Source organism: Arctopsyche grandis, chromosome 12 (genome assembly GCF_051622035.1).
Source record: "Arctopsyche grandis isolate Sample6627 chromosome 12, ASM5162203v2, whole genome shotgun sequence".
Lineage (NCBI taxonomy): Eukaryota > Metazoa > Arthropoda > Insecta > Trichoptera > Hydropsychidae > Arctopsyche > Arctopsyche grandis.
In genome coordinates, this window is record NC_135366.1 from 4,715,354 (window position 1) to 4,787,442 (window position 72,089).

Below are 72,089 nucleotides of genomic sequence, written 5' to 3' on the forward strand. Positions count from 1 at the left end.
AAATTGATCATTTATGTAACATATTATTCAATTAACATTGTAGTTTGACAGTTTTTAAAAGTGTCATGGCGATCGCCCGCATTCTACATGAAATTTCAGGGTGGCACTAGAGAAATGTAAAAATTATTTTAAAATAAATGTAAAAACATCTCTCTTGGTGGCGCCGAATACTCAATTATATTAATAACCAATTATTTAAGTTTAATTAATATTAAACATTGTTCATTTTATATTATACATATTTTTGTTGAAACTATACATTACACGTTAATTTAAGAGTTCCCAAGGACAGACAAATATAAAAAAGTTGATAAAAATAATCCGCCAACTGAGAGAAGAAACGGATTGGCCACCAACGCCCAACACCACCATATACTCAAATTGTAAATAAATCTATATAAAAATAAAATTTCTGTAGTGAATATGTGATGACCCTGAATATATTCCGTGCGTTGTAGCGTAGTTATGGAGACGTAATATTGACACAGGAAATTTATTGGTAAAGGCACTTCTATTTTTATAACATTTCTTTGATTATAACAGACTGAAAAGTTTTGACAGCTCTGATGTCTTTACGAATGCTTTAGAATTGAACAGTGCGTTGATATTTGATAGGTATGTTCTACGAATTATGGTAATGAGTATCGTATTACAATAACTCTAAGAATGTGTTCAAAACAAAAATGTGACTTTCTAACTCAATTTACTAGTCGAGTGACACTTTCACGAAAACATCTTACCTCTCTCCATCTAATCTGGTAACAACTTACAATTGAACTCTATTTTTAGTTGTAATATATTTTGACCAGTTGGAATGTAATTCGCCATATGAATCAACTTATGTGGGTTAGACGGAATATATTACAACTGAAAATACACTTTAACTATAACGGTAGTTGGTACTAGATCAAATGGGATATATATTTTTTTTAAATATATACCAGGAAGGCATAACAGGTACATAAACCCCAATGCGCCTTCCTGGCCAATTACAAATAATGCAGCATTTTTTATTACAAAAGTCACTGGAGTTGATCTTGGAGTTGTATATCCAAGGTCTGGCCCGCGGCACAAAGTCAAGGATTGAACCCATGACCACAAAATTGAAAACATTACACGCTTACCACTGATACATGCTACTATTTAGTATAAAGTATACATACGTACATATACATATATAGTATCGATTTAAGGTCATGGCACATATTATAAACAATTTTAGGTCAAGTATTCGGTCTTATTACATATATCCCAGGAATATTTCTGACTAAAAGCAATCGTGTATTTGTCTGCTTATTGCATAGCCAAGTGGAATGAAGTGTAGACATTTTTACTAGCATAATAAATTCGGAAAATCGACCTGTATATAGTCGTAAATACAGCGCTTGCCTTTAATTTGTTTTAATTAAATATAAACAGTTGTAAAGTGGCGAACGTAATTGCGGTACATCGCGTTGGCCCAGATTAATTGGCACAAGTTTGACCTTTGCATGAAATCTGCATGTTTAACGCTAAAAAGTTGACAACTTCTTTAGATACCGTTTTATTACATATTTTTCGGCAAGGGCTTTTAATCGGTGATTTTGAAACTACTTAAAAGTACTTAGAATTCATTTTGAAGTTAAATTTTCTAATTAGCTTAAGAATTTTCGGAATGCTTCATATTTAGACTGATTTTATAATTCCAGTCCTTAATGCTGTCAAATTTATATTTTTCCTTGTAGTTTTTCGCCTATTTAAAATTTATAATATAATATTATAATTATATAATATATAAAAACGGACACCATGTATGTGGGTATGTGGCGGACGTGTGACCAGTATGCAGATTTCAAAAAAACAAATTTTAGAATACCAAGAGTAAATGTTGTGTCTAGAGATATTTAATTAAAATAAATACACGCGAACGAGGCGCACAACCAATCAGCGTGAAGTGGTCCACGCACACCTAAACGTTTGACCAATTATAGCAACGACGATACATTCTGAATAATGGGTGCATTTTAAGCATCCGTTATGGGGATGTGGCGTGACGAGTGGAGAAGCGAGGTAGCGGGGAAGTGTGTAGTGGGGACCTGATCGTCTCCTGATACTGAGTGCCGAGCGATGGGTGACGTCAGCTTCAGATGCGCTGTGCGGGAGCGTACACATATACACACATCCTTGAAGACACACACATTCATTCATTCATCATTTTGAACGACGCATTAATACGCGCGCGCACCTATAAATTACCTTACACTATATTTATATCTAACATGTAACTTTATCTTAATTCGTGTATCATTTTTTTTCCGAAGCCACCCGTTTAAATCAACGGACACAACGCTAAAAAAATATATTGACCGTGTAATTTCAAATAAATTTATTAGTAAATATATGTATGTATTTATGTACTAAAAATGTTTCTTATATAACCGATTGCGACGAAACTCACATGAGTCATTGTGTGCATGCCCGCGATGGTTTCTGTAAAAAAATCGCCCAAAATCGGGAACGGGACCGGAAAACCGGAATGGTTGGCATTGCAACGCAATAATTTCAAATGTTAATGGAACGGGAACGGGAACGGCTATTGCATGCCTTATTCTGGCATTGCAACGCATGCCGGGTTCAGCTAGTTTTTTTATAAAACATAAACAATTCATTGCTTTCATGTACTTAAACTTTATTTATTTTTATTTTAAACTTTATTTATTTACATTTATTTTTAATATGCTTTTTACATATGTACCTCCTTTACGTTTCACTTACGATTACAATTCAGGAAAAAGTTTGCCTCTTATCCGATCGTTTTCATACTTTGCCATATTGCTCATTTTGGTCATCAATATAAGTAAATGGATCCTCCGCCATTACGATAGAGATAAAATATCGTTTAAGAAGCTTTTCAAATGTGCCCGGCGAGATACTCGGTGACGTTTACCGTTGACGTTTGTTTATTAGTTTTAAACATAGATGACGGTAGAAAAAAAAATATTAGTGTTTTTATTCAAAATAATAATTTTATATACAAATTATAGAAGAGGTATGTTTTTAAAAAACTTTTTTTTATTACTTAACAAAGAAGAGGTTTGTAAAAATGAACAAAATGAGTCTGGGGTATATTTTAAACAAAAGAAAATAAGCATATTTTTTGCAGTTGTTGCTGAAAATTCAATTGAAATAAAAATTCAATAGATCCGAATAAGATTTAAAACTCCTGGTCCATGAGTATATGCAATTCTATTTCAGGCTGATGTCGTTAAAATTTGAAAGCTTTTCCGAGATTATTTTCCGTCTCTCGTAGTCTCATCTAATCAAATGCGCGGTTTGCATCTTAGTTGATTGCACTTTTGTGCCGTATATCTCTTTTTTATTATTTTCTCATACTGCCTGACGACAATACTATAGAACTAGATTAAAAAAGGCGAGCTTTCGTTTTCTGTTTATTGTCGGAGACGCGTCAAAAGAATGCTCAAAGAGTGTGTTTGCTTTGGATCTAACGGAAAACCCATTTGAATGGAAAAATATAATAATAATGTGCTGCATTATTATTTTTTGTATGAGTGCGGGGTTTCATTTGTATACTTTTCTGAATGAAATTTCCTATGGTTATATATTTTTGGTTTGGTCATAATTTAATTAATCTGAATTTTTGTCTAATCAACATCATACATTGTTTAACTTTTGAGTATTATATTAACTCAAACGTATACTATTATTAAATTATACCAAAGCTGCTTAATAAAGCTCAAATATTTTCACGCTAATTAAAATACCTTCGACCTTCATTGCTTATTAATTATTTTATATAATTATTTAAATTCATGAAACGAACTTAACCTAACCTAATTTTTTATAGCTTATTTTTAAAAGGAAAATTCATTAAAATGAAAACACAAAGAGAATTACGTGGCACGTGTTTTTGTTTAGATAGTTTTGCGCGTGTAAAAAAACGCTGCTAGATCAAATCCGTATCGTCGCGTCTCTTAGTAAACCTCACCCCCTGGAGTGTCTCTGGTGATATTTTATCCTTGTATCGACATAGATTCCCATATTTGAAGAAATGTAAGAGAAACTTTTAAGATCATACGAATTAGCATGACATGAAGACACACCTATCACAGCTGGAGTCCACTAACGCGTCCTGTGCCGTACTATTGAGTATGTTCTTAGCATTAGTCTTTACATAAAATAATGACATGAATCCCAACCAAATGTTAAACTGTGTTGAATTAGTTAACTAAATCCAATAACATCAGACTGAAAAGGCGAGCATTGAATTAAAAATTGGCCTAAAAACAAGTTTCCAGCTATTTATTTATCGCAGCTGCTTCTCAGCTACTAGCAACTTGTCAACAGATCAGGCTTTTGTTCGCAACACAATAAAATCAATCAGGGGGATCCTAGTTGTAACAGTTATCGTCTTTCAAAGACCCAAAATTTCATTAACTGATGAACCAGTACATAATTGTTACAAAACTTTATCAATCATATTTATTTTTGAGATTTCTGTAGTGACATGCCCACCATAAATAAATATCATATATTGTAGTGAATAATTCATATAAATAATAATAAAACTATCTTTTCCAACGATAATTCCTCGATGGTTTGACGAGGATCTGATTCCATCATTAAAGTCAAGATATTGTAGCATACATATGCTAAAAGGAGCCGCCGTTATAATTGGTTTTCGAGGATTATCTCCAGGCGTAAGTGCTGTCGGCTAACAATAGAGACCCCCGAATGGACTTAGTGGTTGGTAACGGCACCCAGCCACTTACTGACAGCGCGAAAGCGTGGGACTGCATATCTAGTACGTGACTATAACAATAGGTAAACAAACGCGTCGAGGAAGATGCAGTGAGCGACCTGCCCTTTATAAGCAGGTACTTAGGCCATATCAAGGCATTCTGGACGGAGCACTGACAGTGCGTCGATCTCCTTAATCACCCAATAAATACTGTGAAGCGACTTTGGCCTTTTATTTGGATCCTCCACCCACCCCTACGCAAAAATATCATCATCTAGTTTTTGGACTCTTATTTTCGTGCGATCTCCTTGATGTACCTATTCCCATTTTTAAATTATTTATACCACCAATGACACTTATTTAGTTTCAGAATATCCCTGTAAGTATCGGTAATTTTTTTCACTGCTTCATTTGCCTTTATTACTTGGTCTAACATAAACAGCATAAAATGACACAAGTGCCCTTCTTCTATTATTGGTGTCGACATCCTTCCTCAGATAGGTTTTTTTTTAAAACAGAAACAATAAATTTACAACAATAACTTCAACATAATAACAAAACTTAAGTGTTTACTGGACCGTGTCTCGACACAAACTGACTGCGAAAGATCTCGTCGAAAAGTTTTGATTACTTTTCGGTCCCCCTAATATGTATATTTAAAACAATATTTCTAAATAAGACTCACATGAACTCGAAATATGTACTCCCATCCCAAAATAAACGCATTAGAGGCAGAATATAATCTTATTACATGTCTAAGATGTTTGTATTCGAAGATATTCAGGTCACTTCAAGTACATTCATCTGCAACGACGAGCTCTAACTTCACCACTCGTCCCATGTGGATTTCCGAATATTCACAAACACTGAATTTTGAACTGAAAACACTGAAACAGGAAATTTCATCAATTTGAATTGCTTGTATCAACGTCATCAAATCAACACCAGACACCATCGATCACTCTACAAAAATGTAAGTCGACACGAGAAGGATGTCGAAACCCCATACATAGGACAAGAACATCGTGAATTATTACATCTCGTTTTAGACGATTTCCTCTCACCCGTTCGTCCCTTCAATAAAAAGAAAAGTTTCAGAGCCTTCCCCTCCTATATAACATATATTTTCTTATCTGATTACAATTTGTTTGGCAGCAATCAGTCAGCCTCTCATCTCGTTCTACGACGTTTCGGTGACTATTTTTCTCCGGCGAGGGAGATTTTTCTACATTCGATTTTGCATTATCGAACTGGTGGGATATCCTCGTGCCTCCCATAAACGTGCCCTAATTCCTTGGGTTTTATCGGTGGAAACACACATCGTTTCTCCATTTCTTTACCTTTGTGTTGCGTAGGTATCCTTTTTTCCGCTTTCGAAGTGCGTGATTTTCATGCGAATTGGAATTTAATATATAACGAATCAAATAACCCACTTCAAAATGAAATTGCTTACCTCAGTAAATAAATGGGGAGATGTGGGTATTGAGAGAGTGATTGCAGCTTAAAACGAACCTGACTATGGATAATTTGATCAACTCTTCATATAAATACAATACACGGATGAGATTCAACCATAATTTTTCTTCAAAATACTACTATGTATAATACACCGTGAAGATTTTGAACCATTTTGTTCAAAAATGGATGAATTGTATTCTCAAAATAAGTATTATCAGTTCATATATATGTACATATTTCTATATATAATTGATTTGATAGTAAGTATGATAATTTCAATTGAAATAAGTAAATAAATAAATAAGTATGTTAAATGCGTAAAAAACATTATGTATTTAATATTGTTACGTATACTAAAAAGAGCCGCCGGGTAATTGCAATCGGATTAGGCCGAGGCGCATCCCAGAGACTGTGTGACCGCTATAATTGGTTTCGAGGATTATCTCCCCCGAATGCACTTAGCGGCGATAGCGGTACTCAGTCGCATTCCCGTGGCACTGGGTGTCGTAGGAATACGTATCCGGGTACATGCCTAAACAATAGGGATGCCCTGAGATACCTGCCCCTTATAAGACGGAGCACTGCCAGTGCGTGTATCTCCTTAATCATCATTAAATGCTGTGACACGACTTTGGCCTTTTACTTGGATCCTCCACCCACCTCTACGCAACAATATATAGGTTTTTTATTTCAAATTAAATCTTTAGGGATCAATTTGAAATGAAAAAGGTTTAATTTCAAGTGAAAAAAGGTCAATTTTAAATGAAAAAGGGTCAATTTGGAATGAAAAATGTTTTATTTGAAATGAAAGAGTCAATTTAAAATGAATAAAAAAGGGTCGATTTGATTTGAAATGAAATACCTATATATTAAATTTACTTATTTATTTATTTACTTATTTATTTATTTACTTACTTAAATTATAATACTTACGAAAAAGGGTCAATTCGGAATGAAAAACCTGTACCTGCAAGATTGCACTAAGCTAAGGTTTAATATATGTGATGCCTTTGAACTAATAACTAAAGCCCGGACCCAGAAGGTGCCGCGTATTGTTCAAATGTTGTAAATGCATTGTTAAAGGTTTGCCGAACCTTTTTTACAAAGGATATACAACAATGGAACAATAAGCGACCCCTTGGCTATCATACCTCTACTTATAACACTTCATCTGAGCTAGGGGAAATATTCAACAACAATGTATATACTAAGCACTATCTTACATCACACTTAACTCTAATCTCAGGATAGGAAACCATATCCCCGATCTCCACATGTAGCAAATTGATCATAAAAGTACATTTTGTCGTCTCCAATGTAATAAAATTCCCATCATAATACCCTCGAGTAGTATTATATTAAATTTTAAAAGTCATTATGTGAACTTGTGCGATGCCCAGCTTCCTTCCATCTAAATTTTCACAATCGATTTACCAAAGTGATACCGAGGGAGTTGAGTGTGTGTTTGTGTGTGTGTGTGTGTGTGTGATGAATGTTGTAAATTTGTTATCAAAATGTGCACTGGCTGCAAATTGTTATCTGAAGGGTGTGCTGTAAACTGTTTCCTGCAATTAACGGTGATGTGGGTGGCCGGCCAGTGCCGGGGTAATTAGTTGAACAAACATCTGCTCTCCCCGAAGCTGTGTAGTACATATATTACATATATTAGTGTCTGTGTACGTAGTTATATTGTGATTCTGAGGCACCTGAATCTACCGGACAAACACTTAATGAAAATTAATCGATGGGGATCCGGCGTACTGAATTACCATAACCGATTTGGAGCTTTCCTATCGAACAAAATTATGCAAACGTTTTTACAGACAAATTTTAAATACAAAGCACACAAAGATATTAAGAATATGTAAGTATAGATGAAGAATATCATTGATTAATTAGTCAACAGTTATCATTCAAATGTAATTGTCTCAATATCAATGTGATATATGTATACGTATGTAAATATTAAAATTTTCGGATAAATATAATACAATATGAGAAATATATAAAATGCAAAGTTTAATAAACTGATAGCTACCTACATTGAAAGTCATTTAATAAATATTTCAATAGTAATAATAATTAAATTAAAAACAGGAATCAGTGGTTTTCTGGACAGATCCTCTTTTTAACAGCTTCCACGGAAAGTCTTTCAGAAATTTTAATTAAATTAGAGTTCTTTAAAGCCAAAAAAAACCTATTGAGATATTAACATATCAGCCTCCAAAAATGTTGCTACAAAAACTCTGCGCGGCATTGTTTGCTAAACTTCGTCTCTCTTCTGACTTTCCGTATCTCTCTTCGTTGGCTCGCTTTTAGACGATACTTTTGTTAACAATGACCATTCTATGCATTCTACTTCTATGGATATTAATATTCCTAGACTACGTCAAAGAACGCTATCAAAAACAAAAAAAAATTAAAGCGGAGGATCAAATACATAATTCTAACCTACAATTTTAATTCATCATAGTATTTTTCAGTGTTTTTCTTCATTCTTATTTAAAATAAACTGATATTTAAGTCTGTATTTTCACACTTCTTTTCAAAATTATAAGATAAAATGATAAATTGCATTTTGAGTAATAAAAAACACATTTATTTTTAAAATAATCACTTTTTTATGTAATAATTCACTTGGATGGAACACAAATACAAATTGCATATACGCTATATATAGGTAATATAATATTCATTTACTACAAATTTAACAAATTAAAAATTTAAAAAATCTTAAATTAAAATTTACATAATCAATATGTACTATTAATTAATAAAAACACATAAAATAATTATAGCAGAAATATTAAAAAATAAATAATAATCATAAATTTTATACATAATAAGCTAATGTGTAAATAAATAATAATTTAACATGTAAAAGTGGATTAATTCACAACATATACATAATATAGTTATAATGTTGAGTAACGTCCAATCAATATTTATTATTGGTGATTTAATAATATTCACTGCAATTCAAATACACGTATAAATAAATGCATAAAATGAGAGCATATTTTGTGGCAAGTTTCAAAAAAATTCAACACATTTTCAAATTGGCAGCATTTGGTGCTCTTTTTCGTATAAAAAATTATAAATACTTAAAAATTAGCACAATGCAAAGGTAAAAAACAATGTGCACATGTCAGTTATGTTGGAATAGGAAATAGTATAATGAAAATATAATGATTGCACTTAAGAATTAAAGAACACTTTTTTGTTTATCCATCAATTGCACGACATTTTACCTATTTACATACTACAATATCAAATTTGAATGAGATATCCCCGTAAGGTACACCATAGCACTGTAGCGTAGACTAAGTTTATCATGTATTTCTAGAAAAATAGCTTTCCATTACAGAAAAATTGAAAACAGTTATACTCTAGTTGTGAAAAATTGCAAAAAAGTCATCGCCGCTAATGGAAGATCCACTACATAGTATAAAAAGACTAGATTTAAAATAGACTCGTTAGTTCAAATTGAACACTTTCTTTAGACAATATGAATGTAATTACATATACATATGATAGATATTAAAATTTAACGATTGGATAAAATAAACGACTACAATGTGAAATAAACGGCTCAAACTTGTTATGTATTTAGCTTTGGCACAATAAGTGGATTCAGAACTAGATGGAAATAATAGTATGTATTTACATTTAAAGAGCTACATATGTATGTATATAATTATTGGCACTTGTACTGATAGTTTGATATTCAATTGAATCATATTTGAATGGTGCATATAATAAAAAAAATGGCTTAATGGTACACAAAACTTCATAGAAATCAAATATGGCACACAACAACAAAATTATGTATTGGATGATTATATTTTTATAGTATTTTTTTTGTATATGTATTATTACGGATTTATTTTCAAACTAAAACACTATAGTTTGCATGTTTTATCGTTTAAAAATGTACGATAAATAAAAAAATACTACACAATTTTGCCAAACGTTACTACGATCTATATAGGCTAAAATGTTTTCAGTCCACCGTTTGTTAATTAAAAGGCAATTACATCAATCACTACACTGATGTGACATTTTATAATTTTACTTTGCATTTTTGGACGACTTAATCTAGCATTAAAATGAACAGTTTATTACAAAATCGATGAAAATAATAAAAGTATCCAACGGAAACAACATAACCACAAAGTTAACAAATAATCATACAAATATTCAACATTGAGTCAAAATAATCGCTGAATAATGAACACATTGATTAACAATAAAATATAGTAAGAATTAACTGCATTTATAAGACGTTTGTTAAATAAGATAACAAACCTAACCTAACGATTGATCAAATTGGTGAGTTGAATTATTACACAGTATTCTAACATAATATAATATTAAATATGGCATTTAAAATATACATCAATCCACACATTCCAATATTAAACATTTAAATCATTGAAATTTATTCATAATCAATTTAATAAGGGTTAATGGACAAAATTCTAATTTTACTATATACTAGAAAATGAGACGGTTCATTTATCAGACTTACTTTTTTCCAAAAGCTCGCTCATCCAAATTTCATTAATTCCTAAGAAATAAACAAAAAACCTATTTAATAAAAGAAAATATTGCACATTCACACACATTCAAGTATAAAATAAAATAAAATAAAACGAATTGCACATTTTGAATTATACAAATAGATTTATAAAATATCTACAATTTTTAATATTAAAAAAGCTTTATAACCGTTAATAATATCTCCATAATATTTATATTGAACTATTTTTCAAAATCACAATAAAGCTTTACGGACAATCAACATAAACTAATTTAACATATGATATTTGGAAGAAAATTTCTGTGGTAACTTATATTCAAAATAATACAAAACTTTCATAGAACATTACTATTCATATGTATATAGACGACATGTAAATTGATACGAACCGATTAAATTTGTAAAAAATGATATCATTAAATTATTAAATCCAAACATTAGTTAAACAGTGTGTCTTCTATAAGTATAAATATAATCGACTTTGGATCATTTTTACAAAGTTTTATCGTGCATTTTAATCTGGAACACTTGAATAAACATTGAAATAATTTTTTATAACCTAACCAACAACAATTTTACTGAGAAGCTTCTCCGTATATGTATTTCATATATAGTGGGGTGGAAACAATTACATGATTACTTGAAAATTAGCACTTTAACTGAAAAATAGTTTACTTTGATTTACCATCTATGTATGTATGTATGTGGTATATTTTTACTTTTCAATTTGTATACATAATTCATTTTCAAAATACCAATTGTCCACAAGTTTCCACCCCACGCTGGACTTGGATCTTCTATCAGCATTAAATAAATACACCAATCAACTGCCTACAAAATTATCAAAATTAAAACAGTTTGTATTTCCAAACAGACAATGGTCGTTTAAAAACGGCCACTTGTCCCTGTTCTTTCCCGCCAATGACGTAAACATACAACGGAATCACTATATCGGATGTGAAACAAGACATATCGTGGGCTTCTTCATCCACAGGAGCACTCTTGTTCCTTTGCCTTTCTGCCCTGCTAGAACTTTTGGCACGGGGCTTGTATGCTAGATCCTTGCTTTGGTACGGACTACAAGGGGATTCTATCGTCAGAGATCTTGGTGGCAGTCGACTCTCACCGCTAGCGTGTGATATAGTCTTACTTTCTTTTTTAGTAGAAGTCGAAGAATTGCTAAACTCTGTCATCTCAACCATATCCTCCATTAGGAACAGCTGTCGACTATCACTCCTACTGTCGGTTATTCCGCTGTCGGGAGTGTTCAATATTTTAGCAATCTGAGTATTCGTGGTGACAGAAGAATCTTGATATAAAGTTTGCTTGGCGTTATTTGATAGGATTGTTTGAATATCAGGTCCCATATAATTCGGATTGCAAAAACCAAAAGCCGTATCGGAATGCTTCATGTTTGATTTGAAGACTTGCATTCCGAGATCGCTCTCGTCTTGAGGTGTGAAACTGTGCCTCGTAGACATGCTATATGTACTGTTTGATGAAATCTTATTGACGGCTTCTATGCTCGCATAGTCTGATGTGGAATTTTCATCTGAAGCTTCTTCCAAATCTGGATAGTTCTGAAAACGCACCGAAGTCGACTTCGGAATGATGGTGCATTGCTTTGGTAGATTTTCATAAATGTGATTGTCAGTAGCACATGAGCCTAAATGAGAGTTATAACTATCATCTCGAGTGTTTGTTTGAAATGTTTTGTGAATTATGGCAAAGTCGCACGGAGTCGGAGCCGGTAATACTTGAACTATGTCATGATCATCAGCCGGAGGATCGAATACGTCATTATTATATCCTTCCTCTTCTTCAGAATCTAAAAAGACTAATCTAGCAGCTTCTACAGGTGTCAAAACGGGTGTAGGCAAAGTCAAATCGCTAAAGTTCGGCACAGATATCGGCTCTCTCGTCATCTCCTTCCGTCGCCACTCATTTATAGACGCTTGATGTCTGTTGATGTACGGCTTCGGTTGAAAACTTCCAACTTCAGGTATTACAGGTGATACTAAAGCGTTCGTAGTGACTCGCCTTTTGTTGATTACGTGTGCACTCTGCGACTTGACCATGGAATTCTTCGACTCGGTAGTCGCCCAGTCGTAATCCGCTGGTTTGCTCGGTTGGCTCTGATACACTAAACTCTCCGTAGAGTCGTTACTGCTAGTGAGAACGCTATAACTGCACTTGTTGTGTCCTAATCTAGAAATGTTAATTTGCGACAGTTTGGATATTTCTTTCAGTATGCCGCCGGTTGAATTTTGAGCCGCTGGACTTATAAGTTTTGCACTGTCGTTGGTTTGAGACGGACTGCCGTCTACATAATTTTGATTTGATGCTTTGAAAACGTAAGTCTTTTCACAGGGGGTAACCTTATTGTTCGGAAGATACGATGAGTGCCTCGCTGTCTTCTCCGTTGTGGAGCAACGTGTGGGGCGGGAGCGTCCTCGAGGACCTCCCAAAGGTGTAGCACAAGGATCGCCCTGAAGATGTAATTCTGATACAGCAATGGCTATGCTCTCTGATCGAGGCTGAGGTCTCTTGCCTGACACGTGTATTTTTTCCCACATTTCAGTCGCTGTAATATGATGACGGCCATATTAGTACACTTAAAATCGGTTTCAAAAATTGAAATGGCTTAAATTAATTTCTAACCAAAGTGAAATCTCCACAATTCGTTGGTCGGGTGTCCATTATTTTCCCCCCCAAAGATCAGCATATATCCGGGGAGGCGACAAGCGGCGTGCGAATGTAGAGGTCCCGGAGAGAATTTGCAACGTATCTGATGCCATTGACTGGATACTATAACACAAGCATTATTTCCAATGATTAAATACATATATAAAATACGGTAGATTTTTATTTATTGGTTTATAAATCAGAAGGGCAAGATAAATTAAAAGTCAACTTGAGAATAATATAACCTAAAAAATGTTTTCATATTACTTGACCTCCGTTTTTTAGTTTTATATATTAATGAACAAATAAAATTAACCTATCCAAATATATTAAAAATATTGCTTGTACAAACAGAGATGTATGCATATAAAATATTTATATAATTACATAGCCATTTAATTTGTTAAAACTTGAAAATTGAAATTGACAGGCCATGTAGCAAAAATGGTCAGAAATCTGGAGGCTGATTGTAGCATTGTAGGAATGGGTTTGGTGCAAACGATCGACAAGCGCCAGACAGACTGAACCACAGATTAACTGGATGGCTGCTTTAAACGCAATTCTCGACTTCACGAATGATAGATTGCACATCAGATGACGAGTAACCTTTCGATGTGCACAGATGCAATTATTAAAATTGAGTTGGATCTTTCTGGCGAGTTTAATAAGGCAAAATTCGGAACTGAAGTATTAGAAGTACAGAACGTATACAGGGTAGGTATGTCGGGACTTCGGGTAGATTTCGCTTAGTGTAAGTGCAAGCAGTGCGCACGCATAAGGTACACGTACAGTTAATATGTGGTTCAGTCTGTCTGGCGCTTGTCGATCGTTTGCACCGCATCGAACTGCACTATATCCCACGCTCAATCACTGACGTCATCTCGCAACTGCAAAACCAAACGAAGTCTTCTTCTTCTCAATGCCCTGTCCGCATCCGGACGTTGGCGACCACTTCGTCGATTATTTGAAGATATCCGCACTGGTCTTCAGCGGCTCGGAACATATCTTCGGCGCTCATATCGATCCACATGCGCATGTTTCGAAGCCAAGACAACTTCTTCCTGCCAATCCATTTTCTACCTTCTATTTTCCCATGGTTATCAAACGGAGAAATTCGTATTTTGGACCCCATGTCATGTGTCCGAGGTACTCCATATTTCTCCGCTTGATGACAGAAACAAGTTCCCTGCCCCTCCCTATCATTTTTTTGGTCCACGGGATCTTCAGCATAAGCCTGTATGCTAGACCCACATCTCAAAAGTTTCGATGCGGCTGATCATCCTGGTCTTCACAGTCCACGTCTCACATCCGTGTAGTAATACTGTCCAGACGTAGCTCTTTGCGAATCTCAACCGCGTATGAAGATTGAGATGCTTGTTTGTAAGCGCCGCCTTAATTTTGATAAACGCTGTTCTAGCCATCTCGGTGCGGATTCTTAGATCTTCATCCTGGATCCATCTCTTCATTTAGCCAGGTACCCAGGTATTTGAATCTTTCGACTCTTTTTAACACCTCTCCAACCAACGTTAGATCACCTGTCTGTTTGTATTCTATCTACTATTGCTTTCTTGATGTACACGGTCTAGAGATATGTGCAGGTCTGCAAAATTTTCAGCGACTAGTGCCGTGTCATCAGTATATATTATATTGCTGATTGTCTCGCTGCCTACCTTGATACCCTCTGCTTCTTGGAGAGCAACGTGGAAGATGGATTCGGTGTAGGTGTTAAAAAGAGTAGGTGATAGGATGCATCCTTGCCTGACGCCTCGCTCTATAGGAATCTCGTCAATGAATTGATCATTGACGCTCACTACCGCAATCTGATTCTAATAAATATAAACGATGTCTACACGCCACGAAATACCAACAACCAATTCAAGCGTAACGAAAATACATTGTAACTGCACGAAATCGACCCCAGTGCAGCTGCAACACGCGACCTCCAGACAAAGACATTTGCACACGGCCACATATCAGACTACCATATATAAACCTGCACAGTGGACTCAACAGGCAGTTCATCCAGCCACTCCACCAGAAGCAGAGCAACTAGTTCCTTCTCCTCGAATACACTGTACAAAATAAACTCTTGTATAAACTGAACACAAAATAAAAAAAAACTGTGTTTCCATAGGCCAGGAATTGGTCGAAACCCATCACCCATTCTATAGCATTAAAGATGTGAGGATAGCCATTCAATTTAAAGATAGCAGAGATTCACCAGATTTCCCAACTGACTAACCAGCATTTCTTATCTTTGCCATCGGTGCGGTGCAAGCGCTCGACAATCACCAGACAGACTGAGGTTACTCGTCATCTGATGTGCAATCTATCATTCGAGAAGACGAGAATTGCGTTTAAAGCTGCCATCCAGTTTATCTGTCGTTCAGTCTGTCAGGTGATTGTCGAGCGCTTGCACCAAACCCCTTTGCCATAACATTCAAAGTAACAAATTCAAATAAAGTTAAAATCCGTACCTATATCCCACTTCCAACAATCGGATTTTTCATTCAAATCTTGCATCCCACCATAGATCCACATCGATTCATCGTGCAAGACAGCCGAATGCTTGTGTCTACCAGGTGGAAGACTTCCACCTCTCGAACTCGACGACAACAAATGCCACGATTCAGATTCTGAAACATCATTTCCACAAAACAATTAATGAAAAAAAAGAGATTTAGTATAAATAAACCCAATTCCATATATCAACACATAATGTATACCGAAATAAAATGCCCATAAATCATTGAGGGAGCCTTTCAAGTCTTGGTAGCCTCCGTAAATAAGCATTGCCCCCCTGTGGACAAGTGCAGTGTGACCTCTACGTCCCCGGGGTACCGTTGCCCCCTTTCTCGACGATACTTTACGCCATCTATTATTCTGAAAGTACACACCGGGACAAAATATAGTAAATAAAAAATAATTAATCTCGCATATAACATTGAAATATGAACCAGTACCTTAACGTCGTACACCCAAAGGGGTGTTTCCGTGCTGGAAAAGCCAACTTCTCCACCAAAGACGTATATATTCCCTTGGTGGGCGACGGCACTGTGTTCCTGCAGAGATGGTGGACAATCGCCGGTAGGTTTCAACTGCTCCCAGCGACCCTCGCCTGTTGAATAAATAACATTTAGTAATTTGCGCATATATCTTCAGTTGGAAAAATTCACCACACCTTCCTTTCCAGCCCCCCTATCTCCGTCTTGGTGAATCAATGCTCGGTCATAAAATAAACAGCGAGCGGGCGTTAAATATTCAACGGGTCTGTCTGTCTGTGAAAACCCTAAAATTGAGCCTGAGAAGTGCTCTTTCTTAAGAGGTTTTTATGTGAAGTGGCTTCTTCAAAAATTCAAATGTACATTTTCGAAGCAATAAAATCTTTTCTACTTTTCTTTTCTTTTTTTTTTGTGTATGGTGTTTGTTTGGATAGTCATATAATATGTAACAAATGCTTTCAAAGATGTAATACATTTGAGAGATGGGTATAGTTTTATCATTATATCTAAAGCAGGGGTTCTTAGTTTATTATTTGTGGATAGTTTCCAAAGGGTTCTGATAATTTGAATGAATAAAAATAATTATTAACAAAAATGCCTAAAAATTGGACGCACGATCTCGAACTAACATTTATGGAAATATACCAGTGTCATCCTATTATATGGGATCCTAAACATCGGGACCATACAGACAGAAACAAAGTACACGATGCGTGAAATAAAATAAGTGAAATAATGAATATACCTCTCACAGAATTGAAAAGCAAGAAAGACTCCCTTATGACAACTTATAGGATGCATAAGCGAAGAATAAAAGCATCGGAACATTCAGGCGCCGACACTGATGATATATATACGCCGATATGGTTCGCTTTTAACGTGATGGATTCTTTTTTGGGGGTTATCATGGATGGCAACAGTAATAAAACATTCCAACGTCTCTTAATAACTTTTTTTTCTCGAATTAATAAAAAATTGTAATATACTATTGCACATAATGCTACAGCGACAGACGTTTCTAACACGTCCATATTGTATGACTACCGAACAGACAACTGCGAGAGCGAGAATGTGGAGAGCTACTTTTGGTCTCGTGTTGTCTCGGTGAGACCCGAGACCGAGATGTCTCGACGAGAATGTGGAGCCCGCGTTATTCGTAAGTTTTATTGTGGTTGACTCGTTGAACTCAGATATACCTATAAGAGGATATTTACGGTTTCACGGGTTCGACACGCAACAAAGTCTCGACGAATAAACTCATACAAAGTTTAGACTTTTTATCGATTCATTATATTCGTCTAGCGTTAAGCCACACACACACACACACACACACATATAATAGCGTCTTTATATGTATATATATATATATATATATATATATATATATATATATAATTTTATATTAACATTCAAAACTAAATTCTAAATCCATATGGTTATAATTAAATGATGATTACAAGACCAAAAATGTGTTAGATTAATTGGAAATAAATAAAAATGAATGCAATATGTTCAGATAAAATGTGAAAATATATATATATTGAGGGGGAGGAAAAGCTATTAGAATTTGGGTAAACTATAGGATGCATAAAAAAAAGCCCGGATGCCTGTATGTATTAAAAATGCATGAGTTTTTGCGGTACCGTCATCAAACACATGTTTGACTGTGTCGAGGAAACTTCTACAACATTGACAGTGTCAATATTTTGACAAGATGAAAATAGGAGACGAGGGGTGAAACACTAGCATATCACCATAAAATATTCAATGCGAATTTATATGCAGCTACCCCCAAACTGTGGCCGCAGATGCACACGAGATAAGCCCAGCAGAGTGTTTAAATATTTCAAAAGACATAACTTTTAGTAACTGCGAGCGGTAAAAGCGTCAATATTTAATTGGAATAAATGTGCGAGAGTAAAAAACGTAAGTGATGAAATATCCCAATGATTTCCGACGAGACTTCTCCCCCTCAAAAATTGAACTAGGTAGGGGGAGAAGACGTTTAAAGATTTTCCACCCTTAGAGCTCGCTTTTGCCGCCGGGTTTTCAACGCGAAATTGTATAAGGGGAATCCCCAGGTCTGTGGGGAGTTACGAGTAGATGGAAAAGTCCAATTTCCACGACCCAAAGTCTCGTTGTCAGTCAGTGAAAATAATAATAAAATTGCACATCGGAATATCACAGTACGTGTATAAGTATTCAGCTATACTGTTTTTAATCCTCGAGTGGACAGGTAGAGTAAAAGCTCGGTTGTTCCTTTTGATTCCACGGGGGTGGTTTGGGGGTAGACTGTCTGAGGGTTAATGAAGTACCTGTGGAGACTGGGAACACGTTCGGTTCGTGCTTTTCGAACGCTCTTCGACATACTTGTATCCAGGTAGAGCCCCTGCCTAGTCGGAGAGACGACGACTGTAATACCTAAACATCGGTCACGGCTCGTTACCGACTACAATATTTACCAAAATTCCATCCCCAGGGTGCATTATTCATAGCTGATGAGTTATATTCGACACGTTAACGTTTCGTATTTGTCAATGTAGTAAAAGTAACGTTCAGAAATGTTAAAGATATTTCCTGTATATATAACGGGACTGAAAAAGTGTTTTGATTATATGTATTTATAAAAAACCAAACATTGAATGTATTTTTTTAATCACTTGGTTAAATATACATAAAGTAGAATCTACATTGTAGATATTCTGAATGTAATTTGATTAATAACTTGAGTAAAATTGTTTTAGAGTACTGTTTGTCTTAAAAAAGTTTTCTTACGGAGGCCAACAAGCTTACTGTCGTTGTGCCAAAAGTTGTAAATTTGTAACTTTTAGGATATTTGAACTCGTTTTCGAGGTATTTAAATTTCATTTGGCAATGTAATTACCTTATAATTACTTTCAGGTAATAATTAATAATTAAAATCTCATATATAAAGATATGCAAACAAAATTTTTAATTTAACAATCCTATTAGCAATACTCTTATAAAATATGTTTGTTATTTACATTCAGAATAATCAAAATTAAATTTAAATCAGTATTATAACTTGAATAGTGTTGTGCCCGATGAAATATCATCGCATCACAAGGCATAAAAAATTTAAAAATATATATCGGTCCTATTTTCGATCCGCACACGGTCGAATTTTTTTCAAATACCTTTCAAATATATTTATATTTAATTGTTTGATATGAAAACAATGGTAAAAATAGCTATCTACCTACATATAAACAATATAAAACAACAATAGAAAAATTAATTAATTAAATAAATTTTCAATAGATGGCGCTAAATGCTCAGACTTATTTCCCTAGAGAAAACATTCATAGCAAACAGTATACATAGACATTTTTTGTTGATCTGTTATTACGTTCGTATTATTTATTTATTTATTTATTTGGAAAATTTACAGTTTATTAAGTTACATAGATTGATAGTAAAAAAACATAATTATGTTAAATAAACCATTAATAATTTTCACATATAGGTAAAAAAAGAAAAGCTCAAACATTTAAAATAAGAAACAAAAATGATAATAGAGTATGATAGTTAAAGAAAACAAAAAGAAAAAAAATAGAAATAACAGTATAATAAAAATATCAAAATAATAAGAATAATAATATGATAAAAAATTATGAAATAATAAAAATAATATAATATTACATACATATATTCGTACGTTTTGTTGGCAGTGTTTTAACTGTGATGTACATTGTACATACATATGTATATCGAATCGAAAATAATGTGCTTTTTTTCTAATTATAATTGTGTGTTACATCAAACTTATCGAAACGTGAATTCAGTTCGACTTACAATACGTTTTCTAAATTGACAAGTTTAGAAACGAGCCTAGCTTAACAACCAATTTAGCAATTTCGACAACCCCGATATACCCGGCAAACTAAATTAACTATGTAAGTATGTATGCTCAGACTGAAAAGTAAATAAATTTAATTTGTTAGCATTTTTAATAGCAAATAATTTCAACTTGTTAGTTCAGCATTTATCGATGCTTTTACGAAATACTGTAGCATAAAAATTTGTAAACACTTTTATCATAATATATACAAACACATATTGGGAACACATTTTAATAAGATTGAGCTAGTAATTTATGTTTATTTTTGTTTATATGGGCCGTTACATTTAAAAATGGCGGAAGTCCAATTCTTCTTCTTCTTTTAATTCGATATGTGCAGAATCTTTTTGAATTTGTTCTGCTTGTCAGCAAGCAGAACAAACGTATTACAGGACACCAGTATTTTTCTAAATATTGTTAAACGCAAAACATTATAACCAGCAGCGTGGTCTAGTGGTGAGTGTTGTATTCTCTCGTGCTATGTGTCATGGGTTCGATTTCCACTGGAGTCTCGTTGCTGGCCAGACCTTGGTTTGTCGAGGTTGGTCGTTTCTTAACAGAATTTGTCAATTTTTCTGATTTGAAACGATTCCTGTAAAATTGGCTTTTCCTATCCAATCTTCTATTGCGAAAACCTTAAGTTATTCTTATTTCTCAGGTTTCGCCAGATTTTCTCTTCATGGATGTCTCTATGGATGATTATTGAATGTAAAAATTTCGTATTGTTACGATGTTTGTAATGTCTGACCATAGATGTCAGGTATTGTTTCGATATGCATGTTATAATTATGTATTTAATAATATATAATTTCTCGAGTCTTATCTGTTTAGCACACTCGCCGCTTTGGAGCAATCTGTTAGGCGAGTATGCATGATTAATTGAAAATAAAATAAAATATTTACTGTTTTGCGAGATAGTTCTCGAAATGAAGAAAAGGAGACTTTCAATCATAACGGCTCATATGTATAGTGTTTAATTACAGCGTTTTTGAGGAACTAAAACGATGATTAAATATCAAACAAGTACCAATGTGACTTTTAATCTGTATATGAAAATTTGCGCTTGTAACAACACCTGATTTTTCCCTACCTGGCGATTAAAATCCAAATGAAAAGGGGGAAAGAGAGCTAGCGAGAGTGCTTGTGTTTATCGAAAATTAATTCGTATCACGTACAAATCTCGTTAAACTTTATTGACACGAATAAAGACTTTCCATCTTGTTTGCGGTCTCGTTTGGAAAACTCATTTCCCGCCAATTTGAACGCGCCGGGAGGTAATCGTTCGATGCGTAACGATTATTGTCGTAGACGTGTGTGTGTTGTTTTGATCGTTTCGGCCAAACGGCCCGTCGCAAAAAAACGCACTCGACCCTCGTCACGCCGCGAACTTAAATGTCACTTTCTCCCCCTCGTCATAACGAGGACTATTATTTTGCAACTGTGGTTACAAACTGGGGATACGTCGTTAGGAAATACAGTCCAAACATTCATCATCAACCCTTTCGCTGTAATTGCGCAATTTTTGACCGCCCCTCCTGTGGCACGTTTCACAATATTGATATTAAAACATCAAAATTATTTAACGACGGGTGAAATGCACTGTGAATTATTGCGAAAGGTTATTACGGTACCGAGCACCTAATAATTTATTTACAAGTGTGTATACATATACATATACAATGTGAAGGGTACAGGTCAACCCATGCATTTCATCGTTGCCTACGATAATGAGACTTTTTAATACTCCTGTGATAAAATGGCATAAAATATTATATGGGAACATACCTATATATTATTTTTAAATTATAGAATTTTAATATTAAAATAGCTTATATTTTTACGTATCAATTATATATTTTAGTCCACATACATTTATTGACCATTTGAATTTTTAACTTGGAAATAAAAACACCGAGTTCTTTTTTGCCCTCAATGAAAATCCTGTCCCTGTTTCTTAATCACCATTAGCAAACTGTTTTAGTTCAAATGTCCATTGATTATATACTGGCCAATAACAGTAGAACTAAAACCAAACCATGAAACCAATCATTTTTTAAGACCAAATTATATTAGTTACTAACAATAATTAGCCATACGTAAATCGTTGGCCATCGTTAGCCAGCAGTATGGTTCGGTGGTTGCGTTTATGCTTAACACCGAGAGGTTACCGGGTTCGATCCCGTGCTAATCTTTAATGCTGCTGGTCAGACTTGGATATTTGTGATTCCAAGTCGAACGTTTCCAATCAGAGTTTGCCAAATTATCTAATTTCATTGTTTAAATGACTTCTCCATCAAATTGGCAAAAACCATCTTACCCGTTATGTCACAAATATCTGAATTTGATTTATTTACCTACAATATGTAAAAACTTATGTACAAATCTAATGGATTAATTCATTAATTAATTAATTGTTAATTTTGTGTTCTTCAGTCCCTCGAAATACAGCGATTTATGTAATAAAAAATCTGCAATGTTTGTAATTAATTGTCTAGGAAGGCGCATTGGGGTTTACCTGTTAGGCCTTCCTGGTATTTATCTATGTAAACAAATATTGATTAAAATAATACATCGACACTAATTTACAGTAAATTAATAAATTACAATGGGTTGATATTGAACAAAAGCACCATCGAAAGCACATAAGATGTTCGGTATGTCTTTGTTTCCGTATTTCACGTGTCTTTTAATATTAAATTAAAATTCATATGATCGACGACTCAGTAGGCATGGCCATTTCCGAAAAGCGCTATATTTGCATTTACTGGCCTAGAACTTATATATAGCAGAAATTTCAGCAACTTGGTACTATTAATTTTTTTGTTCTCTCAAAATATCGCTAACGATTAAAGTCAATGGTAGTGTTTATGCGTGCACGTACGCATTTCTGAAAATGCATTAAGCACGGCTGTTTTCATTCGGTAACCAACAGAAAATGTTTAGTCCGAGAACGACAGTTAAAAATCGTTGATTTAAATCCACCTTCTCGTGGGCTTCACCAAACAGATTTGTTAGTACAAAGTTGCTTTTTCAACAAAATTCACTAACGTTTCTAAAAAAGAACTTCATTATATTTTATGCACGATATACATATATTTAACACAATATTAAAAGTATTCGTTCCAATCAAAATTAGGTGGGGGTAGGTTTGAAACTTGAATAGGGGCAATGCAAGATCGATAGATAACATTGAGAATAGAGTACGTAGATGCCTATAAAATTCGCTAAAACATTTGAAACTCCAAAAGTAATCTCAAATTGAACGATAAATAATGATATCACAAACATTCTTACTGGGTAGGTACTATATTTGCATTTTATATGCACAAATACTAGGTTGTGGTACACATAAAAGCTTTTTTCCGTAATAATCTAAAAATACCTTCGAATAAATATGCAAGCAGAGTTCGCGTGATAAACGCGAAAATAAAACACCCAACACACACACACACACACTCACGTACAAAATAAAATAGTGAGACGTCGGGTGTGTATATGCGGCATAATCTCGGGAAAAAATACGTGCAATATTTCCCGTGGAAGTCATGCACACACGAGATGGGGGGAAGCACTATGGCAACCGGCCATCAGATTAAATGCTACGTGCGTAAGAGATTGGGGGGTCGGGGGTGGTTGTTAGGGAGGGGGTGTCTCTCTCCCTATGGACCCCTCCAGCACCATCTGGGTGGAAGGGGTGGCTGTCTCCCACCCTCGGGCGAGATAACCCCTCATTACGCCCGCCAGACATGTCCATTAAACTATTTGGTCGACGAATTGGCGAACGCGCCTCTGGCTCCATTTCATTATATCGACTTTTATGGAACACTAGCGCCATCTAGCACCTGTATTATAACTGTGTCTATTCAATATCGAACATTCAATATTTAGTTTACTGCGGCGATAGGTGGGGTTTATTTAACATAAACCTGTTTTTTTAAGCTGCGAATACACAGCCAGGCACTCGCAAAGGGCGAAAACACACAGCACGGAACGTGGCACGTGGAACCTCGACAAGATCTCACACATTTCTTCAAATATGGGATACACCGTTGTCGATCACTCGATCACAAGGATACAATTTTAGCGAAAACACTCCAGGGGGTCATTTTGAGGTGAGGCATGCTGGGCGTTCCAGGAATATGGGCAAGGCACGATCCATTTTTTCGCATATTTCTAAAAATCACGTGCCACGTGCATCGCTGTGTGTTTTCGCCCTATGTAAAGCATTCGAGCATGGCTACATATATGGGACGTTGCACAGAATGATATTTGGCCTCAAAAGCTAGCCAAAAATCAAAATTTCAAATTTTCCCAATTTGAGTTTATGTTGGGGTCCCAAATCAGGTAGATAAATTGACTTTACACTGCCTTATCTGGGTTAAGCTCATTGGCCAAATGTAGTCGCAGTCAAATTCTGTCATTTTTGTGATACGCTTGTTTTTGTTCTCGGCATTTTGTTAAATTTGATTAAAGTGTTTTTGGTAGAAAAACTTGGTAAAGACATTGAATAACAAGGTATATACACTAGATTAAACTTAGTTTCATTCCTTTTAATATTTTATTTTACATGTTTCTACCTGTCAATAAACCCTACTATTTTCACTTGGGTTTTCTTTACTTTTTTGTACAAATTGATGTTTTTAAACGTATTGCGATTATTTTAGTCGAATCAAATTTATGTGATATGAAACTTTGGGATCTTTACTTTTATTCTAGTAAACAAAGTTTGCCCGAATTTGCACACTAAAAAAATAATTAAGCGTAATTTTTTACTTATTTTCATTTTTTATTTATATTTCAATATCTGAGGATTCTGTCATGTCTATGACCCGAAAGCATCTACATGATATAATAAGAAAAGTTTTTTATTCAAAAATTCAAAGATTGAGAAGAAAAAAACTAGTAACTGTTACAAAATGCCCTCCTGTGCAACTTGAGGAATTTCGAAAAATTATCAACAATTTTAAGATTGTTTACAATAGTAATATTACAGAAAGCTATTTTCTGGTAAAAATATTTTTGGCCAGGTTTTCAGGCCAAATACCACTCTGCGTTGGTGCCAAGCTCACATATGGCCAGCGTATTTTGGCCAAAAGGTAATGAATAAGTTTGACTTTTTGGCCAGAAAATATAGGCCACATACGATATTGTACAAAAGAGTCATTTTTGTAGAGTCAAAATGAGTCTACTCGCTTTTGATAGTAGCTCGCATGCTTTAGTAAAGTAGCTGGAACATGAATATACAGTCACGAAAATGGAAAGTGGAACAAGGAGATTATGCGTAAAATTTCAGCTTTAAATGTTTAAAACCAACACACAAAGTCGTTAAAATAGTAGATGATATCGTAGTGCACTATTTAAAGAAGAGAAATGTTAAAATTATATAACAGAAAGGGGGCGAGACAAGTTTTATGGCTGATTGGCTTTAACGACGGTGTGTCGATGTCGCGCAAGAATGATATTTGGGGTTAAAATAACAGTTTACATGTACATTTTTCATTTTATTTCGATCATATAAACTATTTACAAATTAATAAAAAAGAAATTAATATTTGGTTGTGGCTCCTTTTGCTTTTATCACAGCTTTTATTCTACTAGGCATGGAATCTATCAAAACTCTCAATTTCATCGTTTATCTTTACAGCAGCGATTTAAAACTGCTGTAGAGATAAGAAGAGACCTCTCCAGTGAATTTTCGATCAAAATATGTGCCCAAATTATAAAAAATCGACTTCGAGAAGCAGGACTTTACGCTCGGAGACCTGCGAAAAAACCACTTTTAACGATAAAAATGATGCTGACTCGATTAGAATGGGCAAAAAGGCATAAAAATTGGATGTCATCGAATTGGTGACGAGTCATTTTTTCGGATGAATCCAAATTTAACCTGTTCAGCTCTGATGGATATCAATATGTTCGACGCAAAGTTGGAGAAAGATACAAACAAAATTGCACCCAGAAAATAGTGAAGCATCCTCCAAGTCAAATGGTCTGGGGATACTTTTCTTATTCTGGAATTGGTCGCATGAAGTTTGTCCAAGGATTTGTCAACGGAATAAAGTATAAAAAAATTTTGGAAGAAAGTTTCATTCCATCGATGGAAAACCACCTTTCACATTTTGATGATGTTATTTTTCAAGATGACTCCGCGCTTTGTCATAGAGCTAAAACGGTAATTATCATTATTTTTTAATGCTGTTGAATGTCATTAATAAGATTTCGAGCAAAAAACTGAAGTATTTTCATGAATTTTCTGCAGGTACGGGATTATTTGCAGAAATTGGGAGTTTCCACACTAACATGGTCAGGAAATAGTCCCGATTTGAACCCGATAGAAAGCCTCTGGATGGCCATTAAGTGCCGAATTAATAAATATAACATCACGTCTGTACACTCATTAAAGGAAATAATAGAAAAAGTGTGATACGATGAATTCTCGATTGAAATTCTGAGAGTTTTGATAGATTCCATGCCTAGTAGAATAAAAGCTGTGATAAAAGCAAAAGGAGCCGCAACCAAATATTAATTTATTTTTTATTAATTTGTTAATAGTTTATATGATCGAAATAAAATGAAAAATGTACATGTAAACTGTTATTTTAATCCCAAATATCATTCTTGCGCGACATCGACACACCGTCGTTAAAGCCAATCAGCCATAAAACTTTTCTCGCCCCCTTTCTGCAATATATTTTTAACACTTCTCTTTTTTAAATAGTGCACTATGATATTATCTACTATTTTAATGACTTTGTGTGTTGGTTTTAAACATTTAAAGCTGAAATTTTACGCATAATCTCCTTGTTCCACTTTCCATTTTCGTGACTGTACATGCATGTACTTGTGGCAATTTATTTGCTGTCTAAAAAATGTTTAAAGACTCATAGATCGTCGATCAGTCGATCGTGGAACAGTCAAATTGACAGACACACGTATATATATACATGCATATATATGTAGATAAATGAATTTCATAAAATATATATGTATGTATGGACGTATAGAATTTGATGGGCAACTGTTGTTGGACTGACAGTCAGACTCGATAAATATGAAATTTCATTTTCTATATCACAATGAGATTAGAAAATGAGCATTCGTTTTGAAGATGTCATTCGCAGCCTCATATAATAATAAAATATGTTAATATTATTTTCATATTCCGACAGCTGAACTGAAAATCACAATCGAAGTCATAACAAAAGCAATTTTGAAATTTTTACTAAATTTTGCACATGCGTCATCGTCAAAATCAATCGAACAAATACTTATTATTTCATATAAAAACATAATTTGATTTATTATGGCCAATATTTTACCCTCTTCGTGCAATTTCTCCTCACAAAATGGCCGTCAATGTTGATAATTAGTGAAATAATGTGATTTGACACATAATCGTTGAGATATATCGAATATTAATGCGATAAAGTGAGTTGGAATAAAATAACGTGAGTTGTAAATATTATATAAGCCGTCAAATTTCATAGCGGCTAATATTGACGTTTATGAAATAAATAAAAAAAATATAGGGTAAAGTTATTGTGGCCGAATCTGAGAAATACACAAGGAAAAAACTAATAATAAAATATGGCGATTCTAAACGTTTGAAAAACATTCGTGAAAGCTCAATACATAGTGGAAAAAAGCCACAACGCTTTATGTGTGTAGAAAATACCTACCCTTCATTCAATTCCTCCCTCTCGTACGCTTTTCATATTCCATTTTGCGCCCTAAAAATTCCTAAAGAATTCTATTTTTTAGTAAAATATGCGCAAATTCAAAATCCAACTTGCTTCCTTCTTCTCCACCCTATTAGAATAAATTTTTCTGATATTCAAATAGAAAGAATTCCCATCTGCATTATATTATTTTTATGAAATTTTCCACCATTGAAAAACCATAAGAGCTGCAGAAAAGTTTCACGTTTCAGAACTTTATTTCAATACATATTAAATTGCTATTAAATTACAAATAAAAAAAGATGACAGAAATAGCATAACAAAGAATGCAAAAATATTGGCCTACGAAAAGTAATGTGTATGTGTTGCAGTCGCAGTGTATTTTCAGTTGTATGTAATATATTCCAACAGACGTTTTAGATCATTCATATTCGAATACAAATCAACTAGTAAATTATAACTCTACAAGTGACATTGACATATAATATCTTTGACAGTGTTAATGTTTTACCAATGCTTTAGAATTCAATACTGCGTTAATATTTGCTAGGTATTATGATTTATGGTAATGAGTATCGTATTAAGATAGCTGTAAGAATGTTTTCAATTCAAAAATGAGACTTTCCAACACAATTTACTAGTCGATGTGACGTTTTCACGAAAACCTATTCTCTCCATTTAACCTGGTCCCAACTTATAGTAAAGATGTATTCTCAGTTGTAATAAAATTTGACTAATTGGAATATAATTCGCCATATGAATCAACTTACGTAGGCTATACGGAACATATTCTAACTACTCAAAATATATTACAACTGAAAATTCACTTGAAATATGACGGTAGCTGGTACTAGGTTAGATGTAATATATTCCAACTAGGTAAAATATGTTAAAACTGGAAGATACACTTCAACTATAGCATAGATATGTATGTATGTACTGAGAAAGTTACATCATTGATTCAAAAATAATGCATTTCAAATAGAAATTTTAGAGCAAAAACGATATCTTATAATTAAAATAAGCTGTAATAGATATGTTTGTAGTATAGATACATACATATATATGTACATCCACAGCCTGAGCTACTTTATACGCATTTTATACGATGCGTAATAAATTCTCCCTGCTATTTTTGCTTCAACACGTCGTATCGTTTGGAAAGCGTGCACTTTTTTTACACACCACTTGATATTATATTATTCATAAGAAATTCAACTTTTATTTCCGACGCGAAAGCTCCTACCGACAGCTTTGGAAATATTCTTTATGAATATTTTACAATTTTTTTTTTTCACAAAGTGATAGAACTCATGCAGCGGTTTCGTTTTCATCTGAGTTAGCCTTCCGTATCGACGTATAAGTATATTTCTCAACACAAAACTTTCGTGACCGGAGAACTTTTCTTTTAAAGAAATTGCCACGAAACCTCGAGAGGCTAGGTTACTACATTACTTGAGGGTTCACCCCATTCTCATTTCTTTTCGAATTCTACCTTTTCATCGGAAATTCTAGAACTACATATGTATAATATTTTAACGTAGAGTAATTACATCGGTAATTGGTGCTCGTGTGCCACTGGTTTACCATCACTAATCACCTAATCGCGCCAAAAAAGCCTCGACCAATGAACGAGCTGCATTTCACAACAACCAATAAGGTTTCGCAACCCATCTACCAATGAACTGTCTATGCTTGAGAGTACATACACGCTTTGTAGATGTATTAGTGCCTCTTAATGTCTCCAAGTGCAAGGTTATGTGTTACTCCAGATCCAGATCCACCCCCGATCGTACCTTTCCATATCTTGTTGGTAACTTTTTATTGAACTGGATCGATTCAACTGTTGATCTTGGGGTTGCATTCCAGAGTGACCTAAATTTCTCTGTTCATATCGACTCTGTGTGTTCCTCTGCCTCACGAATGCTTGGGTTTGTCTTTCGTAATTCTCGACACTACCATAATCCCGCTGTTTTGAGATTGCTGTACAATGCTCTAGTTAGGAGTATCTTGGAATACGCCTCTATGATCTGTAATCCTTACACTAAGTCTCTATCTGTGAAGCTTGAACTTGTCCAAAGACGATTTCTCCGACTGCTTTATAAAGACCAATATGGGATTTACCCATACTTATTTCCTTCAAAATTCGTCATGGGTATGGTCGGCTCTTCTCTTCTCTTGACCACAGGAGGAGTGTTGCCCTCATCAAGTTCTTGTTATCCATATTTAGAGGCTGTATCTCCTGTCCGTCTATCCTGGCTGAGTTGGGCCTTCATGCTCCAGAGAGTGTGATATGGACCCGCCATCGTCCCCTTTTTCACACTACTTTGGCTAGAACTGTGGCATTTAGTTAGTCTCCCATTCCTCGCGGCCTCCGTTTCTTAAATTCACTGGATGGTGCCATTGACATTTGTCAAGTCTCTCTTCATTATCTGCACCACTTCCTAAGTTATGGAGGTCGCGACCATTTAGAAAGGTTGAGTTAGTGTTTTTAATTATGATTTTATTATGGTTTCATGTTTTATTTAGTTATCCTTTCCTTGTTTAATTTGTATATTTGTATATATAATTTGTTTATTTAACTTATATTTTTTCCTTTTGTACTTCTTAATATTTTTAGCACACTCGTCGCTTTGGAGCAATCTGTTAGACGAGTGTGCTTGATTAATTGATTTTGTAAAATAAAAATAATTAAAATTCGGTGGATTTGTTCCGTGCTTCATTCGGAGCTGGCTCGTTGACGGAACAATAATAAACTACCACAACCACCACTCGCTGCGTCTTTCACTCCGATCTTGGAAAACCCTCTTTACGTGCACGCTATAATATGTATAAATACACATATTTTTGTGTCCATACAACTAATGCATCCATATATTAGTTCATATATAATCAACGGCTTGTCAGTAGTAGGAAGCACGACTTGAGTGAGTAGAAACCGCGTGGATACATCGGTTTGACTGATATAGACTGAAATTGTCAACGCTGGTTAACTTTGACAAGTGACAGTGACAAGAATACTTAAGTGAGGTTTAAAGGTTTATAAGGTTTAACTTTTCCTTTACAATATGCACTTTTATTTACAATAAGTTGGCGGAAAGTCAAACATATAAGGCTACTAACTACCAAACGTCAACGTCTTCAGTAGTTTTTATTGCGAATATTTTTATCCATCGAACTCCCAGAATCGATTTAAATTTCTATCAGTGAATTTGCGCAAGATGGCAAAGTTTCAAACCGATCGGAAGAATGTAGGAGTATTACCTTAACGATTAGCGAAGTGAAACAGATTATACCATATTTATAATCGATGATTATATCCATATCCATATTTATAATCGACGTTACGTAAGTGGTAGGAGGCGCAACTTAATAAAGTAAACCACACGTGAGTCCATGTGTTTGACTGATATTAATCTGGGCCAGTATTAAAGCAAATCAAATCTAATAAATAACGGTAACAAGTGAATATCTACATTTGGCACAAAACCAAATTATACCCAGCAGTATAATTCGGCGGTTGCGTTAATGCTAACCACCGAGAGGTTCCCGGGTTCAAGCCCTGGAATGCTATTACGGGTTTCCCTTGAGCGATAACTCTGGTATTAAACTTGTACATACATATATAAATTTATAGATTATATTTTTTTAAATTATATTCAAATAGTGGTGACATAGTAGGTAGGATGGTTTTGCCAATTTTATGAGGAACCGTTTCAACAATAAAATCAGATAAATTGGCAAACTCTGATTGGAAACGATCGACTTGGAGTAACAAAGTCTGGAGTCTGATCAGCAGCACTACAGAATATACTCTGAATAAATTTTTTTATATATATATATATATATATATATATATATATATATATATATATATATATATATATATATATATATATATATATATATATATATATATATATATATATATAAATATATATATATATATATATATATATATATATATATATATATATATATATATATATATATATATATATATATATATATATATATTATATATATATATATATATATATATATATATATATATATATATATATATATATATATATATATATATATATATATATATTATATATATATATATATATATATATATATATATTATATATATATATATATATATATATATATATATATATATATATATATATATATATATATATATATATATATATATATACATATTTATATATATATATATATATATATATATATATATATATATATATATATATATATATATATATATATATATATATATATATATATATATATATATATATATATATATATATTATATATATATATATATATATATATATATATATATATATATATATATATATATATATACACCAGCAGTCACATAAAACGGAACGCTTGTGAATTTTACGACTTCGAGGCCATTGAAGGATTATCCCTTTATGTGTAGGGTTTTTAACGACCAAATATTCTAAATATGATTGTTTTCTAAGATTTGAGTTCAGTTTAGTGTGGGTTTTCGAGGAGAAAGCATCAAATTCGAATTTTAACACGTCAACATGAAAAAACGAGCTCAGTTATCATTGCAGAAGAGTGTAAAAATCGCGACATTGGCGAGTTCAGGATTTTCCTTTCGGTCAATTTCCAAGAAAATGGGATGTTCTATATCGACTGTTTCGAGAATACTGGAAAAAAAAAGAGAATCTGGAAGTTTTGATCGTAAGAAGGGGACCGGACTGAAAAGATGCACATCTGAGAGGCAAGACCGTGTAATAACCAGATTATCTTTACAGCAGCGATTCAAAACTGCTGTAGAAATAAGAACAGATGTATCTTCACAATTTTCCATGGAAATCAGCGACTCAACAGTAAGAAGGCGACTCAGAGAAGCTGGACTGTACGGTTGGAAAGCTGCAAAAAAACCACTACTAACCAAGAGAATGAAAAACAATCGATTGGAATGGGCGAAAGCACATGAAAATTGGAGTCCATCAGATTGGCAACGAGTGATACTTTCCGACGAATCAAAGTTTAACCTCTATAGTCCTGATGGTTTTCCGTATGTCCGAAGGAAAGTTGGAGAAAGGTATAGTGAAAATTGTACCCTTAAAACTGTTAAGGATCCTCCAAGTCAAATGGTCTGGGGATGCTTTTCGTATCATAACATTGGACAATTGGAGTTTCTACAAGGTGCCATCGATGGAAAAAAATATAAAAAAATTTTAGAAGAAAGCTTTGTCCCATCGATGGAAAACCACCTTTCATATTCCGATGATATAATTTTTCAGGATGACTCTGCCCCTTGTCATCGAGCTAAATTGGTGAGTATTCATTTTATTTGATAGCATTGAATATAAATTATAAAATTTCAATCAAAAAACTGAATTTTTTTTTTAACTTTTTTTTAGGTTCGGGACTATTTACAAGAAATGGGTGTAAAGACACTACCATGGCCTGGCAATAGTCCCGATTTAAATCCAATCGAAAATTTATGGATGTGTATCAAGTACAGGATAAGGAAGAACAATGTTACTACTCTTAAATCGTTGAAAGAAATAATAGAAAAGATATGGTACGAAGACCTCCCAATCGAAAATTTAAAAACTTTAGTAGATTCTATGGCAAACCGAATAAAAGAAGTTATAAAATCGAAAGGAGCCGCTACAAAATATTAATTTCTTTTTTATAAGTTGTAAATAATAATATGTGACTGTAATAAAATTAAAAATGTATATGTATAGTGCTATTTTCATTTCAAATTTCATTTAACCGTGAAGTCAACGCACGGTCGTAAAATCTGCCCTCCATTAAATTTCTCCCCAACTCATCTTTATCACCTTTTTTTTTCCACGTTTGGTGTTACACGAATGCACTATGGTACAACCTATCATTTATATGACTTTCGGTTTTGGTTTTATATAAGATTACCGAAATTTCACGCAAAAACATGTTTCGCTTAAGCGTTCCGTTTTATGTGACTGCTGCTGTATATATATATATATATATATATATAGCTGGCTATAGACTGACATTGTCAACAAGTGAGCACACACGCAATGCGTGTAGTTCTAGCGAGTCTACTTGAACTTAGCTTTCCTCAACTTGTAATGCGGAGTATATTAAATAAATGAAAGCGATACAATACCTTTAAGCCTTTTGTATTGATGTCACTACACAAACTTACACGAGAACTATTCCAGTGACGAAGGTAAGACTTGACAGATTTCCGCACAAGAGTGGACAATGGCGAGAGCGGTCACTATACAAAAGGTCAACCGATACGACCTTACGTCTCACAAGATGAATCATGTTTCGCGTTTCCGGATTCGCGGCAGGACCAATACGTCAAAGTCACGCGACTTTACCTGACCGTAATAAATCACTTGGAATTTCCCACTCTAATTCACCGGTGGAAAATGCGTCGTCACGTGCGTGCGCATTTTCCGGGTTTTCCTAGAGGGAAAGCTTTGCTTTTTTATGCAAATTTATGTCTGAAGATGGGCTGGAGCGAGAGTCGCTTTGCCAACCCGCCTCCCCCAACCCATCCCCCGTTTTCATCCCCCTGAAGTAAACGGGTTAAGCTGGGGAGGCTAGTGCAAACACGTACAGCCTTTTTGTGAGGGCTTTACGAGGCCGCAGGTATTACTACTACGACAGGGAGAGATGCTGGGGATGGGAATGCCACTCGACCAATGGGTACAATAATGAATAAGCGAGTGGCTCTCAACCTTTCTTCGAACGGACTATAAACTAGATCGTGTCAACGAGTTTATTGTTCTCACTAATGACAATCGTCAATTCGTATAATACATTTACTAGCTTGAATAAATTTACTTTGAATAAATGAGGCGAAAGTACTTTTAGTCATCTAATATATATTTTCGAAAGAGACTTTGAAATGTTTAATGTACGGCTTGGGTGGTAGAATCCGTGACGTTATCGAAAAAATCTAATATTCTATGAAGACGATATCGATATCGATTTCGATTCAGATTTCGATTTCGATTTCGATTTGGTTTCCGATTTCCGATTTCGATTTCAGTTTCGATTCCTAGTTCCGATTTCAGTTCCAATAATAATAATAATAACATTTTTATTACAAACGATAGAGAGAATAGTGCAATCCCAATCATCCATATAAATAATATATACATACATATGTATATAATAAACACATATGTACATAAACAGTATAGAATAATAATAAATAACTGGTTCCGATTTCCATTTTACGTAGTTCCGGTTCCAAAAGCCTATTTCATTTCCGGATCCCGATTCCTTTTTCAGTTCCAGATCCGGACTCCTTTTTCAATTCCGGTTCCCTTATATATAAAAACACCATTCGCTGTGTGTGTGTGTGTGTGTGTGTGTGTAATTCATTTCTGATTGGTTGTCGTTAAATATTATAATTTTTTTTCCATTCAAATAAAACATGGATATTAGATTAGCCATGTTTAAGTGTTTTATACCAATACCGAGCGAAGCATATAATATATTAGTATACATATGTATAATACTTATTTGTGGCATTTTCATAATATAATTTTATTGTATATACAATACAAACGTGAAAAAACTACTCTGATATGCTTATATACATATACATATGTATTATATTATAATGAAATGAAACATGTGAGATCGTCTCAAGGTACATATGTATATTGAGCTTTGAACCGCGAATTTTCAAATTCTCGCAAATTTAAGTTAATAGCATGTCGAAGTCGTTTAATCTTATAAATGCTACCTAAATAATGTATTTCTCACAAATTTGCTGTAAACCAAAAAAAAATGTTGATGGTCGATATATACGTCTATTGTATTTTATTATGTCCATATTTTACATATGTATATTTGAAAATTTATTAGAATTAATGTACAAAAATAATCTATCCATGTGTTGCCTTGGGGTAATTCCTGTCATGGCATATATGATGTATATATTAACCAGCGCCGTGGACTAGTGGTTAGCATATTAAGCTTTCGAGCAGAGAGGTCACGGGTTCGAGTTCCACTAGAGGCCCGTTGCTGGCCAGACCTTGGTTTGTGATCCAGGTCGATCGTTTCTTATCAAAGTCAAAGCCAATATTCGATGAAATAAAATAGATGTAATATATATGTAATACATAGATAAACATAAATTAAATTAAGAAAAATAAAACAACATATTGCAATATTAAATTATTATTATGTAATATATGAGCGATGGATTCAATTGTAAATATAAATAATATTAGGTCGGTTTATAATTATATTCCAGACATAATTTAATACAGTCTATCTTGAAAATACATAAATAATAATAATAACAGTAAATTTCAGGCGTTTATAGTGTGAAATATAAATCGCGATAAGATATAAAGCAGGCACGGAAAAACTAGGGGAGAAATTCTCCCTCCGAGAATGTTTCATTTTTACTTAAGAATCACATTTAATTTCCAGATTAAAATCTACCGCTCTTATAGATCTAAATATTGAGATTATTTTTAAATAAAAATAAAAAATTCAAAGTCATATATATATCGGATAAAACCCACACGAAAAATACCTTCATCGATATTGCGTTCAACTTTCCTATACGTATATATTATAATATTTGAGAGACGACAGATGATGAGATATCGCATTGAGCCGCACACTTCAACAGCTTCTTCAATTTCGAACCCCTTTGCTTTTCATCTGTTTGCAATCTCGAAATATGATCGAAATTCATTTTTGAAAAGCTTCGACGTAGAGCTTTTCCGGGGGGGGGGGGCAAAGCGTGCGAAACTTTTCCCAAGGCAACGTATAGATAATTACACTTTTAAAAAGTTATCCGTTTACTGGAACGGGCGAGATAAGGCGATGGCACGAGCGTTTTGGAAAATTAACTCGAAGGAGCAAACAGAGTCGATTACAGTTCAAACAACCTGCTTTGGAATTAATCTGGCCATTTTGCGAGGGACTGACAAACCGAAAGGAACAAATTTGGGTCTAATTACGACTATTGTTCGACACGCACACGTACTTATCCGGAAATGGGGCGCATTATCTAAAATTAACGACGGAAAAGCTTTGAAGACTATAGATGGCATGTTTCAAGGTGGTCTGGTCTCGCAAAACACTATTGTAGATATGTACATTGACTTAATAATCATACTTGCAAATTTTATCCCGTCGTCAAGGGACTATCGTCACGTACAAGAGATAAAATTCTCACAATTCCCAAAAAAGGTTTAACTAATCGTGAGTTAGAAAGCATGTACAAGCTTTGGGTTTATATAATGTCGTTATTAAATAGGTGTTTTTAAATACGTTATTAAATAACGACGCACGAAAAACAAGGTGTTAAGTCCTTGTTTTTTAGGTAATGTAAGGACTTAACTTTAAATAGGTGTTAAGTCCTTACATAAGCTTCGTCTGAATTAGACGCGCGCAGATCAACACGGACACGCAAGGTGCTCAACAACGAACATGGACATACATACTATTAGCGCACGGAAGAACAAGGGCACGCGAGATAGTCAGCGACAAACATGAGCACACAATGCACGCATATTAACACAGTGATTTGTGGCCAAGTGTCCGTTCGGCCAATATTCTGTCAACCGATTTGTGTCCTTTTTGATTTTTTTTTCAAGATTTCAAATTTGTTTCAACTATTTAACCTCTCGTAGTTTCTCAACTTCGTAGTAGCTCAATTCGGAAAGTTTTTTATTTTATTTTATTTCATAGAACTGCAGTCAATCAATCAATACAATATACATATAAGCATTCTATACGATGCGAATTCATACAAAAATCTATAGAGACATCTATGGAGAAGTTTTTGCAGTATTTTATAATCAAATTGGCGAATCTCTAGACGCTGGATAACTTGAGATTAGCAAGAGAGATAGGAAAGGAGATACCAATTTTACATGAACCGTTACATTGAAAATCTGAATAATTGGCAAACTCTGATAAGAAACGATCGAACTTGAGTCACATACCCAGGTCTGGCCAGCAGCAGGACTCTAATGGGAATTGAATCCATTACAAGCATGATATACTAACCACTAAAGAGTCCACGCCGCTGGTTTATGATGACATATGTAGTGTGAAAAAGGTGACTATTACAACTGTACCACTATGTATGTAACCTGTTAAGTAGGAGTGGCGAGAAGGCGCATCTCGATAGCCAGCTGTCATCACATCGATCTGACAGATGATGTATTTTTTATTTATTTCATCAACGATTAAATTCGTTTAGTTTCATGTCGGGGACTTTAATGTGAGCTAACTTCCGTATGTCAGTAAAACATCAAAGCAATCGGAAGAGTGGAAGTGGTTCAAAATCAGCTCGTGAATTTTGGCCGGTTAGGAATTTCACTTAACTAACCAAGTGAAAGTAATAAAAAGCTTATAAAAATCCTTAGGGATGAGTATCGCATTTCAGAGGTTCTCGTTAACATAAAGCTTTGGGGCTGAGAGAATTTCACTACAGAATTCAGAACTACTATGTTTCTCGACTCACCACTTTAAAATGCCATCCAAATGCTAAACGTGCTGACTGGGCATCTCGATTTTTTCACTGCGTCATACAGTTCTGTTAGGAAACATCGTTTGACAGGTTCTTAGTTTTTTGCACTTTTTTTAATATACATACATATATGTGGGATTTAGTTTCATAACTAAGAAGAATGCATGTATGAATGATTACGTTGGCACACTTGTGTAGAGTGAATGATAAGGTTGGTAGCATGTAATGTGACGCTTAGTTCGTTGTGTTCATCGTAATAAATAATGTTTCAAACCACCCAACGAGTCTCATTTCGCTGTACCGCCAATGTCTTCTGACAACCAGATCCTACATACATACATACATACATATATATTTTTTGTAAATTGACCAGGAAGGCGTATTGGGTATGATTGCTAGGTATTTCTGATATTATTAAAAACAATATATATATATATATATATATATATATATATATATATATATATATATATATATATATATATATATATATATATACATATTTTTTTTATATGTTTGTATGTACGAGTATAGGTAAAAGTGAGAACGCTCGACAGGAAAAGCGGCCATTATGCCGGCGCCAGACATGTGTTCAAAGATGTGATCAAATAAGTGTTCACGTGTGTGGCACGGACATTTGATACTATTGTCACATATTTGATCACTTAAGTGCGCTTTGCCGTTCCGTGTCGGTTTTTTAGCGCACATCAAAGGGATAAAAGTCCAAATGTTTGTGTGCCTGCCACACTGCGCGAGCCTAGTTGATCAGATCTTTGAACACATATCTGGCAGATACAACAATATGTGACCAAATGTGTGAGCAAAGTCTTCAAAGAAGTGATCACTTCTTTGAACTCATGTCTGGCACCGGCATAATGGCAACCAACATCTAGCCCCGCTTTTCCTGTCGAGCGTTCTCACTTTTACCCGAGTATATACATACATATAGCAACATCTTGAACATCAAGTAATATAATTACTTAAGAAAAGAAATACGGTTTTATTCAGTAATTGCAATTTCGCAGTAATTTTACAATTTATTTGGGTCACTAGAATAATCAAATTAGTGAGGTTCAACCGAAATTAAGTTATTTCCGGGGGGATGGAGAGGATGCAACCCGAGCACAAAATATTCCAAGAACTCCCAACGTTCTGACCAGCATCGTTCCCCTAACGACTCAAAGAGGCCTCAGGGCCCCTCTAACCTTATTTCATATGAAATATTATATGATATTATTTGTTATGCGATAAAGTCATAGGCATTGACCCGAGGAAAAATTCAACCAGCCTCCAGAGGTCTTTATTATTATTAATGCCGCTGTTGCGAGAAAAATCTTCAAATGAGGATAATAGGGTTGGGTTTGGGGTCGTTTACTACCTCCGCGTCGGAACAAATCGGGCGTGATGATAAAGAAATGGGTCGTCGGTTTCAGAACAACACGTTCAATGTGGCGTAAACCCCCCCGCACTCCACTCCTGTATATAAATAAGATGATTTGAAACTGTTCGGAGGCAATCGTAGTGTGTCATATATGTATGTATGTACATACATATGTATATATAATATATGTAGACTAGTCCTTATTTTAATTTTTTATTATTATTTTATTACAATATTTCGCTGTAGTGTAAGTAGTAGTAAGTAAAAGTCAATATATTCATATTCAACACAGAAATGATTCCATTCTACCTAATATGCTCTATAGTATTTGAGAAGATTGCAGATTAAATAAATGTTGTGGGATACATCAAATTTAAGACCAATGAAGGTGTGGATGCTACACAAAGTCCAATGTACTCAAAGAAGTATGGAACGCTGTACACTTGGCATAGCGAGGAAAGACAGGAAACGGAATTGGTGGGTGAGAAGTAGGACAAGAGCAGTGGATATAGTAGATAGAGTGATGGAATTGAAATGGCAACGGGCGGGCCACGTGTCTAGAAGAATGGACGAAAGGTGGACAAAATAAGTGCTAGAATGGTACCCGAGAGAATGTAAAAAGGTAAAAAGAAGACCGCAGGGAAGATAGGTAGACAACATTAGGAAAATGTATGGGGTGAGATGGATGAGAGTTGCGCAAAACAGAGACGAGTGGAAACGTGTTGGAGAAGCTTTCAATCAGCAGTGTATGGTGAATGACTGTGGATGATGAAGCAAATTTGTATAAAGATATATTTACATGTACATACATATATAGAGAGTGCGTCCTTCATTTTCTGATTGATCGAGAAAAAGTCTTTTTTGGTGGATAAAATTGGTTTTCACGGTTGACAGATCACCAAATTGACGAAAATAAAGGCTATAAAACGAAATTCTGACAAGAAAATAAGAGGAAAGGAGATAGAGCATTACTATAAAACTGAATCACCTAAAAGCTTCTACACACAGAAACTGAATAGTGCCACGTATGCCTAAATATGGAGTCAGAACGCTAGCGTACAATAGTTGTGAAACTTTGTATTGAATATCAAAATATTTGCGTCAAGTTGAAAACACGGTATAACAATGAGAAACTTGAAATGAAGTATAAATATGAACAATATGACAACGGAGAATAACTGGCACAGTGGAGCGAGTAGATATTAAAATAGAAACAGGTAAGTCTTTTATTTAGAAAAATGAATAAAGGTTAAATAATAAAATTACTCGAATGGTACCCCGAAGAGCATAAAAACTAAGTAATCCAGCATCATAGCCTAGTGGTTACGTAAATGTCAAGTACCGAGAGGTCTCCGAGATCCCTTGAGCTGACTTCGATTGAAAAGAATTCATTCTGATTATAATCTGTAGTGCTGCTAGTCAGACTTGGATATTTGTGACTTCAAGTCGATTGTTTCCTATCAGAGATTTTCAGTTTATTTGATTTCATTCTTGAAACGTTCCTCCATCAAACTGGCAAAAACTATAACCACCCACTTTGTCACCACTATTTGAATATGATTTAAAAAATCTATTATATATGTACATAAAAACGCAAAAACTATACCCACCCACTTTGTCACCACTATTTGAATATGATTTCAAAAATCTAGAATATATGTACATAAAAACGGACGTGAAGTATGTGAATATGTAACTATGTGGGTGGGTATGTGGCAAACGCGTGGACACACCCAATCAGAGCAAAGTATTCGAAATGCAGGGAAACATGGTAGCGGGGAAGTGGGGTGGGGGGGGGGGTGGTGCGTCATTTAACGACAGGCATGTGCAACGTTGGGCCGAATCACGGGTGACACACACACACACACACTTCTTTCATAATTTCGAACGGGTTGGATTGGTGATCGCGTAATGCGCGAACTTTTTATTACGATTAATATTACGTGCGCCCGCGTGCTTATAAATTACCTTACTAAACATTTATATTATAACATATAACTTTATTTTAATTCGTGTATCAATTCCTTTCCGAAACCACCCGTTGAAATCAACGGGCAGAACACTAGTAATCTATAAAATTATATATTTACAAGTTTAATATCGTCGCTCAGGGTCAAAAACCCGTAATGACAAGTCATGGAAATTAAATTTAAAAATGTGTGTATATGTATGAATATACATAAGTAGGTAAGTGTAGCTTACAACAGAAATAAATTAAAGCGTGTGAAACAAAGCCTCCATGAAGCAGCGAACTGCTAGAGGCAGAAAATAATGACGATGATAGTGTTGTAATGATAGAAAGAGGGGTTTCTGAAGTAAAGAGCTCTTCTTAATTCCAAGATCTAGCTCTGATCGATATGCAAACCAATTCGTCCGTTTTCTATACTGAGCGTACTGGGCGTTCGCTGATTGGCCGTTGAGTACCGATCGCTGATTGGCCGATTGACCGTTTGGTCACCGATCGCCAAATGTTCACGCTATAACACCACTTACTTAAAGTATACGTCCACATGTCCTTGAGGGGCACATTTCCATTTCTTCCGCCGAAAAGGTAGATCCTTCCGGCGAGGAGGGTGGCCGAGTGCTTGGTGCGAGCTGGAGGACATCCCGAATCGGCTGAAGCGGTGCCTGCACCAGGACATACAGGACTCCACATCCCTGAAAAGACAAACGGGAAACCATTAAGCTTTAGTATGCGAGGTATTCCCCACAAGACCGAATACCCATCCACCCCTCCTATTAAAAGTGAAACACGACCGAGCACAATCAAATGCTAAAGACCCGGGGTAAACAACAACGTATAATTTACGAGCTGCGTGAATGTAAAGCTCGACGCGACAACCATAAATATAATTTTTGGGTTTCGACAGATATACAAAATTGTATGTATATATGTATTAACATCGCGTTCTTATAGTGCAAAGGTATTAATTCCATAATTTAACTTAATTGAGTAATTTATTTTGTTGTTTTCTTTTTCAATTTTCACATTTAATTAAACAAATTGATAAGTTGACAGTAGATAAGTCATGGGTTCAAAGACGCCAAAACTGAACGTGCATGGCTTTTTGCTGAGTTTTCCCATATCTTTACGTGATATTTTACAACTGGCAGAAGGGTGATGGTGAGATATGCTGAGACATTAATGCATGGAGGAGGATGTATCTACATGTATGGAGGATGATGATGAGATATTAATGCAATATCTGTTTCCTAGTGCCTTTGTCTTGGGAGTTCAACTCCGTGGCAAATCGATGAGATTTATTGCTTGGGGAGATTCACGATCCTTCCATCCTGTAGGAGCTAAAATTTGTAGCCCCTAAAAACTATAGGGTTTTACGAAAACATGAGATCTTCTTGCCTATTAGGGCTACAACTAACATGCTCATGAACTCGCCCCTCTCAAGAGCTGTTCAACTCCTTAACTTACTGCCATATTCCTCGGATCTCTTCAATGCTAGTTATGTATGTTGATTTGGTCGAGCACATTTTACTTAGCACGATATAATTATTCTTATTATTATTTTTAAATACATATTTCTGATGCATGCTTTTTTATATTTGTTATGCTTATAACCACAGTGACGCATTGGGGCTACTTGTCACTGTGGTATTGATTTTTAAAATGGTATAAGTATGGATGATGATGATGAGATTAAATTAATGCCATATTCATATAGCCAGCAGCATAGCTCGGTCGTTAAGCTTCTGCTTAACACCGAGAGGCGCCGGGTTCGATCCCATGAGCTGACCTCGATTGAAAAGAATTTTTCCGAGTACATCTGTAGTGCTTCTGGTCAGACTTGCATATTTGTGACTACAAGTTGATCGTTTCCTATCAGAATTTGCCAATTTTCTCTGATATCATTGTTGAAACGGTTCCCGTTTAAAAATTGGCTAAAAGTCCTTCCTACCTACTATGTCACCACTATTTGAGTATGATTAATGTACAATAAAATTTATGTTAAATTCATAGACGTCTCGTTAATTTGCGAGTTTTTCAGTGTCTCGTAATTCAACGACTTGTAATAAAAATGCTGCATTGTAATTGCAATTGTAATTTGTAATTGGCCAGGAAGACGCATTTGGGTTTACCTGTAAGGCCTTCCTGGTATATATGTAAAAATAAATAAATATGTACACGTGCACTTTGACAGAATGTGGTAGCGTCTTCTATGTGCACACCCGGTCTACCCCCTAAGTCAAGATCGAAATTGTAATTATTAATATTTGATTATAATAAATGTACAAATTCATATATATGTACATATGTATGTTCATTTCGAACGGTTGATTGGAATTGTAATGGATTTCGAGCATTTCGAATTATCGAGGTTTTGCCGTGCGGTATAACATGGTTGGCAACTCGGATTAATTTCAGCGATAACGTTTTTTCATGCGAGTGGGCGATTTTACGATTCGTTGCCTATAAATATACATATTTCATTGGTTTTTTTATCAATATCAACCCCGAGAATACTTACAAAAGGTGAAACTTATCACCAACAGTATCAGAGCTAATCTATCTACATATATGTATATAACAAATATACGTGTATTGTGTGTGCATTATGTGCACAGAAGTGGCCGAAATTTTGATTATGAAAGTTGTGTGCTCACTAAAACCCTCCAAAAGATACTTTTGGGTACCACCTCATGTGTATACATTTACATACATATGCCTCGTAGTGACATTGTGACGTTCGCACGTAATTCAGGCCGACCGCATATTGATTTGACACATGTCGGCAAGCTTTTCGACAGTATCAGCAATTAGCGAGCTGTCACCGTGGTACTCAATCTGAGTTAAGTACCAGCGTAAGTACGCAGTCAAGTGATAATGGATCGAGAAAAGCTGTAACATGAACTAGCGTTTACATACAAATGTAGTATACGTATATTATGTATATGTAAATATATGTGTACAGACATATGTATTAGAAACGTTCCCTTATGTGTACTAACGATATTGTATTTCGGGTTTCGCGTGGCGAATGTAAACACACCTGACCCAATTTCAGCGAAATCACGAGTTGCGTAATTGTGTATTCGTCTTGTGAAAACAGTCCAATTATGCAAATGCCTATATTATAGGGGTGTAATTCTGCGAATTTATTTTTGCACAGTGTAAAGGAAAGCGTCTAGTTACAATTCTATACAACGCAGTTCTATCATAGATCATTTTTGCAGAATTAAGGCGCAAACACACTGAATGGAACGGAACGGGCGCGTTCTTGGCCTTCCGTGGTGAAAAAGTATCTCACACCACAGGAGCTGTATTTCGAAAAGTTTCTCCTATATTTCTTCAAATATGGAAATAATCCCCGTAATCGAGATCTCTCTCAAACTTATGTCAATACAAGGATTTTTGTCCTAGGCGCCATTGTATGGATTATGCGTGCTATCGTTTTTTTTACATGTGCAAAACTATTTTTAAAAAAAAGCACCTTTGTTTTTTGTGTAATTTTGTTATATATATGTACTTTGTTATATATAAAATTAAAATAAACAAGCTGTTTAAATTAATACTAAAAGACGATTTAATTCTATCGTTCAATGTTAGACATTTTAAAATATAATAAAAGTCTTGTAAAAACTATTCACTTTATTCACTCAAAAACGCACATTAAACATTAAAAATCTCTCTACAAATATATACCTAAAGAATAAAAGCATTTAAATTAATCAAAAAGTAAACGAACTGATTCGAGGTCACTGCGACAGATTCACAGTTCATATTCAATACCAGGCCTAATCATAGACTAAAACATATGGTAAATCGTATTTACATAAATTGTTGATTCCTATTAATCACATATACATACATACGTATGTGTATAAACTTACATCACAGCATTTAATGTCGTTTTTTTTTAATTAAAATATATAAATAATAAAAATAAATCAAAGTATTAAATATTCTCTTTTTATCGAAAAAGTTCAATTAAAGATAAACTTTCTTAGATATATGTAATACATATGAACTTCCAAAAATAATATTTAATAGTAGTATTAAAAAGCAATTATAATCGAATTCATCAAAAATTATTATATTCGTAATTGCCAAGTTAACATTAATTGGTTCAACTTGCAAACGTCTAAATTTTGACGAAGGACGCCAATTCGGCTCCGTAATATTCAATAAATTAATTCTTGGCTTTAGCATTCAAATGAAACATCTATTAAAACCCCTTTCGACAAAATTCCGTGAAAAATAGCGTCCGGACTGTAATTACGAGTAATTACGAAATTTTCAACGTATCGAGCCTAGGGGGAACGGAAAAACGCATCACGCAACAAACCCCCTCCATCGACGGTACTAATTAAACCAAATTGAAATGAAAAAACGTGCGGGGGGTCTTTAGGAAGCAGACTGCGTATTTACTATTTGTACTTATGGAATGTGAAAGGGTATACAAAGAAAAATGTACACGAAAAAGGGTTCCGGTCGGGGGGAGTTGAAACCCTTACGGTCGGAATGATCTCTATCAGATTTTATTCCATCGTTTCTGCGGTTCATCGGAAACGTGCTCGGGGTGGCGTTGACCCCGAGAAGGGTTCCTGTATGAATATATTATACAATTCATTAAATATAATCCGATACGTTGTACGAAAAGGGAACGTAAATTGGAAAAATGTCGAATCCTAGGTACACTTGACGAAAAACGGGATGGATTTATTCCGAAACGTTGTGCTATACAGGATTTCGAATTTATGATGTAGTTAAATTTTTTATATGGAAAAGGTTTATGTCCTAATATAGGTCGCAATATTTACGGGAAACGCTATAGATTTCTGTCGGTGTACATATAGCTGTTGGCCAATTGGATTTTAAAATTAAAATATAGGAGAGAACCTTTCGTGTAATTGACGACGCTCCTGTTCGTTAATAAATGTATTGAAATGAAATTTATATGTATTCAAACTGAGTGGTCACGGGTTCAATACCTGCGCGGTGCTGCTGACCAGGCCTTGAATATGTGATTCCAGGTCGATCGTTTCCTATCAGAGTTTGCTAATTTATATGATTTTCATTGAAACGGTTCCAACAAATTGGCAACCTTGACCAATTTATCACAAATTTCGAGTTTTTCAGCATCTTGAATTCACTGATTGGTAAAATGCTGCAAAAATGCAAATTTATTCACACATATACATATGTCTCTATGATTATCTATATATGCTCTGTGAATTACTCTTTAAATTGTTATTATCAATGATTATAATTGACCAGGAAGGCGCATTGGTGTTTACCTCTTAGGCCTTCCTGGCACATATACCTATATACATATGTACATACATATATGTTTGTATGTAAAATGTAAAATAAATAAAATGTGTTTTCAGAAAATGCTGAAAAAGATATTGCTATATCGAAATGCAATAAGTAAAATCTCATTTTAACATATGTACATATGTTTGATGAGATGTAAGCTACATTATATTATTCCAATACAGATGTATGTACATAAATCCATGCAAATATCATCTTATTTCAACGTTGCTTTCCAACGACGATAAAGCGGAAAATAAAACATAATATTTATCATCTGACTGCAATTTTTATAACGTCTAATTTTAGAATTCAGTTCAAAAAATAAAAAAATTAAATAAAAAACAAATGAAACACTCTTCTTTTCCTCGATATTTCGAAATGAATTCTTTATAATTCGAAATCAACTTACTACGTGTCAACAAAAATACTAGTAATTAAATGTAATGGAGAATGTCATGCTTGTTTTCAATAAATAGACAAATAATTAATTACATATGTAAATGCATACATATACATACATATACGGATCGTTTCGTATCAGAGTTTGCCAATTTATCTGATTTTCATTGTTGAAACAGTTACTCAAATTGACAAAAAGCATCCTACCTGCTGTCAAATATTTGAATTCGATTTATGTACAATATGTAATCATTTATGTACAAGTCTAAATCCATAGATGTCTCAATGGATTAATTAATTAATTAATTGTTAGTGTCGTGATCTTCAGCCTCTCGAAATATAGTAATTTATGTAATAAAAATGCTGTAATGTTTGTAATTTATTGTCTAGGAAGGCGCATTGGAGTCTACCTGTCAGGCCTTCCTGGTATATACATTTGTACATATGTAAAAAAATAAAATATACGTACTGTGTACATTCACATACGAAATTTATTCACATTCGTAAACTTACATATTCAAGGTATTAAATAATAAAAAAAAATCTTAAAACTCTATCGAAAAGCAAAATTCCGATAATATTATATAAATTCTATGTTCGTGGCTTTGAAACCAATTAGTCAACGACAAAATTTGAACGATTTAATTTATTTACGAAGCCTTATCTTTCCCGAATTCAAACACGAATGCGGCAGGGAGGAATTTTCACCGAGGACTCCAAGTTCCATTTCTCGCATTTTGAAATTCAAATGCCGGAAAAGCGCCGGCAATTAAAACACAACCACATTTGAATATATGTATATAACAATTACAATGAAAAGCGGACATGCCTGAATATGGCCTTCTATATAGGTTTCGACCGGTTTCCATATCAACGAAAAGTTTATTTACAACCAACGAAAGTTTTATGTTGGATGTAATGAAGCTATATTTGCATTCAAAGATAATTTAACAAAATTTTTGAAGTAACACAATTATATATTAAAGTTAAAAATGGCAGAAGGCTTCTCTACTTACTTGGTAATAAAATTGTCAGTCATGTATACTATTATACACATATTAACAGTTGATAATTTTTTATATATATTATCCAGCCGAATTCCGCTTCTACGAAAAGTGGCACTGGAATGCAATCGAAAAAATCTAATTGTGATCGTGAAAACTTACAAAGCAATGCATCCAGTGAACCCAACTGTGTAAGTACTTTACATACATATTTTTATTTTATTTATCGACCGAGCTATGCTGCTGATATGTACATATATTAACTAAAAACGAGTTTAAACCTTAATCTAATTGACTTTTTTATCGTTTCAAGAGATGCTGTGAATCCTGTCCAAGTAGAAAAAGTAGTCGCTCTTCTGCGTTTAGTTGTCAAAATTCTAACAATTCAAAAAAATCTGTAGATCCAGTCGATCTTTCGACTTGTCTAAACGAAAAATTAAAGTCGAGACTGGTGGGTATCGAGTTCATATTTCGAATATTAACCGAAAGGTTGAATGAAGATTTGATGATCTCAAAGACTGAAAATCGTACGTTGAAAGAAAAGTTACACATGGTGAAATATAACATGAATTTGAGTGACACTATTCATGAAAATAGTATTAAAGATCATCACGATGCCATTAAAAGTTTAAAGAATAAATTTCAGGTATTCGAATAAAAATGATAATACATATGTACACATGTGCAAAAAATGATTATTTATTTTGATTTTATATTCTTTCAGGAAATTGTGAATAAAAAACAGACAAATTTGGAAGAAGTCAGGTCCGAAAATACGAAATTACAAAATAGTGTTAACAATTTGAAAGGACAGTTAAATGAAGTAGGTCGTCGAATAAAGGTGAAAAATTTGACCAAATTCATGAAATGAACAATCATCGCTTATAATAACTTTAAAAAATTAAACTCTATTTTATATACATATGTATATACATCACGACACGTTAAAATAATACAAGTATACGTTTCACATTCCAGGAAACAGATAAAATGTATGAAGAAGTCGGAAGAACATCTTTTAGCAAGGTTCAAAACGTGGCAGATAATGTAACTCGAGATTGCAACAATAGATTGCTCGAAATGCAAGAAAATTTCAAACACAAAATTGAGTACGTTCTTTAGAAACACTTATATTTAACTTCGGCGACAAAATATTAAATCATAAATTAATATAACGATTTAAAAATATATTTTTGCTATGATACAAAACATATTAATAGTAAAATCTAATTCCATCACTCATTAAAATTTAAATCTACGCATACAAAGTCCTTTAGAAGCGTCTAATCGAAAATTTAGTACAAAGAGTACGAACTGACATAACGCCATGTTAACCCTTTGAGTGCTGAAATCATTTACGTTGAAAGCCCGCCACGCTAAAAATTTCACCTACATTTTCAATTAGAATTATTTAGAAATCCAATGAAAATCAGGTATAAAAATTATAGTTAATCCAAACAAACCCTAGATAACTACCGCTGGGGATTTAAAGTTTTTTAAAGGTGTGTTTAGACTCTCTTATATATCTTGCAATAATATAAAATAAACAAAAAATAAGTCTATTAATGAATGTATTTTTTACAAACCTCCTTTACGTTTCACTTACGATTACAATTCAGGAAAAAATTTGCCTCTTATCCAATCGTTTTCATACTTTGCCATATCGCTCATTTTGGTCAACGATATAAGTAAAAGGATCCTCCGCCATTATGATAGAGATAAAATATCGTTAAAGACGCGTTTGAAGTTTGCAAATTTTAAATCTGGGTGACGTCTATGTAGTCTTTAGTTTTATACATAGATGGCGGTAGTAAAAAAAAATATTGGTATTTTTATTCAAAATAATAATTTATATATCTTAATATTATATACAAAACTAAAAAAAAGGTTTGTTTTAAAAAAAACTTTTTTTTACAAGGCTATTTTTTATTACAAAACTAGTTCCACCTTCTTCATTGTTGTGAAAATGTAATGCTCTCAAAATTAATAAAAATCGATCGCGTGGTTTGTATTGGGAAAATACCGGTATATAAAACAAGTTATGCTTCTTCTAATAACCTATGCGGTTCAATCTGATCGTTCCCATGTGCAACAAAAGACCAAACCACAATCTAAAATACTGTACAGTTAGGGATTTCCATCGGGTAATTGTGCTACGGTTATAAATTCAGAAATTCCGGTGTAAACGAGTCTAATGTTAAATGCTACCTGGAAAGGCTTAGCATGTAGTATTCTTGTTTATTTTACATATACATGCTCAATGTACAACGCACATCGGCGCTCTTCAGGCCCATGGACTTGTCAGGCCCATGGCCAATCGGCGTTGTTAAGCATTGAAAGGGTTAACGCAAAGTTAGATTAAATCAAACAATTGTCCGTTTTAGGGTGATAGCCATGCAACAAAAACAGATAGTACTTGAATTCGAAAGTGCCTTTTCAAAAATGAGAACAAATGCGAATATTCTTATAAATGAGAGAGACGAAGAGATCGAACGTCTGGAGAGTATAATTAAAAGTCATTATACGAGGTAATACTATTGGTCTTGTCCATATATAAATGGTGTTTTACTTGACTTTATTAAGATTGGTGCTTAAAACTTCTAGATTTCATGTCGAAATTGAAGATATGAGTAAAAGAAAACAGCATAGAGAAACTGACGACCGAATGGCTGCGATAGTCTCTAAAAGCAATGCGCACCGACAATCATTACTGGTAGGTATATTTTTCAAAATATTGTACATACCATATTTATTTATTTAAGAATACTTGGGAAAGGAGGAAAAGCCGAAATTGATAACTGGCTTACCTGGATAAAATAAACGAATTTTTGTTATTAATCCACAAGAATAGTCGAAATATGATTTTTCTAAGTGGAACTTTATTTAATTCTCATATAAAGACAATTTAATATATTATCCCTATTGATTCAATTCAGATTCGTGTAAATACGAGTAAATACTAGTACGAGCTTTTAGCTCGCAATTTTACCGATTTAAAACTAAGCACACTTCCAATTAACCCTTTTAAACGAAAACAAAAAATAGTGTGGCCAGAACACTATCCCAATAAACATTTTTCAATATAAAATACTCAATATAAAATAGTGTTAACAGTGGAAAAAACCCAAATGAAAATACGTACTTTTGACTTTTGATTTGAACTGGACAACTACTTAGAGAGATTTGAAAGCTGAAAAGTACTACAAATGAAAGATAAAATACCCGACTATAGATTCCAATATTCATTTTGAACAGGAAATTGACAGATTTTGACAGAATTGACAGAACACCAAGATATATATGTATGTAGAAAAATCTCGCGATTTAAAAAACACATAAGTATATCTCCGAATATCGAGCCAATCAACATTTTTTATTACCATATTCGAGTTTACTGGGCATAGATCTATAATAAAAGTCATATCTCGTCTCTGGACCATTTTTCGTGTCGAATAGTGTTATTTATAATTTTATAGGCTTCAATTAGATCACCTCTCATTATTTTCGTCTCCAAAGTGAAAACATTCATTCTTTTCAATCTGATATCATATGAAAGTGATTTAAGTTCGGAAGGCAATTGTGTAATTCTTCGTTGGACCTGCTCTAACCATACAAAGTCTTTTTAAAATAAGGGTTCCAAATGGAATAAGCAAATTCAAGTTCTGGTCTGATTAGGTTTTATGTATAAATTTTGGCCAAAAGCTTGGCATTGAGACAGTTAAGAACACGTTTAATGAATTTTAATGATAGAATTTGTATGAGCTTACTTTAAGTGGTAATAACTCCAATATCAGATTGAACTTCAATTGGAGTAACTAAATTTTAAATTATCGTATCCTATGTAGATGAAGAATAGTTCAATTTTTTTAATTTCAATACACAGTGGCCGACTAAGACTGATGCGACGCATTGGGGCAACCTTTCAGGTCACATTGGTCATTAATTTGTTGTTGTTATTCTTTATCCATGTACAATGTATTTATAATAATAATAAATCAAGTAGATATTTTTAAATATAATATTATGTAATATATTGCGTATATAAAATATTATAAAACTTTCAGCGATTAGATGAAACTATACAAAAAGAGAAAAAGACTGTCACTCAAATGATGGAAAGCACCAGAGAAGTACGCTTTGACTAAGCTCTTTTGAATCTTATTTATCTGGATATAAGAAATTAAAACATTTTTATTTATTTTCCAGATTGAATTAATAGAAAAAAATAAATAAATTTGTACGTTTTTGTTATCACAATTCAATTTTTGAGTATAATTATTTTTGGAATATTATATTGTGAATTAATATTATTATTTTGACAATTAAATTCTAAAAAATATATAATTTTTACAAGGCCCTTTTTATTTAAATTGCGTTTTTGCTGATTATTTTCGTCTTCAAAAAGCTTCGTATTTCCGACTGAAGAAAATTTATCTTTGTTTTTCCATCATTAATCAAAGTTGGAGTTTTGACGTACATAATTAGTTTTTTTTTGGTACAATTCTTTCAGTTTATATGCATATGCATGTATCTACTTAGAACTTCCAGAAACATCTTTCAAAATGCAAGATTTCTATACATATATTTTTTTTTTTTACTATTGAAAAAATATATGTACATATATACAAATTTCTACCATAAATACCACGACAGGTTTCCCAAAGACGACATCTACATATGTCTAAATTTTCACACATGAATACCAAACATTACAATAGAACTATTATTTTACAATAAAGAATAGCGTCATCAATGGACAAAAAGGTATAATCAACTATTTCAATATATACGAATATTCAAGAAACACATTTTATGTGTGTACATACAATAAGCATGTTATTAATTTCAACAAATTAAAAATTTTATTCAAAGAATGGCGATAAATGAGGATAGGTTGCGTATTTACATATTTGGAACCGTTTCAACAATTAATTCAAATGAATTGACAAACTCTGATAGGAAACGATCGACTTGGAACTACCCAAGTCTGACCAGCAGCATTAATGATTATACTCACAATAAAATCTTTTCAATCGCACTCATCGCGGTATCAACGCAACCATCGAGCCATGCTGCTGGCCGATATATCCAAGGTCTGGCCAGCAACACCAGGTCAAGTATTGAACCCATGATCCCTCAGTAGAAAGCATTAAATCATACCACTAAGCTATGTTGCTGAGTTATGTATAACGGCAATGTCCATCGCATTGAGAGCAATTAGTCAACGACAAAATTTAAACGATTTCAATTATTCACGAAGCCTTATCTTTCTCGAATTCAAACCCGAATGCGACGAAGAGGAATTTTTCCCAAGGACTCGAAGTTCAATTCCCCGCATTTCGAAATTCAAACTATTCCATATGGAAAACCCTGCAGAAGCCGGAAACGCGGCTACAATTATAACACGACAACATTCATATGTATTTACATACATACGAGTATAGATATATAATAATTGCAATGAAAAGTCTTCTACGTTTCGACCGGTTTCCATAGCAACGAATTTATTTTTATTTTTTTTACGAAATTATTTATCGAAACAAAGATCTGAGGAACATTAAGAAAGGAAGTTACATACAGAAAAATGTTATAATAATAGAAGTGGCTTTGGGCGTCATATTGTTGTGAAGTGAGGAATGTCCACGGACCTTTTCAAATAATTTCAGCGACAGTCGTATTTGATGCTTGGTGCTCGACGTACATGTCTGGTAAAAACTTCTCTGTATGTTTATATTACTCGCAAGATGGGCAAGTGCATCGTTAAAAATTGCACAATGCATTCAAAACCACACAATAAACAACATAGAATACATTTTTATAAGTAAATTGATCGTTTAAGTAACATATTATTCAATTAACATCGTAGTTTGATAGTTTTTAAAAGTGTCATGGCGATCGCCCGCATTTTACATACAATTTCAGGGGTGGCACCAGAGAAATGTAAAAAATATTTAAAAACAAATGTAAAAATATTTCTCTTGGTAGCGCCGAATACCTATTTATATTAATAACCAATTATTTACGTTGAATTAATATACATATCGTTAATTTTATATTATACATATTTTTGTTGAAACTATACATTACACGATAATTTAAGAGTACGCTAGGACAGAAAAATACAAAAAAGTGGCTAGCAACGCCCAAGACCAACATATACTCAAATTGTAAATAAATCTATATCAAAATAAAACTTTTATTTCTGTAGTGAATATGTGATGACCCTGATTCTATTCCGTAGCGTATATATGCGTAGTTAAGGAGACGCTTATAATTTTGAAACAGGCCATTTAATGGTAAAGGCACTTCTATTATTATAACATTTCTCTGGTTACATACGAAAAATACATAGATCAATATACATACATTTATACGTTTCAAATTTCAGGAATCTGACATAAAATATAACGAATTCGACAGAGCGTCTCTTAAAGAGGCTCAAAGTTTCCAGGAAAAGATCAAGTATGTTACTTCAAAATTTTTACTTCGGTGGTGAAAAATGAAATTTTGTGTATATTTTTTTCAATTGAACATAATTTCAGCTCATTATAGTGAAAAGTTGAACCTCTAGCTCCCATTCAAACTTTTAATCCGATCTTTAGTATAAGGAGGAAGTAAAGCCTTTTGTGAAGTACGTAAATTAACCAACTTTCAATTTCAGAATATTTTCTATGCCACTTGATATTACTAATGATTTTTTTCCATATACAAACATACACACAATTTCCAGCTTGTTTAAAATTTAATAATTATGTGCGTGATAGACATCATAATTTGATAGTACCTCCTGCCCGCACAGCACTTTATCGGGCTCTTATTCAAAGATCTAACCAACTCTTCAATGAAATCGTTGCTGCTGTGCTTGAATGTGATTGTTTCCACCTCAGTGAGCGTAAGTTATCTGAGATTATTTTAATAAATTTCTCTGGTAGTCTGCGCTCATCATTATTTTGATAATTGTATGTAATGTATGGGTGCATTTTTGATCTCTTTTCTTCCATTTGGGCTTCGCAGGGATATTTTGAATTGGCTGGCTGTAGATACAAGACATACCCTACTATCGCAAGATATTTTTGTGTGTATGTTTGAGATAACGCTCGTCGTACTATAATTTCGATAGATAGTCGCATGTTTCGATTCGACATATGCAACAAAACGTACGAATATAATGCGAACACAAACCAAAAAAAAAACTTCTATATATACTGTTTGCTACCGATCTTTCCTCTAGGAAATTACTCTCTGAGCATTTAGCGCCATCTATTGAAAATTTGTTTAATTAATTAATTATTTTTTCTATTGGTGTTTTATATTATTTATATACATATATATTATAGATACATACATAGGTAAGTAGTTTTTACCATTTTTTTTTTCATACTAAACAATTAAATATAAATATATTTAAAAGGTATTTGAAAAAATACGACAACGTACGGGTCGAACACAGAACCGACACATTTCTTTTAATTTTTTTTTAATTAATACTTAATATGCCATAACCCATGACATGATATTCCATCGGGCACAACACTAGTAAATAATAATAAGGAAGACAAAATGCATGACAATAATTTAAATAAAACAATGTAATAAACTGTTGAAAAACTATTAGAATACATGTGTCGAATAACTCATCGTGCATTGTAATCCCCAAAATACACAGTTTATAATCCCTGACGGGTACGATATATGCACATATGTATATACATATTATTTAAATATAAAATACTACGACAGACACGATATATTAAAATAAGCCCAATGTTAAGACTATTGACATATCCATATTTATGTTTGTAAATGTACATGTGTATATCGCGAGTGATGAATTTGGGGTAGGCGTCGGCAGCGATTGTCAACAATTCTATCACGGGATCCTCTTTCCACGTTGTCTCCACTCCCCCCCCCCCCCCCCCCTTCGTATAGTCTTTTGTTGGGTGATTTCCCATTGTTATGCGGCGACGTCGCCTGTCTTTTAAAATAACTTCGAGGGGGCAATCGTTCGCAAAAAGAAAAACTTTCAACTCGGGCCATTCGGCGACATTTTACGTGACTCGACTTTTTCGATCCGGCACGTTGTCTGCAATTCCGTGTTGTATCGAAGTTGATAACAGTCGTACCAACCCCTATTCGATGTATGCATATGTACAGTGGTTAAAAGAAATAGCGTCTATTTAAAAATATAACATATGTAAAGGTAGGTACAGAACTTTAAAACTAAATAAAACACATAAAATCAAGGTAATGGCCATGGTATTGGCTTTAGTGGATGATAATGTTATGTCATTAGTATTAAAATAAGATATCGGGCTGGTGCGAATAAATCGCAATGTGAAAGTCCAATTTTCGATACTTTTTTGAGCCGTATATCGTATATCGGCAATAACGCGGCAAAGGCTTCCGAGTCCATCGTCTCTCGTTTATCGGCGTAGACTATGCCCGGTCGCACTCCAAAGACACGTGCAGCATGTACGCTGCACATACTACATGATGCATTTATTAAACCCATATATTTGAATGGTAAAACGCACACCGGGCAAAATATTTGCTACACGGCATAGTATGAAAAATAAATGCTTCCTGAAGCAATTGCAGCGTGTATGCTGCATAGGTCTTTGTACAATTCAAAATAATAATGTTCTTTATTTTGACCGCCTACCATATGTATGTACATATACATAGGTATTAAATTACATAAAATATGATAGAATATGAAACAAAAAAAAAAGTTTGTGAGGCTATTCTCAAGGAAGGAGAGGCGGAGCTGCAAACGTGAAGGGTGCAAAGTTTCGTAATACGTTCCAACGCATAAATTTAATTCACTCTACCGTGTGTAAGGAATCTTAAATGCATAAGATGAAAACCATGCAGTTGCAACTTGTGAAAAATGCTTTGATGGGTACTGTATGCAACGTCTATACAAAAATCGGATTGGTTGGGGTACTGAAGTACCTCAGTCCCTACGCAAGCAACGTACCTGCATACACAACTATGTACATATCATACATCACACACCATAAATTTATATTCATGTAGTCGATCATACCAAATATAATATCTAATTTTAGTCAACAACTAACAAATACAGGTGAGCTGAGTTTGTGAGAATAATGGATAGGTAGGCAATTTAATTTGAAATTCTCACAACACAAAAGCCAGCCAATCTGGATTTTCGATTCAAACCCATGACCCTTCGTCTGGTAAGCAACCACTATATTAACATATATACACATATTACCAGAGAAATGTTATAATAATAGAAGTGGCATTCAAAAACACACAATAAACAACATGGGGTACATTGTTATAAGTAAATTGATTATTTAAGTAACATATTATTCAATTAACATCGTAGTTTACCCTCCCTCCCCGAAGTGGGTATGCAAGTGCCCCAATTTTTACGTTTTTCATAATAACTATGTGGTTTTCAAAGCTATGTATATACCCTAAATTTCTTGTATTCCTGGAATGAACTACAAGAAATTTATTTTAATAGATTTTGTATGATTTAGAAAAGGAGTACATCGTAAAAAAATACATTAGACATTTCTACGTTCCGAAGAATGATTTAAAGGCGGTAGCGATAAGTCATGTTTTTGACAGTTCACTTGCATATTCTTGTTGATCGATGAATCAATGCGAAAGAAAGAGACAGCTATATTTTCGTAAGCTATTGTTTTCGTCACTTTTGGTGCGTGGCATTGGCGCGTGGCATATTGAGTCATGCAATCGAATGTTGGCCTTAAATATGTGCGTTTGCGTGTCGATGCTTGTTGTTATTTTTAGTAAAACTTTGTTCACTAAAACTTTTTTTATGTTGATGTATAAAATGATTAATAAAATATATATTGAACCCATTTGTATTGAGAAAAGCTGTATTTTGATTAAAAAATACTGGGGTCTTACTCGACCCCGGTTCGGGACACTCGTTCGATCTCGACGATCCATCCTTCAAAGGTCATGGCGATCGCTCGCATTCTACATAAAATTTCAGGGGTGGCACCAGAGAAATTTAAAATTTATTTTTAAATAAATGTAAAAATCTTGGTGGCGCCGAATACCTAGTTATATTAATAACCAATTATTTAAGTTTAATTAATATACATAGATATCGTTCATTTTATACTATACATATTTTTGTAGAAACTATACACTACACGTTAATTTAAGAGTTCCCAAGGACAGACAAATACAAAAAAGTGGATAAAAACAATCCGTCAAGTGAGAAAAGAAACGGACTGGCCATCAACGCCCAACACTACCATATACTCAAATTGTAAATGAATCTATATCAAAATGAAACTTTAATCTCGGTAGTGAATATGTGATGACCCTGATTGTATTCCATGCGTTTTAGCTTAGTTATGGAGACGTACCGCGTAATATTGACACAATTTATTTATTCGTAAAGGCACTTCTATTATTATAACATTTCTCTGCATATTCCCCTATAAATTATATCATTATACGATTCAATGGTAAACGGTGCTGCGATTTTATCGCGGCGTATTAATACGCAATGAATACGGCAGTTAGCATCGAGTAATTTGTCTGTTGCGCACGTTTTGATATTTGTCGGGTTTTTAGCGATGTACCTATGTATATTCCTGACGATATGTATGTATGTACATACATACAATGTCTATATGTTGGTATAATACGGACTAGCCGAAGTCCAGTATCGATCGCCTTTCGAACGGAACAAATACAAAAGCGATAAATGTATGCGGGAATGTAAATACGCAGCTTAACCGCTTTTTTTCTTTATCGTGTTTGCTATCGTATGTATACGTATCTATTACATTGTAGATGGATACTGCCTTTGAGATGAATTCTATTGTGTAAATACATATATTTTATTTTTATATTTGAGTTGCGTGTGAGGTTTTCGTGGCCGAGTGTCACTGCTCTCGACGAGTCGCTGAAGTGCTTCGATTTTTCTTTCTTTTCCGGGAAATAAATGAAAAAATAAAATAACAAAAGGCTCTTCTTGAATGTCTCTTGAATTGACATAGTGGATGAAGACGAGGGTAAATTTTAAATCATTATTATAAAGAAGAAGCTACTGTGTAATTTAACGAGGCGGTGACTGATATCGTTTGTGTCAGAGCGGTATTGTATTTTATCAATGAGAGTTCATATTTTAAGTAAATTTGTTTTATATTTTTAGTAAATGTATATATAAAAAAATTCAATTCTAACATCTAATATTTGGAAACAGACTTTTTATGTATGCAACCTTCGTTCGTTGGGTCGTAGAAATTCGTGACGTCAATTTAAAATAAATTTATATAAAATAAAACTATTCAAATAAATTTAATAAAATGTTTACTATTAGATTAGTCATGTTTAAGCGGTTTATATTACAAATCCGGGTAGTACAACTAGTATAATATAATTTAATAGTATTTTTGAAGCATTGCATAGACCAGAGACGAAATTTTGCACACATTGTTCAATACGAACTGTGTACGCACTATATTGTTATTAAAAAGTGATTAAAAAAAATAAATGTTTTTTTTCGATTAAATGAATGTATTTGTATTGATTAAATAATTTATAAATATTTTATTGTTGTACTAGAATATCAGTAGCGTAATTTTGTTACAGTTTGAAGCTTTTCCTAGACAATTTTAAATTTCGTATTATGAAACACAAAAAAAAGAATATTTTTTTTAATTAAACTTTAACACAAAATTTTACAATATTTTTATACAAAATAGTAATAATTTTTGGCAAAATTTTAAACAAAACTATGTATTTTTAAACAAAGCTTTGTCGAATTATACGAACGATGCAGCTACATATGTACACAAAGTACATATAATACTAATATATTGAGCTAATATTTAATTTAAAAATATATTCGGCTATTTTTAGATTAAGATATGCATAAAGATATTTTTTTAATGATTTATTTTTTTTTAAATATATTGAAAGTGTACATAAATATGACTCAAAGTGTAATATGTGTCAAACAATTTCATGGCATGTTAAGTATTTGCCCTCAATTCTGTTTGTTTGTAACTGTATTTTGAACGACTTAGTTCCGTAATTACAATTTAGGATAATATTTATAGATGAAATGAGCGAATAAACAAAAAAATCTCATGAACATCATAAGATAAACTTGAAATCAATGCCGATTCATACTAGTAGAACGCAGAACGTCTATAAATAACGTTCATAGGTAAACATTTTTTATATTTAAATATACATGTAAAGCAACGTCGAAAGTACAAAAATAAATCGTTAAAAGCACGTGCGATACAATTTATCTTCTTTTTCATTAAAATTGACCATAATGTGTTCACAACCCCTATTGAACAAAACCCCACACTCGGCGAATAGGGGCGTTTGCCGCTCAACTTGTACACTTTATCGTCTACTAAAGACAAACTTATTTATTTGTATAAATCCGAACCGATTTGCATCCGCTCTATAGGACTGGTTTAAAATTCGTAACATTTGCATAATTTGATTGCGAAAAACGAAGGTAAAAAAGCAGATTAAATACGAAGCGCGAGATAGATAGACGCGTCTTACGAGGCTCCATTAATCTTTCCTCATATTTTCACCCTCGAAACCATTAGCGAAGCCCAATTTCAAAATAATGAACATTATTTCGGTCCTTAACAGCCCGGGGTGGCATTACAGCTCCGTAGAAGAGCTTAAGGGGATGTAAAAAGTTGGGGAAAACTTTGCACATTCGTCACGTTTATACAGTCTCGCATTTCTGGAGCTTGCATCGCGAGGATCAATCTCGAAGGAAAGTTAACGAGGAAAAATGCGGAAAACTTCACCTGTAATCGAATCAATACACACTAAGGCTTCCTTCGATACTGTAATACACATAGTATAGGAAGAACTAGCGAAATTGAGTTGGCACTGAAAAGCCTCTTAGTGCAAAGTGGTCTATTTCAGCGTTCTTTGAAGTTACGTAAAGGCTGCATGCTTTCTTGCTATTCTACTTTTTTATATGTGATTTAAATTATATAACTGTTGGGAAGTATCGACTGGATTTTACTTCGAAGGTTCTCAAACGTTAGATTGTAGGGAGGGGGATTTAAATTTGAAACGATTCGGTAGCACGCGAGTTATGCAAGGGTAGTTTTAATTACAGTATATACGTGTAAGGCGATACATTTTACGCAATGATTTATTGAAAGGCTTTAATTTTTTTGGTGTTAAATCATTTTTTTGTAAGTTGAGCTTATTATTAATGGTGTTGAGGTATGATTTATTGACCAAAACGGAAATAGACTCGAAAAAAACGCACACAATGTATGTTTAACGATAGGCAATTTTTCCGAAATGTGAATGTACCTAGTCTACTCGAACTTCGAAATGTATTTATTAATAATAAATTACATATACCAATAAAAAATATTTTAAATATGTAATATACAAAACATATTTAAGCATTTTATGACCATTTTACGATCATAATAAATAAAAAATGTATATATTTACAAAGCTGACGTACATATAAAAAAAACATGTCTTTCCATCAGAAATATGTATGACTAATAATCCCTCATTTTTACAATATTTAAAATAAAAAGTCTTATACGTAAACATACTTATGAATTTAATATTTACTCATAATACATTTACTCAATTCCAAAACAAAAACAATTCAGTCCCACATGCAAAAAATGTAAATAAGACTTTCGGATGGAAACATGCCAAATATTACACAATTTTTATACTCTTCTGAATTCAAAATAGCAAATTCATGTTCAAAACTGACATATGTATAATAGAATTCCCATGTAAATAAATAATAATCATTTCACTATTAAAGTTCAATTACATTTTATACACATTTATGTATGTATATACATACAGATGTATTCTCAAGCAAATAAGTCAAATCTGTCAGAAAATAACTCACTCCAGCATGCATTTAAAGTATTTCAGTTATGCTATATTTTATATTTAACTAGCTGAACCCGGCATGCGTTGCCGTGCCACAATAAAGCATGAAATTCCCGTTCCCGTTCCCGTTCTCGTTCCCGTTCTCGTTCCCGTTCCCGTTTTTGGGCGATTTTGTTTACAGTAATCTTCCCGGACATGCATACAACAAATCCTGAAAGTTCCATCGTAATCGGTTCAGTGGTTTAGGAGCAAGACACATAGACAGGATATTGTAGGATCTGGTTTTCATGCGGTAGAGTAAAATGAGGCTCGTTGAGCGGTTTAAAACATTGTAAACTTGACGGAGCATCGCATTTAAAGTATTTCAGTTATAGTATATTTTATATTTAGTAAATATTATATTTTAATAATATAAAATTGTAGTTTCAGCATAATATAAATACACATTTTAAACTGAAACATATCTAATAAAATAGTAAAATTAATAAAGAAGCATATAAAATATTGTAGGATCTGGTTTTCAGGAGACAGGCAGTAGAGTAAAATTAGATTCGTTGAGCAGCTTAAAACATTGGTTACTTAACGTAGCGCCACAATGATCTGTCGAATTACATGTCACCAATTTCATCATTCCTTCTACTCACGTATGCAAACTTTATCATTCATACATGCATATTTCTAGGTTATAAAACTAAATCCCACAATATTGTGCTGAATAAATAACACCGACTGCAAATTTAAGGCAAAATACAATCTTAAATCAAAATAAATTAAGCTATATATTTATTACGAAAAATATAATGGATTAATTTATATTATTAAAAACATTATGTGTTAAAAACACGTGCGATAATCTTGATTAATTTTGGCAAATTTATAGGCATTAATATAAAAAAAATAATAAAAAAAACAACAGTCATAAAAAAACACCACACGAAGTACAACGAAATAATTAATCATATACAAATTTAATTCGCTCGCAGTAAATAAAAAAAAAATACCAGGGGTGGTAAAACCACGTCAAACACACACTCGCGTGCTACAAAATACCTATACAAAACCCCAAAAAAAAAGTGAGCCATAAATTAAAACGATGCGACAAAAAGGTGGCATTGCAATAAACACGAAAGACGCCGCGAGGACAATGGCTCTTTTCCGGGAAAAACACGTGTTCAGGCTAGTCAATTTTCCACGCGCGCTTTTCCGCATCGTCGAAAATTTCCTTCGACCCGGAAAATAAAATACACCACCTTACCCCCCCCCCTCCTGCCTTCTCCAAAAAACCCCACCTAGAGCTATTTGCGTGGTGTTATTTATGAATTCGGGGCGTGGAAAAAAACCCCAAGTTGTATTTTCGTAATAATAGTAAATAGAATTCGGCGTTGGACGTGTTAAATTGTACACACTACTTGGGTAATTCATTCAGATATACATATTAATATTGAATTTTATTTTATTTTATCTTTTTTTGTTAATTTATTATACTAGGAAAGCCTAACATTGCGCATTCTGGCCAGAAACATTGTACATTTGATACAAATATTATTAGTATTATACAAATTACATAAACACATATCAATTAATATCCACAGAGACATCTATGGTTAAATTTGTAAATTTGCAGCATTTTAAACTATCAGCGAAATTCGATATTGCTGAAAACTCGATATTTTGCGAGAAAATAGGTAAGGTTGCCAATATGTTGGAACTGTTTTTAATTTATTTAATTTATACCAGGAAGGCCTAACAGGTAAGCCCAATGCGCCTTCCTGGCCAGAAATATTGTTCATTTGATAAAAGTATTAGTACACATGCAAATTATGTAAATACATATCAATTAACATCCACAGAGACATCTATGGTCAAATTTGTAAATGTACAGCAATTTTTAAACAATTCAGCGAAATTCAATGAATACATTTCAATTAACATCCACAAAGACATTTTTGATCAAAATGTGTATTTTATACAATTCAGCGAAATTCAAGATTTTTGAAAACTTGATATTTGCGAGAAAATGGGTAAGGTTGTCAATTTGTTGGAACCGTTTCAATGAAAACCAGATAAAATGGCAAACTCTGATAGGAAACGATCGACCTGGAGTCACAAATTCAAGGTCTGGCCAGCAGAATCCAGTGGGATTTGAACCCGTGACCACTCTGTTCAAAGCATTATATTCTAGCCACTTGTCTCTATTCTGCTGCTTATATACATATGTATGTATATCGTAAATTAAATATGAATCTGCGTAAAATGCTATTTTTCAAATAAATTTACTCAATGTACCCAGTATATAAGACATACAATTCTTCTTTCCCATAATCGTATTTCTGTTTTTTTATTTTTTTTTGTTTATATATATTTTTTTCTCTTATTTTATTTTGATATTGTTTTTTTTTTATGTATTTTAATTTTTCTCATTTTTTCATTGCATATATGTATAATTTGTAAAATATGTTTGTTCAAACCCTTTGGGCATATCGGCTTTGCCGCCTCCCCCAAGTACATATATTAAATAAATAAGTAAAATAAAAAAACATTACATCTCCAAGATGAATTTGTTTTTCAACTAACTTGATCAGGTCCATCATTATTCAAACCATCTACCAATGAACCTTGAAATGGTATTAATCATACTTGCTCGTAACATCCTGTATACCTACGACAGTACCAGGATTCTGTAGAAATAATATAAAAGCTGAAACGTGACTTGAATAAATCAAATTTTAACGTAGTTATATACGTAGCTTCTCGTATAGTACAAACGCCGGACAAAAAGTACAATCCATTTGAGTGGCTTTTAACCAAATCCTGAAAGTGGACGTAAAAATTTCTCAGCAACCGGTACTTTAATGCACCCTTCTGCTTTCATTATTATTAGAGCGTGAAGGAAAAGGTTAGAATGTTGGCCTTGGAAACTCCATTAAAAAAAACCCGCGAATAAACAACATGGGTATATATAAAGTTCACTGAACCCAAATTCGGTTCACAAACAAAGAATATAAGCAAAGAGTTGAGCATAGTTTTAATAGACAAAGTTGGGCCGTTATCTGATAAGAGGACGTCGAGATACTTCAGCTGAACGAAGCCTTCAGCTAAATTAGTTTTCCCAAATAGGAAGAAAAGATCCAAACAAAAGATAGGCGGTGCTCCATCAAGATAAGATGCTACTTTCAAAACACATAAAAAACCACACACAACTTTTCGACAGGCAACACTTTTGGGAGACTTTTGTTGACACGCGATCTCAACTGATGAATTGAAATTGCCGTGACATCGATTATAATAACACTGAGCAAAAAAAAAACTAACGAAGCGGAAACTAAATCAAACTTTGCTAAGTGTAACCCACAGAATTCGAATATGACAATGATTTTTGTTGACTTGCCCTCGTTTAAGAGATATGAGCGTTTAAATAATGGCGGATGATACTTCCACTTATATTGATGACCAAACCGAGTAAAATGGCAAAGTATGAAAACGATCGGATAAGAGCCAAAATATTTACTGAATTGTAATCGTAAGGCGAAGTAAGAAGAGATGTGTAAAAAGTGAGCAATTTTTTCAGATTTTTGGCGTTTGCAGTCATTCATTAAAAATCTAATATTGCTGTGCAAAAATTGAATATTGTAATGAATAGTCAGATGTTTTTTCTATTCATTGCATTTTTTTTATATCTTTGAAATATTTATAATTAATTATCTAGCGAATTTTAAAAGTATAATTTTAAAATATGCTTCTTGTTTTTACACATTTTTTTCGTAATATTATGAGCTAATTTTGCTAATTTTTTACTTTATCACATTTATAAGGATTGTTTTTTTATGTTAATATTTTTTTATTTTATCGAAACGTACTAATTCGAGCGGTAAATGTTTTTAAATTGAGTGAAAAAATGCTGTTGTTTTTGAACGCATGGAAGATGCAAAAGAGAGATGAACAATGGAGAGCGCATCACTCTATCTCACTCGCTCACGTTCACTTAGAACATTTGATACTGTAATTTAAAATTATTTACCGCTCGAATTAGTGCGTTCAGAAAAAATAAAATGAATGTGGTAAACCTTATTATGTGGTAAAGTGAAAAATTACCTCATAATATTACGGGAAAAAAATGTGTAAAAAATATACGTATTTAAAAGCAATAAATAATTACAATCAATAGAAAAAGCATCTAACTATTGACTCCAATACTCACATTTGCCACAGCAATACTATATTTTGAATTAAAGCCAGAAATATATAAAAATTGCACTTTTTTTAAACGCTCTTCTCTCTCAAACGAGAGCAAACTCACAAAAATTATTGTCGTATTCAAATTCAGTGAAGCAAATTTAGAAAAGATTGATTAGTTTCCGCTCCGGTAAAAAAACGTGATTTTTTTTGCTCGGTGTAATCTTTATATACATATGTATATTAAAAATACACATACATACATACATATGTACATCTGTATATTCAAAGGAATTCTATACACCTATATAATACATGATGTTTACATGAGATAACGATTCTAATATGGGGCAAGTAAAGGATATACACAATAAATAGGGGATGAAAATAATGAGGAAGGGTAGGAAGAGAGAAAAAGATAAGCAAATAGCTAATAAAAAAAATCGTTTACCATTACTATGACGAATATGTCTATTTGTTAGAATTGCCCGTATGATTTTAGCCGCATATAAAGCGCTATAATAATTTTGCTGCCACCAGACCATCAATTATGAAGGGATCTTCTATATTTAAGAAATGACCGTGTTATTATTTTAAGTTAACCATTAAAGCCAGCAGCATTGTCTAATGGTTAGCGTATAATACTAACGACTGAGAATTCCTGGGTTCGAACCCTAGTTTGACCTAGATTAAAAAGGAACTATCCATCGAGTTTGCTAATTTTTCTGATTTTATTGTTGAAACGGTCCATCACTAAATTAACCACCGTCAATTTGTCACTACTTTTAAATATAATGTCTATTTTATTGTATATAAATTTATATACAGTACAATTTTGGCCAAAGTTCGGAACAACCTGTAATAGCACCATGCTACATTAATATAAATAAGATAAAAAATGCATGCAAGTTTATGAAACAAAGTTAATTAATACACATAGCATATAATAGCACTGTTCGTGCAACTTTAGCCGGTTCGGTGATTATTGGTCACAAAGCGCTCACCCAAAAGTCACTAAAATCTCTATAACGGAACATCTGGCAGCCGAAAAATCCATTATACTAACGAGAACTCGAGTGCCAAATATTCCGTATTCGCGATTTTCGCGATGTGACTAATAATCCAATTACCACTTTAGCCACGTGCGTTTGTCGAACGTAGTGCATGCGCTTTAGAGTTGAACGGACGCGTATTGACAGATTGCACGGGAAGCGCAAGCACTCCCAAGTCGATCGGGAATTCTTGCAACTTTTCATGCGTTATATTACACTAAAATTGGAGAAAATAATAAATGTTATAGAAGATAATCGAAATTTCCCACTGTTATGGAACTGCAAAGATAAAATTACGTAAATAAAAAAATAAATAACGATTTAAAAGTTTTAGGGACAAAAGATAAAATGACCCCTGATGGAGTGAGGAAAACTAAGTGTTTTTGGTATTACTTTAAAGAAAAAACAAAGACAAAAAACAAAAAGAGTGGCGCAGTCAACGGGATTGAACAAGTGTGGACGGTTGATTGCATGCGTCATGCATACGATGTAAGCCATGTTGAATGTTGAAATGAAAATTGAAAGCGAATCTTGAAAACGAAAACGACAGCTATTGTACATATGTATGAATCGGATACTACCTATATAAAACCTTGTAGATTGTTTTAATTTAGTTAAAAATTTACCCGTAATGCTTTCACTGAAACAACACCAGCCATGCTAACAGCTCTCAAAACTTTATAAACTTTTAAAAGCATGTCAAATACATTCCATTCAAAAGTTTCAAATACGGAAAAAAGTTCATACACCCCTGGCTTCACATTTTGAAGAGAGTGATAAATTCATGGTGCTATACTTAAGTTACGTTACATTATCGTATAACGAATTTTATGCGGTAACGTCCCAATATCTTGGCCAGCAGTTTTTCTCTTATCCGAGGCAATATTTTTTCGCAGACTAGACAAAGACGCGTTTAAGGGGGTGATAAAAGCCGCAAACTTCTCCTTGAACTCTCGTACAAACCCCTATTCGAAGCCTCAATAGGCCCACTTTAGCCTTGGAGTGAACTTACCCATTTTCCTCGGAATATGCTTTTCGCAAAGCCTCAGATTACTCGAAAAAAAGAAGAAATAAGCTGCATAGAGTAGTTATTACATCGCACGGAATACGTGCTTGAATACGTTCAGTTTGCGTTTTTCGTTAACACAACTACGGCGGGAGAAATATTGCTTCAAATTGAATCAAAGCGAACGCGCGTTCGTGTCCCGTTCAAAAGGGAGGACTATCTTAATTCCACTGATTGCACATCTGAGACGATCCTTTGAAACGAAATCTCCCCTCTTGGGATTTACTTCTTCATCCTTTCCCCTCCTAAGCAAAAGTTTTTTTTTGCACTTTTCCACCCCGCAGAGAAATTCGTATGCGTAATGTCTTAAACAGACACGAAAACACAACTATATAATAAAAGCCACTAAAGATTTTCCGTGTAATTTCGGTTCGGTTCATCGACACGTTAACTGCCGATCGCTTAAACTTGGTAATCGAGCTCGTAAAATGAATTGATATTCAATAAACGCAAAGAGCCAATCTCAAAAGTAACGGGAGAGTTAAATGAAATATTGTATAATGCACACAATGTTCACATTGTGATCACCGGTCACATTGTTCACAATTCCGATTGGGAAATTTAATATCGCAACATTTGATGGAAACGTTGCATAAATTGAAACTGTCAATTTAAATTTGAAATTATGTAGACTGTCAATCTGAGATGTATTGTGGAAATTTCTATGTAAATTAATTCGAGTATTTTAGTGCACGTTGATAAAACGGAGGCCAAATATTCAAATTAAATGCTAATTTAATACGTCAGCAAGTGTAGTATAAATATATGTAGTTACTGACGAAATTTGAATCGAATTAAGTTCATACATCAATGTAAGAAAAGGCTAAAATAAACTATAGGCAACAATACTCATTTGCTAAAAAAAAAGGCACAGCTCAAAATTTGTGATATTTTTCAAGGGAAGAAATTGTGAAAAATAATAATAAAAATCTTATATATTATTATTTATCATACATCGATGAAAATTCATTAAAATACGTGTTTTTATCAATCGAATTACAAGTTAAAATACGCCGCACAGTGTGGCCGTTTGAATATGTGTATACGAATTTAATATATTCCGAAAAACAATTTAAATATCATCGTTTATATTGTTTAATATCTATACTTTGATGTAATGATAATTAAATTGTATTTAGTTATGTCAAAAGTCCGTTACCTTATTAATGGAACGAAAATAAATTTTTAGCTTAATAAGTGCGACAGTTTTAAGCAATAACGTTTTCAAAACAAAGTGAGCGTGTGTCTAGGCAGATCTGGAAACGGCCACACTAGGGCTTCCAAACCGGTTAAAACCGAAACCGAAAAGCCGGCTTTTTGACCATTTTTCAAAAAACCTAAAACCGGCTTTTTGGCTCGATCAACCGGCTTTTTAAGGTTTTCTTTAATTAATGTTTTTTTCCTCAAAATTAACAATTATGAATTTTAAATTTCTATGAAAGATCAAAATAAATGTGTATAAACGCTCTTAGGTAATAGGCGTATATTTCTTTGAACAAAAAAAAGCTACATTCCTTTCTTTGTTGAGCGGTTTCTTTGAGATTTTGTGATGGACCAGGTCATAAACCAATAAAATATTATTGAAAGTATGTAGTTTCAATGACCTACCCAACTTCAGGTATAGAAAGCATCCTTACCTATCGCAAATCCCACACTATCGCAAATCCTTGTACTTGAAAACATCAAAAAAGTAGTCAAATGATTTATGGCAAAATGCATAGGAATTTCCGAAATATAATTGATTTTTCTTCGAAGAAATTGCCCTTTAAATATTGAGGCCACATACCCAATTTTATTATGGATTTAAAATGTTCGTGATCAAATGAATTTGTTTCCGAAATTTGCAACGGGTGCTTTTGGATTTTTTAAGCTAAAACAGATGCGTAAAAACAACTTTGAAATCTCTTTATCTATAATATATCTAGCTTATTTAAGTCATTTAATTATATGTGCGTATTTAGGATCTGCCATTTTACGACTGTGATATATGAACATATAATACAAATTGTATTATTTGTAATATTTGTAATAATAATATAAAGTAATGATCTTATGAAAGTTCATAATGTTTATAACTTAATTTAAATTAAATAAAAAAATATTTTTTTTGCATAATATAGATATATATTATGCAAATATATACATATTTACATTTTTTTTTCGATATAAAAATTTTAAACTTAAAAAAATCGTATTTTTCTAAAACCGGTGAAAGCCGGCCAACCGGCTTTTTATTTGTAAAAAAACCGAGAACCGGCATTTTATTTCGGGCGGTTTTTTGGAACCCCTACGGCCACACTGTGCGCCGTCTTGAAATAAAAACACTGTATAATATATGTATGTATAAGCTTAATGTTGAGATTTGGCTTCCATCATACAACTAAAAAAGGTTATGATACTGCTGTTTCAAATGAGAGATATCTACATAAGTATTTAATAAAAAATATTATATTAAAGTCAATAATTGCATATATGTATGTAAAATTAGTGATATCAAATAATATTCATCCTATTTTCGATTCATTATTTTATTTTACTGAAAAACTGCTTGAGCTTTAAGCAAGCTTTCAAATAAAATTATACATTTTAGTGCAATCATCAAAAAAAAACTTCATTAGGAGTTAATATTATATATGTGTTAAGAAGCAAGCACTGAATTATAAATAAAATAGAAAAACATATATATGTATATACGTATGAAGAAGGCAAAAAATCATTATACAATAAACGGAATTCAATATACATATACATATGTAATACACAATTGATCATTATAAGAAACTTCTATGCATTCAAATTGCAAGTAAATTCAAACTAACAGTACGACATAACCTCTAAAACTACATTTACAACAACATGTATTACAAAATGAATCGACATTAGACAATAACACATTTATCGAACTGGGTCAACGGTCTTTAAACTGTTAACTACTCATCACATAGATACAAAAGTGCAAACAATCACAAATTAAAACACAATTATTACACAACATTAACAACAATTGCGCAACAACTGCGCGCACTCCAACCACAAAGCGACACAACAACAACCTAACCTAAAAACACAAACAAACCCAAAAAAGGAACATACCTGTTGTATCACCGGTACATGAGCACTCGAAAACGTAACCGAAAATCTCCAACAATAACAACACTGCAAAAAACTACCCCCGCACCGACGGAGGGTCGGGAGGACACATCCTCCTTTGCATCATCCCTCACCCTCCGCGAATAGCTTCATGGGGATGGATTCAGAGGGGTTGTAAACTCTCAACACATCGGCGAGCAGCACTCAACGGTCGCGCAAATGTCAACGGATCGACCGTGCTATTTAATTACGTGCGATTTAAGGGTTAAAACCAGCGAACCGACGCG

General features: G+C 33.6%; 1 protein-coding gene across 1 annotated transcript; it reads right to left on the minus strand.

The window, feature by feature from the left end:
* Window positions 1-11,468: 11,468 nt before the first annotated feature.
* Window positions 11,469-43,241, minus strand: LOC143920411 (uncharacterized). The gene is made up of 8 exons (XM_077443294.1): window positions 43,220-43,241; window positions 43,099-43,161; window positions 42,352-42,516; window positions 16,388-16,542; window positions 16,151-16,307; window positions 15,902-16,060; window positions 13,401-13,547; window positions 11,469-13,323 (listed from the first exon to the last, which is right to left on the minus strand). The coding sequence occupies exons 1-8, from the start codon at window positions 43,239-43,241 to the stop codon at window positions 11,588-11,590; spliced, it is 2,604 nt and encodes an 867-aa protein (XP_077299420.1). The 3' UTR covers window positions 11,469-11,587.
* Window positions 43,242-72,089: the final 28,848 nt, after the last annotated feature.

What these genes read in the sequence shown, in the direction of transcription:
- LOC143920411 (XM_077443294.1), bottom strand. Translation starts at nt 43,241, where the DNA reads ATGTTAGTTGTAGCCCTAATAG. An exon ending in TCTCATCGATTTGCCACGGA is followed by an intron (nt 42,517 to 43,098) that starts GTTGAACTCCCA and finishes TTGTCTTTTCAG; the next exon opens with GGATGTGGAGTCCTGTATGT. An exon ending in TTTATGGGCATTTTATTTCG is followed by an intron (nt 16,061 to 16,150) that starts GTATACATTATG and finishes ATGATGTTTCAG; the next exon opens with AATCTGAATCGTGGCATTTG.